This window comes from Coregonus lavaretus (assembly GCF_964263955.1).
Source record: "Coregonus lavaretus genome assembly, chromosome: 13".
In the NCBI taxonomy this organism is placed as follows: domain Eukaryota; kingdom Metazoa; phylum Chordata; class Actinopteri; order Salmoniformes; family Salmonidae; genus Coregonus; species Coregonus lavaretus.
In genome coordinates this window covers 9,960,668-10,031,998 of record NC_140000.1, presented here as the reverse complement: position 1 = coordinate 10,031,998, position 71,331 = coordinate 9,960,668, and the positions used below count along the sequence as shown (strand labels likewise).

The 71,331-nt window shown below is 43.0% G+C and overlaps 4 protein-coding genes and 1 pseudogene across 6 annotated transcripts in view; 2 read left to right on the top strand and 3 right to left on the bottom strand.

Annotated features, from left to right (window-relative positions):
• The window catches only part of LOC311139356 (complement C1r subcomponent-like), a gene marked incomplete at its 5' end in the record, with an annotated part of 14,620 nt that extends 6,281 nt beyond the window's left edge, over window positions 1-8,339 (bottom strand). The window contains 2 exons of the mRNA XM_084174228.1: window positions 7,901-8,096; window positions 8,318-8,339. Of these exons, the coding sequence (XP_084030354.1) occupies window positions 7,901-8,096; window positions 8,318-8,339 (218 nt within the window). The remainder of the gene's footprint in view (window positions 1-7,900; window positions 8,097-8,317) is intronic.
• Window positions 8,340-41,089: 32,750 nt separating this feature from the next.
• Window positions 41,090-46,216, top strand: LOC311140559 (complement C1r-A subcomponent-like). Its single transcript, XM_084175675.1, has 13 exons — window positions 41,090-41,469; window positions 41,918-42,131; window positions 42,250-42,433; window positions 42,645-42,785; window positions 42,901-43,106; window positions 43,250-43,397; window positions 43,602-43,720; window positions 43,994-44,072; window positions 44,198-44,332; window positions 44,544-44,618; window positions 44,716-44,921; window positions 45,170-45,387; window positions 45,743-46,216. The coding sequence occupies exons 1-13, from the start codon at window positions 41,444-41,446 to the stop codon at window positions 46,110-46,112; spliced, it is 2,121 nt and encodes a 706-aa protein (XP_084031801.1). The 5' UTR covers window positions 41,090-41,443; the 3' UTR covers window positions 46,113-46,216.
• Window positions 46,217-46,294: 78 nt separating this feature from the next.
• On the top strand, window positions 46,295-52,589 carry LOC311140560 (tapasin-related protein-like; annotated as a pseudogene). The gene is made up of 9 exons (XR_014615494.1): window positions 46,295-46,998; window positions 49,738-49,950; window positions 50,091-50,342; window positions 50,542-50,742; window positions 51,009-51,176; window positions 51,510-51,608; window positions 51,805-52,022; window positions 52,344-52,411; window positions 52,565-52,589. The product of XR_014615494.1 is annotated as a tapasin-related protein-like (transcript).
• A 188-nt stretch (window positions 52,590-52,777) lies between these two features.
• On the bottom strand, window positions 52,778-61,078 carry LOC311140410 (vesicle-associated membrane protein 1-like). The gene is made up of 5 exons (XM_084175451.1): window positions 60,341-61,078; window positions 58,813-58,963; window positions 57,478-57,636; window positions 56,154-56,205; window positions 52,778-54,839 (listed from the first exon to the last, which is right to left on the bottom strand). Coding segments are annotated over exons 1-5 (381 nt in total). The 5' UTR covers window positions 60,343-61,078; the 3' UTR covers window positions 52,778-54,822.
• A 680-nt stretch (window positions 61,079-61,758) lies between these two features.
• Window positions 61,759-64,484, bottom strand: LOC311139087 (large ribosomal subunit protein mL51-like). 2 transcript variants are annotated; one of them, XM_084173969.1, is made up of 4 exons: window positions 64,282-64,484; window positions 63,900-63,988; window positions 63,480-63,587; window positions 61,759-62,410 (listed from the first exon to the last, which is right to left on the bottom strand). In XM_084173969.1, exons 2-4 carry the CDS (start codon window positions 63,979-63,981, stop codon window positions 62,214-62,216), a joined length of 387 nt encoding a protein of 128 aa, XP_084030095.1. In that variant the 5' UTR covers window positions 63,982-63,988; window positions 64,282-64,484; the 3' UTR covers window positions 61,759-62,213. The 2 variants fall into 2 exon arrangements, with proteins under 2 accessions (XP_084030095.1, XP_084030096.1); XM_084173970.1 differs by lacking the exon at window positions 64,282-64,484 and adding an exon at window positions 64,137-64,235.
• Between the last annotated feature and the right edge of the window lie 6,847 nt (window positions 64,485-71,331).

Below are 71,331 nucleotides of genomic sequence, written 5' to 3'. Positions count from 1 at the left end.
TAATTAATTGCTTATTAAGCAATTGGGTAGTGTTGCTGGTACAGGTATTTTATTTTTGAATTGCTCTGGAGTTGACTACTTTCCTTTACTCTTCCTCATCGGATGTGGTAAGATTGCCACTAATCAATAATTTGGTAAAATAAAATTCACAGAATAATTAGTAATTCATTATTTGATTGATTGATTTGATTAAGTTAGTTGATTGATTTATTGATTTGATTTGTTGATTGATTGACTTGATTGGATTACTTAGTTGATTGATTGATTTGATTAAGTTAGTTGATTGATTTATTGATTTGATTTGTTGATTGATTGACTTGATTGGATTACTTAGTTGATTGATTGATTTGATTAAGTTAGTTGATTGATTTATTGATTTGATTTGTTGATTGATTGACTTGATTGGATTACTTAGTTGATTGATTGATTTGATTAAGTTAGTTGATTGATTTATTGATTGATTGATTCATTTGATTTGAATTGGTTAATTGATTGATTGGATTAATTGATTAATTATTTTTTAATTAAATCAATGATTGATTGATTTCATTAGTAATTGATTGACTGATTGATTTGATTTCATTGATTGATTGAATTTATTGATTGATTGATTGATTGATTGAATTGGTTGATTGATGTATTGATTTGAATTGGTTAATTGATTGATTGGATTAATTGATTAATTATTTTTTAATTAATTGGGGAAAAAAAAAAAAAAAAAAAAAAAAAAAAAAGGGGGGAAACTAGAGGGAAACACATAACATAGTCATTACAATATGGAAAAAGGACACCAAAACTACAAAAGCAATTACTCCTCTTCATGTAGTACAGAATAGTAATCCTCTAGTTAATGGTATAGCAAAATTATCTGAAAAATGGAATAAACGTTGGCCTGACATTGAACAACCATGGCCATTGGAAGGCACGCTTAATCCAGACGTCATCAAGATAATGCAAGTGCTTGTATCCACGTATAAGACAGATCAAAAGAAGGGGAAGAAAGGAAAACTTCGTCAAGAAAAAAGACAAAGAGAGCTGGGTGTTCTTAAGCTTTTTGAAAATGAAGGACAAAAACTGATAAAAGACACAAAAGATAAGAGAGACAGAGGTGCAGAGAAAATGGCAAAAGAGGTGAAGGTGACAGAAAAATTGATTGCAGAAGTCAATACACCTTTCTCATATATGGATTCAGCAAAAACACCCCCACCTTATGAGAAAGAAGCCAAGTTTAAGGACGTTTATCCTCAGCTTCCAGTGATCATTCAGGAAGGTGATTATTGCATCAGAGATAAGGATGATCGAATAATAGAGAGGGGACAAGCAGAAACGACCATAAAGATGAATCCAAACTCCAAAGGCAGGAAGACAACGAGATCTCTGGAGACTAAGGGTAGAGTGAGATCAAGGAGGATGGAACTTGGTGATGACGATGATGATGAGGATGATCAGAGTGATTCAGAAGAGATCATGGGTGGATATGACCCTGTCATCAGACAGAGGTTGGCCAGAGCGGAAAGAAGGGGTGATGGAAGTTGGAAGAAGAAGAATACAAGCGATTCAAGCCCTGGTGAAAATGAAGATGGAGACAGCGATGAAGATTTGGAGACTAAAGGTGCTTCATGTTCAAGAGGATTTTATCCTCCAATGACTAACACAGAAGAAATAGAAGGTGATATAGACCGATGCGTATCATACCTGTATAAGGCCAATGATTTAGAAGAAGTAAAAGAACTGGAAGACCGACTCAAGAAGCTGCTGAGGAAAGAATCCCAAGAATCTGAAAAGAGATATACATTGAGGCCAAGGAAAGATGGCACTAGTAAGAGAATTATGCCGGTGATCATTCGAGGACAAAACCTAGAATATAAGCCTTTGCAGAACACCGATATGTCAGATATACTTGAGAAGCTGCCTACTCTTCAAGACGGAGCATATCCTTGGATTTCAAAGTTGGAAGAAATTACGGTGGGGACACAGTCTGCCATAGGAGACATTAAGAGACTTTTGGCTAATCTCCTTGGGATTCCAGGCATGGAAGAATTTTTTCAGAGAGCTGGACTTCATAGATACGTGGGAACTGCTGTGAATGATCCTGAATTGTTGGCTGCAAGCAGGAATCGGCTGTGGAGAGCACTGAAGGATACGTTTCCAACAAATGTGCATCCTGACAACATTCTGATTGACCCACTAGGACAACAAGAAAATCCGAGAGCCTACGTGTCAAGAGTTCATCAAGTATGGAGAAATATTACCGGAAATGATCCAGATGTGAGTCAAATTGAGCAGTCAATCTTGAGAGCTAAACTACAGATGGGACTGCCCTTACCGGTAAGGAGCAAACTGGCAGAAGTGGTTGGACTTGGAAGCATGACAAAAGGCGTCTATACAGATCATATAGCCCATCAAGTGGATCTGTACCGGAAAAAGGAACACAACCAGAAAGAACAGGACCAAGAAACTCTCAGAAAACTCAATCAAATACAACTGGAGAAGAAGGAGAAGAGAAGCATTGGTTATGCAGAATCAGTGTGAACCAAATCAACAATCACGGCTACAGTTTCAACTGAACAAGGTCAAATGCAACTGTACCAGCCACAACTAGTGGTACAAGTTGTTTCATATCCATAGATAGTTTCTGGAAAGAAATAATTTCAGAGGAAGATACAGGAGCAAGTGAAGATCATCTGGAGGACAGGTGAACCTATAGGAGAAAGGAGCAAGAATTCGAGAGGTGCCTAGAAGATCCGAAAAGGAGGAGTTTCAGCTGATAGCACCGATTAGAGAAGAAGAGAAAAAGATCCAACAATTGAAGTGAAAATAAACAATGGATTATGGGAAGTGATGATGGATAGCAGAAAGGTTTTTATCTGTGTTCAGCCTGAAGAGGTTACACATCTCACTATGTCAAATCAACTAAATTAGGAGAAGGATTTGGAGGAGTGAAGATCACGATTTCTGAAAATGATGATTTTGCCTCAAGGACAAGGAAAGTCATAAGCGGTACGGAAGACAAATGAATATATTTGAAGTGTGAAGATGGATTGAGAATCTATGGAAGAAGAGATGTTGAAAAAAGTTCAAGAATGTTTGAGATATCAAAGTAGTACTGATATTGGATTTGTGAAATCAGCCCAATTGAGGTGAAAGTTGAGGAGCCAGACCTCCTTGGAAGAATCAGTATCCATTGAAAGATGAAGCAATCCAAGGGATTGAACCAGAAATTGAAGGACTTTCAAAAGCAAGTGTTTTGAAGACGATAGAAAAATCGTTAGAGTAGCAATCAATTATTGTTTTGGAGAAACCATGATGATTTAGTAAGCTATGGGTTAGCTTATGTTGTAAATGGGAGATTAGGATAAAAATCACAAAGGAGTAGAGTTTTTGGGAACCATATTTTCTTGAATAAATTGACTATGTCATAGGCAGATGCACAATCTGTTTGAAAAATAATGTGTGACTGTTATTCTTGGTTACATTCATATACCAAGAGGTTCATAAGATGTTCAACTAAGCTAAAAGATGCTCAGTCGGTTGCAGAGTTCTTGTGTAAAGAAGTCATAAGCAGGTGGGAATTTCCCGATTTAATATCCTCAGAAAATGGGAAAGAGTTTTGTGAATAAATCAGTGAAATGGGTTTTCGAAAAATTAGAGAAAAATAAAAATTGGAAAAAGTTAGACTAAAATGTTATGAAAACTAGGGTTGAAATAACTCTAGGAAATTTGGAATATCTGATTGTGGGACGATTATATTATTGTTATGAATCAAAGGGGGGAAATGGAATGTGATTCATTTGATATATAATCTTAAATATACATTCTTATATTATTGCTGATATTGATGTTTTAATTGCATGTGTTGTTTTGCAAAAGATACTGTTTGGTATTTTCTTTTCTTCCAGAAGCATATGGGGGAATATGTAGAGGGACTCAAATACTCAAACATGGACAATATGAATGGACTGGAGGAAGTGGAACAAGGAAGGAGTGGAAATGTTCCGATTCCATCATCAACGTCGCATTGAAAGACGACACTGTGGAGGAGATGAAGTGTAGTGGACTACATTCCAGTGTTATATTCTTTCTGTATTAATCTTTGAACAATTATGTTTTCTGTGTTGGGTACATGTGGGGACCTCAGATGTTTTTGTTTATTTCGTTGAAGTTTAGGGATATGGGGTCTAGGCAAGGACAGAGAGAATCCACAGGAGGGTCCGATGGGTCGACCAGCCTGAATGTGGACATTTTGATTGTATTTTGTTTGCTGGGGTTTTCATATGTATTCAATTGCATCATAGCTTAGAATGTATTCATGAAGATGTGTGAATTGATCTGGAGTACTTAGGTGGTCGCCTAGGGCAGAGGGGCCGTGAGAGAATTTTCCTGTCTTGACTGACTGATGGATATTTGGAATGAAAGCTGCCAGACAGGTTTTTCGCTCTTACACTCCATGACAATTCATTTACACTCCATGAAAATTTATTTACACTCCATAATAATGTATTTACACTACATACAAAAATGTGTCTATATAAACATGTGTTTAATCTCCATTAATTTTGGTTTATTGTTAAAGTTACTCAAGAGCAAGAATTGTTATTTGTCATAATCCTATTCTTTTTGTTTTCGAGACTTAATTAGTCTCGAAGGGGGGAATATGTAGTATCTTAAACAGTCTACAAATGCTGATTGTTGCAGGAAAGTGTGATAGAGGGAACTTGGCCCTAAGATTTTGCTGATGTGGCAAAATGGTGTAATAGATGACCTTTACTCTACTTTGCTGAAAACATCTGGAAAGCATTACTAATGTTCATGGAAAGATGATATGGGGAGAGACGTGAAAAAGACTAGGGATTGGTGTGTTGGAATCACGTCATGCTCTGTCATGTATGATATAAATGCCATGTCTTGGACAATAGGGGAAGAATAGCTAATCAGATTGGCTCGGGCTGTTTTCCAGACATCTGCAGGAGTCTGTCAAATTCTGATGCTGGAACCTTTGTTATAATAAACCTTTGAAAACAGAGTACAGTGTCGGCGGATCTTCCTTATCATTACAGCATGGACCAGCAAAAGTGTTTCTTTTAGTAACCACAAGCTGAAGTGGAAAAGTCAATATCCACGTTTATAAATACAGTTTTGATAATTGTGGTCATAAACATTATTTTGAGTTTATTCAATGGGGGGGGGGATGCTTTTTTTTATGACACCTGGAGTTGGACCAACCCCCCCCCCCTCCCCAGTAATTTTCTGTCCCTAATCAGCAGTCAGACAGTCATTTTCTAACTCTCCCTAAATAGCAGTCAGACCGGATCTCTAAATAGTGTGTGTCAGTGGAGGTCAGTGCCGTTTAAGGTGAGGGAGGACTAATTTATTTTTCATGAGTATGGCCTTATTTCTATTACAGCATATTGGATGACTGTCATTCATATTCCATTCACCCAGTTCAATGGAACAGCCAAAGGTTTAGGCTACTACATCATACTCAAATTTTCCCTATACCCATCTTGAGTTTTTATTTTTTTATTTAACTAGGCAAGTCAGTTAAGAACAAATTCTTATTTACAATGATGGCCTACCCCGACCAAACCCAGACGACGCTGGGCCAATTGTGCGCCGCCCTATGGGACTCCCAATCACGGCCGGATTGTGATACAGCCTGGAATCAAACCAGGGTCTGTAGAGACGCCTCTAGCTCTGAGATGCAGTGCCTTAGACCGCTGCACCACTCGGGAGCACCTTGCTACAACCTAGCCTATGAATGAAAGTTTACAACGTACGTGTACACAGGTCGAGATAAAAATGTGATGTGACAGACAGTGACACATGGACAGACAGTGACACATTCAATACCGCCTTGCACACTCTTGCCTGCATCTAGCTGATATAGGGTGTAATCATTAGTCCAGCAGTTGCAAACAAGAGTTTCTATTGGACAAATTCAGATATGTTTATCCTATTTTTTTTCTGTTTAAGAAACGTCTTTCAACAGCGGAATAAATACAACCCTTTCATAACTGCCACGTTATATTCCTTCTCGCATCTATGCGCTCTCCTCCTCTCATCTTTTCCCTTCGTCGCATGTGGACGTCAATGCACAACACATTAGATTTCCAAGCCAAACCATATCATAACTGCTACACACAGCCTACATCGTTGTCACCATATTAGCTAATGTAACATCATAGTCAATATAGCTAATAGAACTAACGAGTTAGTAAACCTGCTACAATAATGCAGTAACGTTGCAGTGTAAAGTCAGTAAGCAGTTTAACACTTACACCGGTGGGCCCAGGTGGCAATAAATATGTAAAACCAAAAGCTTACCTTGACTTGGAAGAGTTCTAGTGTTGTGTTGGATAGTCACAGCCAGCTGGCTAACATAGCATCCATCTGTTTGAGCAGGGTGTTTGAGTAGGCTAAACTAGCTAGCTGCATTTGCAAGCTAAGTAAGTGAAGGTAAAAAAAAATGAAATTTCTCTCTTTCTCTCTTGCTTCTCCTTCATTTTGGAAGAAATTAATTTGTTCAAAACTGTTCAACTATTGTCTTTCTCCCTCTTTGAGTCAACTACTCACCACATTTTATGCACTGCAGTGCTAGCTAGCTGTATCTTATGCTTTCAGTACTAGATTCATTCTCTGATCCTTTGATTGGGTGGACAACATGTCAGTTCATGCTGCAAGAGCTCTGATAGGTTGGAGGACGTCCTCCGGAAGATGTCATAATTACTGTGTAAGTCTATGGAAGGGGGTGAGAACCATGAGCCTCCTAGGTTTTGTATTGAAGTCAATGTACCCAGAGGAGGACGGAAGCTAGCTGTCCTCCGGCTACACCATGGTGGTACCCTACAGAGTGCTGTTGAGGCTACTGTAGACCTTCATTGCAAAATAGTATGTTTTAATCAGTTATTTGGTGACATGATTATATTTAGTATAGTTGTACTTTTTTTTCCCTTCTGAAAATCACTGAAGAAGATGGTCCTCCCCTTCCTCCTCTAAGGAGCCTCCACTAGTGTACGGGTCTGGGTCGGATCTGATATGATATGATTGTCACGGGTCTCGGGTATGTGTAATTTTAACTGACTTGTCCGGAAGGACCTGTACATATACGAATGTGACTGCTGCAGTAGAGAGAGAGAATTTTTTTTATTTACACTGCTGCTCTTGCTTTTCACAAGAGTGGAGCGTGGCGCGTGTAGCTTGTTCTTGTTGGAGGCCAATCCAAAGTCTTTAAAGTGTCAATAGGCTACAGTCATAGAGCCTCCATGTGTGGCAAAAATTAGGAGATATCTAATCAATGGAAGATAGAATTAAAATGACATAATTAAAAGTTAAAGGAGAAGGATAGGCTACAATGACCAAGAGCCAACAGGTAGGCTGCTACTTAATATTCTGAATGGAGGTGTTGTTATTTGCACTGCAGCCTCAATTAGTCTAGCTAGCTAACGTTAGCTAGCTTAACTTGATTCTCCCGGTTTGATGCAGTCAAGACAGGTACTTCGTAATCATATTTGATGATAAATAACCTAGCTATTGCAGCTTGGTTAGTTGCTGTCTTTTGTCTCTCACTCCCTGCTCCCAGTGTCACTCGCTCACAGTACAGACCCTCCCCCGCCTGCTAGAGTGGCACCTCTCTCTCCCCCCTCACGCTTTATCAGCTCCGGTTAATAAAGTAGATAAAAAAATAGGTCTATACGGTTGTACTCAGGTCCGTTCGGAATGGGTCTCTATATTTAAAAAATGTTATTGATGCATATTAGGTCTGGGTGGGAAAGCCCCAGGTCCATTTCGTAACGGGTCCAACTTTTTGGACCTGTGAAAACCTCTAATATCAAGCACAGACCCAGATGAGCAGCCAAGTCAAAAAGATGACCCATGCTTCTATTTTCATTAACACACTCACCTCACCCTAACTTCATCACTGGTATTTCCATTCAGGACATGTGCTGCAGTCATGATCCAGCGGTCCCCGATCACTATCCCTCCTCCTCTACCATTAGCGCTCAGCAACACCTGCCAGGGGAAGGATCCAGCTGGAGCTGGCTGTCCCCCAACAATCTTTCCAAACCCTGGGAGGTTCACTGTATGGCGACCACACACTAGGGACAGAGAGGGACAGAGATACACAAGAGGCACACACACACAGACAGTGACAGTTGACTAAGGAACATTCACATCCATTTATTCATATTGTACAACACATGTACATTCACACTTACAGACTTAGACAAACACAAATTGGCTCCTTGCTGTATCTTAAAGGAACATTTCAAAATGTTCTCCTTTCCCTTTAAGGAGCGTACATATTATTATGAGTTACCTGGGATACATTGGGGAATCATATAGTTGTTCTGATCGTCTTTCCACTTGCCGTCCGATGAGCATGTAAAATTAACTATTGTACATTGAAAGAGAGGTGTTGTAGTGTCGAGAAAACGATGCTAATTATGCTGTGAGAACAAGGAAATCCGCTGACGCTGTACTTTGATTATAAAGGTTTATTATATCAGAGGATTCCAGCATCAATTTACAGACATCTGCCGATATCTGGAGAATAACCTGACCCAAACTCTAAATATGTTATTCTCCCCGTCCTCTGTCCCAAACCATAGTGTATATCCTATGTAACCTGATATGGGTGTTTTCCCCTACAGACCAATCCCAGGACTGGGAAGTGGTCTGTAGTGGCCAAAAGTGCTTCAACTAAGTACTGAGTAAAGGGTCTGAATAGTTATGTAATGTGATTTTTCCGTTTTTCTTTTGATCAAATTGCAAACATTTCTAAAAACCCTGTTTTTGCTTTGTCATTATGGGGTATTGTGTGTAGATTGATGAGTAAAACATTTTTTTACATCCATTTTTTAATAAGGCTGTAGCGTAACTGTTACGAACCCCGTGGCTTTAAACGTCTAGGGTGGATGGACAAGAGACCCGTAACATAATTCATGCAAATTAGAAGCGTGACATGGAACAGTGAGAACAAAAACTACACGACAACCATAAACTACCGTCAAACATAAAAGGTTTATTTTTGAACACACGGTAAAGGTTTGGGAAAAAGGGCTGAGCAGGACCCAAGAAATGAAACAATAGTGTAAACAAACCCTAAACTGATCTTGCCTGCCTCAAGAACCGCTAAGCTACTGCTAATCATACAAAAATTACAGTGGGTGGTCCGCTCAGGTCTAACTAGTGTTTTTAGACAGTTTTCTTCCTACGGGTAATGTACGCCCAAGGACAACTTGCTTAAATTCCCCTTTTCCCAGAAACACACAACAAAGTTACCAAACAGAGTAACCAGCAAATGAGTGAGTACACAAAACACAGGACACCACAGTATCCATACTCACATACGGAAATAGTCTCTCACAAAGTTACCAAACAGAGTAACCAGCAAATGAGTGAGTACACAAAACACAGGACACCACAGTATCCATACTCACATACAGAAATAGTCTCTCACAACAGACACAACTGACCGGCTTTTAAACAATGGGATGTGTGATTGAAAAACCAGAAACAGGTGGTGCAATGCAGAGGAATGTCCACTGATTGGTCCACCTCAGCAATCAGCAGACACCCCAACGACCACCAATCAGGAACATACAGGACACCTGTGATAAGGGCAGAAGGAGAGGAAAAACACAAAAAGACACAGGATACCTGTATCCGTAACAGTAACAAATGTGGAAAAAGTCAAAGGGACTGAATACTTTCCGAATGCATTGTATATTATGGACATTTTTTGAAATTACAATGCAAAAATTCTAAAATAAATCATGTGTGGTACCTATAAGTTTGGCATTGATATATTTAAAAAATAAGGAAACTATTAACAATTCACTTTTTTGACTGTAACGCTAATGCTTAAAATAATCATAAAACATCTTCTCATGGACTAAAAGTCAGATTCACTCCAAATGTGTTTTTTGGTCTCATCACAATAGGCCCTAAAGAGTTTGAGAAAATAACATTGATGCATTCAAAGATGGCCACACTATACCAGTAGATGCATATTACCACATTCGCTAATATACAAAAATATGCTATAAATACATTTAGAATCTTCTCATGAATGATAGGATCAAATGACACTAAATGTGGAATGTAGGCCCATGGTATATACCTTAAGTTAGCTAAGGGATAGTAAAAAGATAGCTGAGTTATTAACTCATTATTTAGTTATTGACACAGATTTGATATCTCCATTTAAACCACTGTAAAATCCACTCCAGAGTTGCCTATCAACTTGGTATTTGGTATTTCATTAGGATCCCCATTAGCTGTTGCAAAAGCAGCAGCTACTCTTCCTGAGGTCCACACAAAACATGAAACATGACATAATACAAGAACAGCTCAATATACACACACAAACTATCTAGGTCAAATAGGGGAGAGGCGTTGTGCCGTTAGATGTTGCTTTATCTGTTTTTTGAAACCAGGTTTGCTGTTTATTTGAGCAATATGAGATGGAACGGAGTTCCATGCAATAATGGCTCTATATAATATTGTACGCTTTCTTGAATTTGTTCTGAATTTGGGGACTGTGAAAAGACCCCTGGTGGCATGTATGGTGGGGTAAGTGTGTGTGTCAGAGCTGTGTGTAAGTTGACTATGCAAACAATTTGGGATTTTCAACACATGAATGTTTCTTATAAAAAGAAGAAGTGATGCAGAGAGAGACTGGCATGCATAGTATTTATATCAGCCCTCTGATTACAATGAAGAGCAAGACGTGCCGTTCTGTTTTGGGCCAGCTGCAGCTTAACTAGGTCTTTCCTTGCAGCACTGGACCACACGACTGGACAATAATCAAGATTAGACAAAACTAGAGCCTGCAGAACTTGCTTTTTGGCTGTCAATCCTTTGGTCCTTAAGTGAAACTGATATACTTTTTTATTTATCACAGTTTTCCTTAACCAATTATGTTCTTTAATGTAAGGCCGACAGACAAGTTCCTTACTTTCTCCCCCTTCCACTTTCCTCTTCCACTTTTGCGGTAAGGCTGCAATTATTTGGTTGTAATTTTGGGTAGAGCAGACATTTCCATATGTTTTTGTTAGCTGCATGTGCGACATAACTCCACCAGTCCTACCGATGATATCATTTATGAAGATTATACCTTTTTTAAACATTCTGTCAAAAAATAAAGTTTTTTTGTCAATTAGTATATTTTAATTTAACCACAATATTTGTTGCATTATTTGTTCTGTCGTTTCTGGAGGATTAAATTGAAATTGCAACCAACTTTCTATGGCTTGTTTTAGAAATAGTGATATTTGGGAGATTATTTCCTTTTCAAATAACTGCAAATGAGTTGTTGTAATCTGAATAAAGGGAAAAAGGCCTTTCTTGAACATTGGGTGAGACAATCTTACTAATTTGCTTGAGAACCAGTTCGGATTTAAGTATAACTTTTGTATGACTGAAGCTTTTAGTGATAGGTCTAATGCTTTAATATTTAATAATTTCTGTCCTCCGAATTCATATTCATTATATAAATATGCCCTTTTAATTTTGTCTGGCTTGCCGTTCCAAATAAAATTGAATATATTTTTCTCATATAATTTAAAAAACTGTTCGCTAGGCGTAGGCAAGACCATAAGAAAATAGGTAAACTGGGATAATACTAAAGAGTTAATCAGGGTGATTTTTCCACAAATTGACAGGTATTTTCCTTTCCATGGTAGTAAGATCTTATCTATATTTGCTAACTTTCTATTAAAATTTATTTAAGTGAGATCATTTATTTCCTTTGGGATATGTATTCCGAGTATATCCACATCACCATCAGACCATTTTATTGGTAAACTACATGGTAATGTAAAATTTTTATTTTTTAGTGATCCAATACGTAATATAGTACATTTGTCATAATTTGGTTGTAATCCAGAGTGGTTAGAAAATGTATCTAGATCCTCTATGAGGCTGTGGAGGGATTCTAGTTGTGGATTTAAAAGAAAACACGAATCATCAGCGTACAATGACACCTTTGTTTTTAAGCCCTGTATTTCTAATCCTCTGATATTATTATTGGATCTGATTTTAATAGCTAACATCTCGATGGCCACAATAAATAGATATGCCGATAGTGGACAACCTTGTTTCACTCCTTTTGACAGTTTAAAACTTTCTGAGAAATAGCCATTATTTACTATTTTACACCTAGGGTTACTATACATGATTTTGACCCATTTTATAAGAGATTCTCCAAAATTGAAATGCTCCAGGCATTTATATATAAACCCCAGTCGAACTTTATCAAATGCCTTTTCGAAGTCTGCTATGAATAGCAGGCCTGGTTTCCCATATTTTCCATAGTGTTCTATTGTTTCCAATACTTGCCTTATATTATCTCCAATGTATCTTCCATGTAAAAAACCTGTCTGATTAGAATGAATAATATCCGACAATACCTTTTTAATTCTATGCGCTATACATTTTGCTAGGATTTTTGCATCACAACACTGAAGTGTAAGGGGCCTCCAATTTTGTAAATGGACTGGATCTTTATATTTTCCACTTGTATCCTGTTTCAGTAATAATGAGATCAGACCTTCTTCTTGAGTGTCAGATAATCTACCATTTACATAGGAGTGGTTAAAACATGCTAATAACGGTCCTCTTAGTATATCAAAAAAGGTTTGGTATACCTCGACTGGCATGCCATCCAACCCTGGAGTTTTCCCAGACTTAAAGTATTTAATTGCATCCAGAAGTTCCTCCTCTGTAATTTCACCTTCACATGAGTCTTTCTGTGTGGCTGTTAATTTAACATTATCAATAGAAAAAAAATCTCTACAATTAGCTTCAGTTAGAGGAGATGGAGGCGACTGAAAAGAAAACATATGCTTAAAGTACTTTGTTTCTTCCTTCAAAATATCATTTGGTGAATTATGGGTGACTCCGTCAATTGTAACCAGTTTCATTAAGTTCTTTTTGGTAGCATTCCTATGTTGAAGATTAAAAAAGAATTTTGTGCATTTTTCCCCATATTCCATCCAGTTTGCTTTATTTGTATAATATATTACACTTGATCTTTCTTGAATAAGTTTCTCAATTTCTTTTTGTTTTTCCTCTAATTTATTCTGAGCCTCTATGTTACAGTTTTTATTGCCATCTATCTGTTCTGTTAGACTTTCTATTTCCTTTCTTAGTATAAACTCTTTTGACCTAAATTGCTTTTGTTTTCGAGATGAGTACTGAATTGCATGGCCTCTAAAGGCACATTTAAAGGTGTCCCATACAATAAGGGGATTTGCTGTACCTACAGTGGGGGAAAAAAGTATTTAGTCAGCCACCAATTGTGCAAGTTCTCCCACTTAAAAAGATGAGAGAGGCCTGTAATTTTCATCATAGGTACACGTCAACTATGACAGACAAATTGAGAAAAAGAAATCCAGAAAATCACATTGTAGGATTTTTAATGAATTTATTTGCAAATTATGGTGGAAAATAAGTATTTGGTCACCTACAAACAAGCAAGATTTCTGGCTCTCACAGACCTGTAACTTCTTCTTTAAGAGGCTCCTCTGTCCACTCGTTACCTGTATTAATGGCACCTGTTTGAACTTGTTATCAGTATAAAAGACACCTGTCCACAACCTCAAACAGTCACACTCCAAACTCCACTATGGCCAAGACCAAAGAGCTGTCAAAGGACACCAGAAACAAAATTGTAGACCTGCACCAGGCTGGGAAGACTGAATCTGCAATAGGTAAGCAGCTTGGTTTGAAGAAATCAACTGTGGGAGAAATTATTAGGAAATGGAAGACATACAAGACCACTGATAATCTCCCTGGATCTGGGGCTCCACGCAAGATCTTACCCCGTGGGGTCAAAATGATCACAAGAACAGTGAGCAAAAATCCCAGAACCACATAGGGGGACCTAGTGAATGACCTGCAGAGAGCTGGGACCAAAGTAACAAAGCCTACCATCAGTAACACACTACGCCGCCAGGGACTCAAATCCTGCAGTGCCAGATGTGTCCCTGCTTAAGCCAGTACATGTCCAGGCCCGTCTGAAGTTTGCTAGAGTGCATTTGGATGATCCAGAAGAGGATTGGGAGAATGTCATATGGTCAGATGAAACCAAAATAGAACTTTTTGGTAAAAACTCAACTCGTCGTGTTTGGAGGACAAAGAATGCTGAGTTGCATCCAAAGAACACCATACCTACTGTGAAGCATGGGGGTGGAAACATCATGCTTTGGGGCTGTTTTTCTGCAAAGGGACCAGGACGACTGATCCGTGTAAAGGAAAGAATGAATGGGGCCATGTATCGTGAGATTTTGAGTGAGAACCTCCTTCCATCAGCAAGGGCATTGAAGATTAAATGTGGCTGGGTCTTTCAGCATGACAATGATCGTAAGAAGCATTTCAAGGTCCTGGAGTGGCCTAGCCAGTCTCCAGATCTCAACCCCATGGAACATCTTTGGAGGGAGTTGAAAGTCTGTGTTGCCCAGCGACAGCCCCAAAACATCACTGCTCTAGAGGAGATCTGCATGGAGGAATGGGCCAAAATACCAGCAACAGGAAGTAGGAAGTCCTTCATAATGTTCTCTGTTTTTTCTCCCTCCTTTTCCTGAATAACCGTAAGTACTAGATTTTCCCTCATCGATCTAGTTTGGATGTCTAGTAAGGCTTCTCTCAGAAGGTTGTTCTCCTTTTTTAGTTCCCCAACGTCCGTTTCCATTTTAGAGACTGTCACTTTTAATTTTTTGGTTTCTTTCTCCATTACCAAAGCTTTTTCGTCACTCATTTGAAGACTCGCTTTCAACTCTTTTACGTCTTTACTGACCAATTCTAGTATGCCCAATTTGTCATTTATCGACTTCAACAGGTCGCTTTCCACTTACCATACCCAGTGGTGAAAAGCATATATCATCTGTATCAATCGATGAGTCGCGTTTCCTTTTGGGGATCGGCTCTCCACGCTTGTCTTCAGTCATGTTTGGGTGTTGCGTGTTGTTGTAATATTTGTCGATATATTTCTCTAGCCTTATGATCTGTTTTGTGTTATTATCCAGATTGAATTATATTAACTGCGAATATATGAAATGCTAATATTTAGTCTAACTTACTGATTTTGAATATTATGTTTTTATCTTGAGGTGTTTTGTACCGCTTTCTATTCAATACGCCATCTTGTCTACGCGTGCCCCCTCTCACCTCCTCACTCTTTCTTTCAGGGTAGTTTTAAAGATGTTCAGGACCAGTTTATTACTGGCCACCAATTCCAAAACAGACTGCAACTCTTTGTTAAGGGTTTCAGTGACTTCGTTAGCTGGGTTTGCTGATGCGTATATGGTTGAATCATCAGCATACATGGACACACATGCTTTGTTTAATGCCAGTGGCAGGTCATTGGTAAAAAATTGAAAAGAGTAGAGGGCCTAGAGAGCTGCCCTGTGGTACACCACACTTTACATGTTTGACATTAGAGAAGCTTCCATTAAAGGAAACCCATTGAGTTCTATTAGATAGATAGCTCTGAATCCACAATATGGCAGAGGTTGAAAAGCCATAACACATACATTTTTTCAACATCAGGTTATGGTCAATAATATCAAAGGCTACACTGAAGTCTAACAGTACAGTTCCCACACTCTTCTTATTATCAATTTATTTCAACCAATCATCAGTCATTTGTGTCAGTGCAGTACATGTTGATTGCCCTTCCCTATAAGCATGCTGAAAGTCTGTTGTTAATTTGTTTATAGAGAAATAGCATTGTATTTGGTCAAACACCATTTTTTCCAACAGTTTGCTAAGAGCTGGCCTCAAGCTTATAGGTCTGCTGTTAGAACCAGTAAAGGCTGCTTTACCATTCTTGGGTAGAGGAATTACTTTGGCTTCCCTGTCACGGTTTCGGCCGAGGCGGCCCCTCCTCCTTGTTCGGGCAGGTTTCGGCAGTCGTCGTCTCCGGAGTACTAGCTGCCACCGTTCTATGTTTCATGTTTGATTGGTTTTGTCTGTTTGTCACACCTGTTTTGTGTTATGTCTCATTAAGCACCCTATTTAGTTCCTTGTTGTGAGTTTAGGTGTTGTGTGTAATTGTTCCCGTTGTCGTGTTGTTGCGCTACCCGTTTCGGTGCGCTATTTGTAGCTTTCCTCCTTGTTTATTTTAGGAGAGGATTTTCGCACGTGTTTTGTGCGCTCGTTTGTTTACGCCTGTGTGCGCTTTTCTCGCCTCCGGGCTGTTTGGATTGTATTTTTGTGTGCTCTACTAAAAGTCTTTGTTGGACTTAACTTCTGCGTCCTGCGCCTGATTCCACACCACACCAATCTACAGCAACACTTGACATTCCCTCCAGGCCTGAGGACAAAGACTTTCCTCTAGGATCAGATTAAAGATATGACAGATAGGAGTGTCTATATAGTCAGCTACCATCCTCAGTAGCTTTCCATCTAAGTTGTCAATGCCAGGAGGTTTGTCATTGTTGATCGAGAACAATAATTGTTCCACCTCACCAACACTAACTTTACAAAATTCAATTTCATTATTTGTTTTTTATGCATGAAAACGATGGTTCGTTGTTGGCATTTCCTGCCTAAGTTTGCCCACTTTGCCAATGAAGTAATCATTCAAATAATTGGCAACATCAAATGGTGTTGTGATGAATTTTTCGATGAAAGATGGAGTTGAATTTGTCTTTCTGCCCATAATTTCATTTAAAGTACTCCGAAGGGTTTTTCCATCATTCTTTATATAATTGATCTTGGCTTCATAATCAGTTTCTTCTTCCTTTTTTGGGGTTTAGTCACATCATTTCTCAATTTGCAGTAAGTCAGCCAGACAGATGTGCAGCCAGACTTATTAGCCACTCGTTTTGCCCCATCTCTTTCAACCATACAGTTTTTCAATTCCTCATCAATCCATGGAGTCTTAACAGCTCTAACAGTCAGTTTCCTAAGAGGTGCATGATCTCATATACACTATTTTTAGGCCCAGCTGTTGGAACTTTGCTTTCCTGGATATAGCCACTATAATGTGATCACTGCATCCAATGGGTACGGATACAGCTTTAGAACAAAGTTCTACAGTATTAGTAAAAATGTGATCGATACATGTGGATGATCTTGTTCCTGTAGTGTTTGTAAACACCCTGGTAGGTCGATTAATAACCTGAACCAGATTACAGGCACTGGTTACAGTAAGAAGCTTCCTCTTGAGCTGACAGCTTGATGAAAACCAGTCAATATTCAGGTTCCCAAGAAAGTAGACCTCTCTGTTTACATCACATACACTATCAAGCATTTCACACATATTATTTAGATACTGACTGTTCGCACTTGGTGGCCTATAGCAACACCCCAAAAGAAAAGGATTTAGATGTGGCAAGTGAACCTGCAACCCCAACACTTCAATAACACTTGACATAAGATCTTCTCTAAGCATTACAGGGATATGGTTCTGAATATGTACAGTGAAATCTCCCCCATAAGCATTTCTGTCTCTTCTATAGATGTTATATTATTGTATTGCTACTGCTGTATCATCAAACAAATTATCTAAGTGAGTCTCAGAAATGGCTAATATATGAATGTTATCTGATGTTATCTGACATCTGATGTTATCTGATGTCATCAAGAAGGAAGTCGTCGGGTGAGGTTGTGTCTCTCTCTGGCAGGAGGTAAGCTTGGCTTATATGGTGTTGAGTAAAGCTTAAACCATGTATTTAGATTGTAGTTAGGTATTGTAGGTAGTTTATCTAGGTAGTTATCGTTGGTTATTGTAGGTAATTATTGTAGGTAAGTATTGTATTCGGCTGAGCCCGGTGAAGCACGAGGCTAGCTAACCCACTACCTGGACTAGCTAGCGGGTAGCTACTGGTAACTATTAGCAACTGTGGATAGTTGTTTCCAATGTTATTTCACGCTTAAGAGTACCTGTAATTATGCCAGCTAGCTGCCTACCATTCAGCTGTTTTTCTAACATCATTATCTGAAGCGTTAACGTTAGATAGTTAGTAGCTACTGTACTCAAAATGTAGCTAGCTTGTTGCTACCTGGATAGCTAACTAAACAATAGCTGGAATGACCTAGCGAACAGACGCGAACTGGCTGAATTGATTCAGTGGCTAGCTTTGCACTTAACTGGCTAACAGTAGCTACTAAGGGTAAGCTATAACCTACATTTGTGTTTTGTTTTTACATACTAGTAACCAGAGTCGTTCAAGGGAATTCGGGACATGGGTGACTAGTTAACGTCAGCTTGGCTCTCTCTGTGTGTTCGTGCCGTGGAAGGAGGGGTTTTTCGTTGGCAGAGAGCAATGGCTAGCTAGTATGCTAACTATTCTAGCTAACTAACTGGCTGAATAAGTTGACGACGGACTCACTTAAACTGTCAAAACTAACCCAAAACTTTACACAACGTTAGACACGGACACGAATGATCTGCTTGGCGTGTTAACACACTGGTGGTTTGTTGTAACCAAGTATTGGTGCTAAACCGTGTTATTGGAGGCTGGCATGCTACTTGGCTATGGCGTCATAGGATTTGGTGCCCTGGACGGTTTTCACGGAAGAATACTGTACCAAGTTAGCTAGCTGAATAAACTAAGTTAGTCTATTACTAGAAACATTGAACCACTGTAGTTTACAACAATTATAATTTCTAAAGTGGAAGTTGGGAGAGTTATATTTGAGTGTTTCAGTGAAACGATGTTTAGTTCATTTCATTTCCGATCTCCTTTGCATTATTGTAGCCATTTTCTGTAGCCTGTCAACTATGCGTCTGTCTATCCCTGTTCTCTCCTCTCCGCACAGGCTATACAAACGCCTCACACCGCGTGGCTGCTGCCACTCTAACCTGGTGGTCCCTGCACGCACGACCCACGTGGAGTTCCAGGTCCCCGGCAGCCTCTGGAACTGCCGTTCTGCGGCAAACAAGGCAGAGTTCATCTCAGCCTATGCTACCCTCCAGTCCCTCGACTTCTTGGCGCTGACAGAGACATGGACTACCACAGAAAACACTGCTACTCCTACTGCTCTCTCCTCGTCTGACCATGTGTTCTCGCATACCCCGAGAGCATCTGGTCAGCGGGGTGGTGGCACAGGAATCCTCATCTCTCCCAAGTGGACATTCTCTCTTTCTCCCCTGACCCGTCTGTCTATCTCCTAATTTGAATTCCATGCTGTCACAGTCACTAGCCCATTCAAGCTTAACATCCTTATCATTTATCGCCCTCCAGGTTCCCTTGGAGAGTTCATCAATGAGCTTGACGCCTTGATAAGTTCCTTTCCTGAGGATGGCTCACGCCTCACAGTTCTGGGTGACTTTAACCTCCCTACGTCTACCTTTGATTCATTTCTCTCTGCCTCCTTCTTTCCACTCCTCTCCTCTTTTGACCTCACCCTCTCACCGTCCCCCCCTACTCACAAGGCAGGCAATACGCTTGACCTCATCTTTACTAGATGCTGTTCTTCTACTAATCTCACTGCAACTCCCCTCCAAGTCTCCGACCACTACTTTGTATCCTTTTCTCTCTCGCTCTCCTCCTACACTACTCACTCTGCCCCTACTCAGATGGTAATGCGCCGTCGCAACCTTCGCTCAACTCTCTCCCGCTACTCTCTCCTCTTCCATCCTATCATCTCTTCACTCTGCTCAATCCTTCTCCCTCCAATCTCCTGATTCTGCTTCCTCAACCCCCCTCAACCCTCTTCTCCTCCCTTTCTGCATCCTTTGACTCTCTATGTCCCCTATCCTCCCGGCCGGCTCGGTCCTCCCCTCCTGCTCCGTGGCTTGACGACTCATTGCGAGCTCACAGAACAGGGCTCCGGGCAGCCGAGTGGAAATGGAGGAAAACTAGTCTCCCTGCGGATCTGGCATCTTTTCACTCCCTCCTCTCTACATTTTCTTCCTCTGTTTCTGCTGCTAAAGCCACTTTCTACCACTCTAAATTCCAAGCCTCTGCCTCTAACCCTAGGAAGCTCTTTGCCACCTTCTCCTCCCTGTTGAATCCTCCTCCCCCTCACCCCCCTCCTCCCTCTCTGTGGATGACTTCATCAACCATTTTGAAAAGAAGGTTGACGACATCCGATCCTCGTTTGTTAAGTCAAATGACACCACTGGTCCAGCTCACACTGCCCTACCCTATGCTTTGACTTCTTTCTCCCCTCTCTCTCCAGATAAAATCTTGCGACTTGTGACGGCCGGCCGCCCAACAACCTGCCTGCTTGACCCTATCCCCTCCTCTCTTCTCCAGACCATTTCCGGAGACCTACTCCCTTACCTCACCTCGTTCATCAACTCATCCTTGACCGCTGGCTACGTCCTTTCCGTCTTCAAGAGAGCGAGAGTTCAAATCAAATCAAATCAAATTTTATTGGCCACATGCGCCGAATAAAACAGGTGCAGACATTACAGTGAAATGCTTACTTACAGCCCTTAACCAACAGTGCATTTATTTAAAAAAAAAAGAGCAGAAGTAAAATAAAATAACAGTAGGGAGCTATATATACAGGGGGGTACCGGTGCAGAGTCAATTTGCGGGGGCACCGGCTAGTTGAGGTAGTTGAAGTAATATGTACATGTGGGTAGAGTTAAAGTGACTATGCATAAACAATTAACAGAGTAGCAGCAGCGTAAAAAGATGGGGTGGGGGGGGCAGTGCAAATAGTCCAGGTAGCCATGATTAGCTGTTCAGGAGTCTTATGGCTTGTCTTACGTCTTATGTCTTAAGTCTTATGGCTTGGGGGTAGAAGCTGTTGAGAAGTCTTTTGGACCTAGTTGCACCCCTTCTCAAAAAACCTACACTCGATCCCTCCGATGTCAACAACTACAGACCAGTATCCCTTCTTTCTTTTCTCTCCAAAACTCTTGAGCGTGCCGTCTTTAGCCAACTCTCTTGCTATCTCTCTCAGAATTACCTTCTTGATCCAAACCAGTCAGGTTTCAAAACTGGTCATTCAACTGAGACTGCTCTTCTCTGTGTCACGGAGGCTCTCCACACTGCTAAAGCTAACTCTCTCTCCTCTGCTCTCGTCCTTCTAGACCTATCTGCTGCCTTTGATACTGTGAACCATCAGATCCTCCTCTCCACCCTCTCCGAGTTGGGCATCTCCGGCGCGGCTCACTCTTGGATTGCATCCTACCTGACAGGTCGCTCCTACCGAGTGGCGTGGCGAGAATCTGTCTCCGCACCACGTGCTCTCACCACTGGTGTTCCCCAGGGCTCAGTTCTAGGCCCTCTCCTATTCTCACTATACACCAAGTCACTTGGCTCTGTCATATCCTCACATGGCCTCTCCTATCATTGCTACGCAGACGACACACAATTAATCTTCTCCTTTCCCCCTTCTGATAACCAGGTGGCGAATCGCATCTCTGCATGTCTGGCAGACATATCAGTGTGGATAATGGATCACCACCTCAAGCTGAACCTCGGCAAGACAGAGCTGCTCTTCCTCCCGGGGAAGGACTGCCCGTTCCATGATCTCACCCCAGAGTGCAAAGAGCCTTGGCGTGACCCTGGACAACACCCTGTCGTTCTCTGCTAACATCAAGGCGGTGACCCGATCCTGTAGGTTCATGCTCTACAACATTCGCAGAGTACGACCCTGCCTTACACAGGAAGTGGCACAGGTCCTAATCCAGGCACTTGTCATCTCCCGTCTGGATTACTGCAACTCGCTGTTGGCTGGGCTCCCTGCCTGTGCCATTAAACCCCTACAACTCATCCAGAACGCCGCAGCCTGTCTGGTGTTCAACCTTCCCAAGTTCTCTCACGTCACCCCGCTCCTCCGCACACTCCACTGGCTTCCAGTTTAAGCTCGCATCTGCTACAAGACCATGGTGCTTGCCTACAGAGCTGTGAGGGGAACGGCACCTCCGTACCTTCAGGCTCTGATCAGTCCCTACACCCAAACGAGGGCATTGCATTCATCCACCTCTGGCCTGCTTGCCCCCCTACCTCTGCGGAAGCACAGTTCCCGCTCAGCCCAGTCAAAACTGTTCGCTGCTCTGGACACCCCAATGGTGGAACAAGCTCCCTCACGACGCCAGGACAGCGGAGTCACTCACCACCTTCCGGAGACACTTGAAACCCCACCTCTTTAAGGAATACCTAGGATAGGATAAAGTAATCCTTCTACCCCCCCTTACCCCACCCCAAAGACCCCACTGGCTATCATAAGGTGAATGCACCAATTTGTAAGTCGCTCTGGATAAGAGCGTCTGCTAAATGACGAAAATGTAAATGTAAATGATGTTAGCAAGTTATTGTTTTCATGAACCTTATTTCTAAGGCTACATATATTAATATGGGCTATTTTCAGCCTTTTCCTGGGTAGCTTATCAGAGATAGACATAATACTGAAAAGAGCAAACAAAGCAAGAGAAAAAAACATACTGTACATTCAGTAGTCCATTAATCAATTGGTGTGTGTGTGTGTGTGTGTGTGTGCTGCGGGGTTGAAGCTACGAACCCATAGGCTTGGCTCTCTCATCCCTTCCAGGCTTCTGGGAGGGAGGGTGGACAATGAGCCTGTCATAGCGGATGTAAGCAATGTACCCACGTGCTCTGGCAGCTTTCATGGCTGGGATAAGTTATTTCCTCTTCTGGCACACAGCTTCAGGATAGTCCTCATTGAGGACGATATACATTCCTCTCAAGTTCTTGGCTCTTTCCAGAACAGCTAACTTGTCCTTGAATCTCAGGAACTTGACCACTATCGGCCTGGGCCTGTCACCTGGGCCGGTGGTGGGTTTTCCAGTCCTGTGGGCGCACTCCACCTCAATCTTCCTGTGGTCCATCTTCAATTTCTCAGAGATCAGTTCCCTCACTTTGTCCTCAGACTCCGTCCAGGTCTCTAGTGGAGATTCTGCAATTCCGTCCATAACCATGTTATTCCGCCTTGATTGTCCCTCGAGATAGTCTGATTTATCCGTCATTGTTCTCATGGATTCACACACAGAACTGATGTCCTCTCTCAATGACTTACAGATTGCTGTCATCTTGCCGTTCTCCTGTTTCAACTCATCGAGCTGACCCTGGGAGAACTGCAAACTGTTCTTCAGGTCCTGGACCTCTCTGGTCAGGTCGTCCATTCTTTTATTAGTTGAATCCACCAGTATTTGGACAAAACACTTGAAGCTATTTTCTTGTTGTTGTAACAACTGCTTGTAGAACTATTTTCGTTAGTTTAAATGACCCTTCACGTGTGATAGAGAGACACCACTGTCCTCGACAACGTTACTCCCGCCGGCTTTGGTCTTTGTCATGGTAGCTAGCAACGTAGGTTACGCTGTTACTCCTCACAGTTCCAGACAGGGCAGGTCACAGGGAAGATTGAAAACAACAAACAGCAGGGATCTAGACAGCCACAAACTCGGGACAAACCTGGGACAATCCGCTGTGAAACTTGTCAACGCTATCTTGGACGTCCCTCACTCTTAGAAAAAGGGGTTCCAAAATGGTCCTTCAGCTGTCCCCATAGGATAACTATTTTTGGTTCCAGATAGGACTCTTTTGGGTTCCATGTAGAACCCTCTGTGGAAAGGGTTTACTTTACTACCTAAAGGGATTCTTCAAAAGGGTTATCCTATGGGGAAAGGAGGTGCTCTTATTCTCCATGGACTTTACAGTGTCCCAACACTTTTTGGAGTTAGTGCTACAGGATGCAAATTTCTGTTTGAAAAAGCTAGCCTTTGCTTTCCTAACTGATTGTGTATATTGATCCAGCGGTCCCCGATCACTGTCCCTCCTACTCTACCATTAACAATCACCAGCTGGAGCTGGCTCCCCCCCCCCAAATCCTTCCAAAGCCTAGAACAGGGTTCTTCAATTCCGGTCCTGGAGGGCCGAAACACCTCTGTTTTTCATCCTCTCCTTCTAATCAGGGGCTAATTCAGACCTGGGACACCAGGTGAGTGCAATTAACTACCAGGTAGAAATAAAAAACAGAAGTGTTTCGGCCCTCCAGGACCGGAATTGAAGAACCCTGGCCTAGAAGGTTCACTGTGGTCACACACTAGGGACAGACAGAGACACCTACTGGTCATCCAGGGACAGACTGACTACAGATACACACACACAGGGAACGAAAACAGATGATACACACACACACACACACACACACACACACACACACACACACACTAGAAGAGGAAGCTGTGAGTTACCTGGGATACATTGAGGAATCACAGAATTGCTCAGATGGGCTTTCCACTTTCCGTCTGATTTTATTTTTTATTTTAATTTTTTTATTTATTTCACCTTTATTTAACCAGGTAAGCCAGTTGAGAACAAGTTCTCATTTACAACTGCGACCTGGCCAAGATAAAGCAAAGCATTGCGATAAAAACAACAACACAGAGTTACATATGGGGTAAACAAAACATAAAGTCAAAAATACAACAGAAAATATATATACAGTGTGTGCGAATGTAGAAGCTCAAACTGTTTGGGCACAGACCTGGATAGTATAATAGAGCTCTGCAGGCTATCTCTACAGTAGATTGCAACTCCACCCCCTTTGGCAGTTCTATCGAGATGGAAAATGTTGTAGTTGGGGATGGAAATGTCTGAATTTTTGGTGGCCTTCCTAAGCCAGGATTCAGACACTGCTAGAACATCAGGGTTGGCGGAGTGTGCTAACGCAGTGAATAACTTAAACTTAGGGAGGAGGCTTCGGATGTTAACGTGAAAAAAAACAAGGCTTTTACGATTACAGAAGTCAACAAATGATAATGCCTGGGGAGTAGGAGTGATACTGGGGGCTACAGGGCCTGGGTTACCCTCTACATCACCAGAGGAACAGAGGAGGCGTAGAATAAGGATACGGCTAAAGGCTTTAAGAACTGGTCTTCTAGTGCGTTGGGTACAGAGAAAAAAAGGGGCAGATTTCCGGTCGTTGTAGAATAGATTCAGGGCATTATGTACTGACAAGGATATGGAAGGATATGAGTACAGTGGAGGTAAACCTAAGCGTTGGGTAACGATGAACGAGATAGCATCACTGGAGGCACCGATTGAGTCGGTCTCCGCGTGTATGGGGGGTGGGACAAAGGAGCTGTCTAAGGCAGGTTGAGCTGGGCTGGGGGCTCTACAGTGAAATAGTACAAGAAGAAATAACCAAAACAGCAATAAGCAAGGCATATTGACATGGGAGAGAGGCATAAAGCAATCACAGGTGTTATTCGAGAGAGCTAAGACAACAGCTGGTAATGGCGACAAAGTTTGGGCTGAGGCTAAACATAAACAGGATGCGGTACCGAGATAAAGGAACAGTCCAGCAGGCATCAGCTGTATAGCTGAGTTATCATAAGGTCCGGTGAACAGCAATAGGAGAGTTCGGAGGTAGTTCGGGGGCTGCTACAGCACTGGCGAGCAAGAGGCCAAGCTTGCGTGTGCTAGCGGGCCGGGGCTAGCAGATGGATCTTCGTGGTCGACGTCGTAACGGGAAGCCTGTTGAAACCACATCAGACGATTTCGTCGGCAGACCAGTCGTGTTGGATCGGCGGGGCTCCGTGTCAACACTAGGAGGTCCCGTCCGGTTGACAGAGAGGTAGATGGCTCAAGGCTAGCTCAAGGCTAACTGGTGCTTGCTAAGGGGCAATGGTAATTAGCCAACGACAACAGCCATTTGGTTGCAGCTAGCTGGTTGCGATGATCCGGCGCTAGGGTCCAGTGATTCCGGCAGAAAATCCGATATGCTCTGGGTCGATAGCACGCTGTGCAGACTGGCAGACAAATTGTCCAGGCTAGAGCCAGAGCTGGCTGGTGGGTACTGCAGGCCACGGACAATGTTGAAGACGCTAACGGTGGCTAATAACAAGTAGCCATTCGGTTGCAGCTAGACTAGTTTCAGCTTAAGGTTCTTGATAAAAGTAATAAAGAAATAATAGAATCATTTCCACGTTGGGTGAGGCGGGTTGCAGGAAAGTATATTTAGTTAAAGAATGAAAAGTAAAATTGAGACATATATACAAAATAGACAAAAAACTAAAATAACTGGCTATTTACACAAGGACACAGAAAAAAACACGACCGCACTGCTACACCATCTTGGAACTCACTGATGAGCATGTGAAGTTAATTGATAAACGTGAGAAAGATGTAATTCCACAATACATACATTAGGCATTGAATAGTTGGCGCTATTTCATAAATTAAAAATTAGAGAAGTTGCGGTTGACGTCTTAAAAAAAACCAAAAAACATTCTGGCTTTAAAGACAGTTTACAAGGACTAATACCTCACAATAACAGACAACCCACTGGGCACAGACATTTGGTTGAGTTGTCAACTAACATGAATTCAACGTGAAATCAACAAAACATTTTAACATGTCATTGGATTAAGGTTAAAAGTTGTGAAAAAAAGACGAAATTCCCTTACTTTGTTAACTTTTTTCAAATCCAATCAGTTTTCCATGATGATTCAACGTCACCCCATTGAACTTTTTTGTTGAAATGACGTGGAAACAACATTGATTCAACCAGTTTTTGCCCAGTGGCAATACAATACCAAGACAAAACAACTACTCAGTGGCGAGTAGTACAAATACTCAGACACATTCACAGGTTGTTATAATTATCAGGGTTGGGCTAATCACAAGAGAGGACAAACCGATGTCACTCTAGTGAAGAATATAAGGATGATTTTAGTCTGACTTTTAGCCCCTTCAGGAAGAGTGTAGAAAGGCTCATTGCAGCGGAACTGAATAACTGAGAGGTGCTGGTTCTGAAAGCCAGATATGAATGTTACCCCTTCATTCAGCAACGGTTCAGGTTCCCCACAGCCAATCACTGCAGAGGAGACTGGAACCCAAAACTCACACACAGACACACAGCAGCTTGAATACACACGAGTAATACATCATTAGTGTCAGGAAAAAGGTGTATACGCTCTGCTACGTCCAACCGGCCTCACAGCCGCAGACCACTTGTAACCATGCCAGCCCAGGACCTCCACATCCTTTCTTTCTTATAACTCTCAGATATAGGACAGACACTTCAGAACAAACTTCCTTTAGATTTTTTGGCGGGACTGTGTAGTGAATCTGTTATTCAATGCGTTCCATATAGCTTAGTAGAACCCCCCCCCCCCCCCCATTTAGACATGGCTTAGACTGTTATGGGTTAACCGCTAGGCTACCTGCCATCTGTTGATCAATTGAGCTTTAGTGTGGTTAAAATGTGCATCACATTAGTAATCAGACAGCAGATTAAAATTGCATCTCTTACTAAACCTCCATTCATGCTTATGAAGAAAATCCCTCCCCTCACTTCCTAGTCATCCAGATACAAACAGACAGATTCAAAACATTCAATAGACACAACTAGCCAGAGGCCAACAAAAACTCACCAGATTGTTGAATAAATCCAATTTATGTCTGGAACATAGAATCTAAGAGTGGCTATTGTAAAGGTGAATTAGCAAGAGCTATAGAGATGAACTCTACTCAACCCTGCACCATAGAGACTACTGCCCTATGTACAGTCGTGGTCAAAAGTTATGAGAATGACACAAGTATTGGTCTCCACAAAGTTTGCTGCCTCAGTGTTGATGATGGCAATTTGCATATTCTCCAGAATGTCATGAAGAGTGATCAGATTAATTGCAATTAATTGCAAAGTCCTTATTTGCCATGAAAATTAACTTAATCCCCAAAAAAACATTTCCACAGCATTTCATCCCTGCCACAAAAGGACCAGGTGCCATCATGTTAGTGATTGTCTTGTTAACACAGGTGAGAGTGTTGACGAGGACAAGGCTGGAGATCACTCTGTCATGCTGATTGAGTCAGAATAACAGACTGGAAGCTTTAAAAGGAGGGTGGTGCTTGAAATCATTGTTCTTCCTCTGTCAACCATGGTTACCTGCAAGGAAACACGTGCCGTCATCATTGCTTTGCACAAAAAGGGCTTCACAGGCAAGGATATTGCTGCTAGTAAGATTGCACCTAAATCAACCATTTATCGGATCATCAACAACTTCAAGGAGAGAGGCTCAATTGTTGTGAAGAAGGCGTCAGGGCGCCCAAGAAAGTCCAGCATGCGCCAGGACCTTCTCCTAAAGTTGATTCAGCTGCGGGATTGGTGTACAACCAGTGCAGAGCTTGCTCAGGAATGGCAGCAGGCAGGTGTGAGTGCATCTGCACGCACAGTGAGGCGAAGACTTTTGGAGGATGGCCTGATGTCAAGAAGGGCAGCAAAGAAGCAACTTCTTATCAGGAAAAAATCAGGGACAGACTGATATTCTGCAAAAGGTACAGGGATTGGACTGCTGAGGACTGGGGTAGAGTCATTTTCTATGATGAATCCCCTTTCCGATTGTTTTGGCCATCCAGAAAACACCTTGTCCGGAGAAGACAAGGTGAGCGCTACCATCAGTCCTGTGTCATGCCAACAGTAAAGCATCCTGAGACCATTCATGTGTGGGGTTGCTTCTCAGCTAAGGGAGTGGGCTCACTCACAATTTTGCCTAAGAACACAGCCATGAATAAAGAATGGTACCAACACATCCTCCAAGAGCAACTAATCCCAACCATCCAAGAACAGTTTGGTGACGACCAATGCCTTTTCCAGCATGATGGAGCACCTTGCCATAAAGCAAAAAAGATAACTAAGTGGCTCGGGGAACAAAACATCAACATTTTGGGTCCATGGCCAGGAAACTCCCCAGACCTTAATCCCATTGAGAACTTGTGGTCGATCCTCAAGAGGCGGGTGGACAAACAAAAACCCACAACTTCTGACAAACTCCAAGCATTGATTATGCAAGAATGGGCTGCCATCAGTCAGGATGTGGCCCAGAAGTTAATTGACAGCATGCCAGGGCGGATTGCAGAGGTCTTGAAAAAAAAGGGTCAACACTGCAAATATTGACTCTTTATTGACTCTTAAACTGAATGTCATTGTCAATGAAAGCCTTTGACACTTATGGAATACTTCTAATTATACTTCAGTGTACCACAGTAACTACTGACATAAAGATCTAAGAACACTAAAGCAGGAAACTTTGTGGAGACCAATACTTGTGTCATTCTCAAAACTTTTGACCACGACTGTACATAGTCATTGAACCTGGTCACTTTAACGATGTTTACATACTGTTTTTACTCACTTTATACTATATACTGTATTTTAGTCAATGCTCATCATATACAGTATAACTAGTGCTGTACACGCCCTTTCTATTCATATACTGTCCATAATGTCTACACACACCATCATATCGGACTCTGACATTGCTCCGTATAATATTTCTATATTTCTTCATTCATTTATTTATATTTTCAGGATTTGGGTGTATTGTTTTGTATTGTTAGGTATTACTTCACATATGCATTTCACTACAACCGTGATAACATCTGCAAAATCTGTGTACTCGACCAATAAAATGGTATTTGATTGGTCCATTCATCACTGTTTCGATCTTGGAATTATTTTGGAGTGGACGAACATGCATAGATAGCCTACTTTTTCAAGTAATTTGTAGTTTGACAATAAGATGAAAACATCATGACTGGTTGTGTTCATGCCAAATTAAAAGGTAATTAAAAAAATACAGTTAAACGACTATTAGGCCCATAAATGTATTTTGTGCAGGTCCAGTGAAAAAAATAGAGACCCCTGAATGTCACTGTATAATTCGCTCTCGGGGGAAAAGAACGGGTGTGACAGTAACAGAAGAGGAAAAGAGGAGGGGAGGACCTAAAGAGCTTATGGCCATATTACATTTACGTCATTTAGCAGACGCTCTTATCCAGAGCGACTTACAAATTGACTTCACTTCATGTATCCCTTTCTGAAGACCTTGTCTGATTAACAGAAAATCCTAGCTACATACTAGCTACAGTAAGAACATGAAATCCTGTTGTTTTCCTGTCTCTTATTAAGAGGTCGAGTATATGTAGGAGGCAACCACCTCCTCCGTTCCCCTCCTTTTGAAATTGCCTCCATTCATCATCACCACAATATTGCCTTGAAAAGCTCCAACACCTGCTCACATTCAGTAGTTCCATCATGCGAGTGTGTCTGCCTGCAAAGGGTGCTGAATACTCCATTGGACGAGTTGGGTAAGAATGATATAATACAATACAGTATATGCAATTTAGCAGATGCTTTTTCCAAAGTGACTTACAGTCATGCGTGCATCAAATTTTCGTATGGGTGGCCCAAGCTGGAATCGAACCCACTACCCTTGGCATTGTAAGGACCATGCTCTACCAACTGAGCCCCACAGTGTCCTGTGAAAAGGATATTCTGAAGATATTTGACAGTATTTGTCTTTATGTCTTGTTATGGAAGGAATTTTTCTCACTCTCTCCTTCTCTGTTTCTATCCAGGCTGGGTTTCGGGGTTCAGTTATTCTAGTGGCAGTTATTCAGATGAGCTCAGGTATGTTTGACTCTCCCTATTGGACCAGGAGAAGTGCAGCAACACCATTGGGGAGGTGAAAGAGGAGATCTAACTCTTCAGCACAGGTAAATTGCTTCAGACACCCTTGACTCTCAGACATGGGGCTGTATTTTAACAAACCTAAATGGTCAGCACCGGCTCCAGGCAAAAGCTACATAGGGCACCCGGCTGCTAGGGCCCGACCCAAAAGAACACAGTTGGGGTCTCAAGTTACTTTTGAGAGTTAGAATAGTAGAATACAGGTGCAAGTTCGAAATTTGGTTGTGCAACAGCAGTTTTTCTCTTGTTTTGTCAGTCACTGACAGCTAGTCTACCCCATTATCTAAACTTGTAGTAATCATGGCCGAATACTGACCGGGCACACAGGGCACGTGCCCAGGGGCCCTGACCTCCAAGGGACACCATTGATTTTGTTAGTCACTCTCACTTAGATATCATTAACATGGGATAAATCATGGCAAAATGGCAGGAAATAAGCTTTAAATGGCACAACATTTTTCTCTCAGCAGTCAAGAGGGGGGGCCACAAAAATGTTTTGCCTGCTTGGTAAATAAATGGCGGCAGGTAGCTTAGTGGTTAAGAGCGTTGTGCCAGTAACCGAAAGGTCGCTGGTTCTAATCCCCGAGCCGACTAGGTGAAAAATCTGTCGATGTGCCCTTGAGCAAGGCACTTAACCCTAATTGCTCCTGTAAGTCGCTCTGGATAAGAGCGTCTGCTAAATGACTAAAATGTAAAATGATAAAGATCCAACATAAAGAGAAAGGGGGAATGTCCACTCCTTTATACTGCTTGCAAATGTAATATTTTATAAACATCATGGAACCATCTTACATATCATATTTGCTTTTCTCCAGAAATAGCAGACGAAATTGCATTGCATTCGAGCAATGTACGGTACGTTATCAGCATAGACCCATGGACGGTTAATATTTCTAATAAGTTTGGTTTTTAATCAAATGAAATGAAAAACAATCAATATGATTTTTAAACCAACAACTATTTCTGAATAGGATCGGGTCAGAAGCATGATATCATAAATTGCTTTTCTCGTTCCATGGCTTAAATCTGTACGCATAACATTTGCACGTCTATACAAACTACTAGGCTCCTGTCAATTGTATCATTGCCAATGTGCAAGGTGATATGGCATTATAGGAGGATTTAATAGTTTGGAGGAGTGCGCGTGTCTTTGGTAATCGGACGAGTGATGCTCTTTGAAAATGGGGGTGGATAGCCTACTTGAACAAGCGAAATGATGTCAATGACGTGCTCTGGGACCTCCTCGACCACAGCGTCTTCGTATATTTGGATGACATCCTAATATTTTCAAAGGACATGAGTGAACACCAGCAGCACATTCGGTAGGTCCTCCAATGCCTTCTCCGTCACCAGCTCTATGTCAAGGCAGAGAAGTGCGTGTTCCACACGAAGACAGTCTCCTTCCTGGGGTTCATCGTCACCCAGGGGACCTACGGATTGACCCAGCCAAGGTCAGCGCGGTACTGGATTGGCCCAAGCCCTCCTCCCTCAAGCAACTACAACAGTTTTTAGGGTTCGCTCATTTTTATAGGCAATTTATTTGCAATTTTAGCCGCTCCCCTGACAGCCCTCACCCAGACGAGCATGCACTTCTTCTCCTGGACCTCGGAAGCGGGGAATGCGTTCGATGCGCTTAAGCGGCGCTTTACATCGGCCCCGGTCCTAGGGCATCCTGATCCGTCCCTGCCGTTCATTGTGGAGGTGGATGCTTCAGATGTTGCGGTGGGAAAGATCCTGTCCCAGCGGTTCCTCACGGACGGTAAGACTCACCCCTGCACGTTTTTCTCCCGCCGGCTGTCCCCGGCAGAGCGGAATTACAACTTGGGGAACAGTGAGCCGCTAACGGTCAAGCTCGCCCTGGGGGAGTGGAGGCATTGGCTAGAGGGGTCCGCCCATCCATTCGTCGTATGGACTGACCATAAGAACTTAGCCTACATTCAGGGGGCCAAGAGGCTCAACTCGCGCCAGGCCAGGTGGGTGTTGTTGTTCACCAGGTTCCGGTTCACGATCTCATACCTGGTGGAGAGGGACGACCCCATTGTCCCCAACGCCCTGATTGCTGCCCCAGTTTCGTGGGGAATCGATAGGCTGGTCAGAGCAGCGCTACGGCGGGAGCCCAATCCGGGCGGAGGTCCATCGGGGAGGATGTACGTGCCCAAGGTGGCTCCCTCGCGACTGCTTCAGTGGGCGCATGTGTCCGACCTCACCAGCCATCCGGGGGTCGCCAGGACATTGGAGTTCCTGCGTAGGAGGTTCTGGTGGCCATCAGCTGAGGGGATACGTGCGCCTTTGTGGCCATTTGCCCGGTGTGCGCGCGCACGAAGAGCTCACGTCAGCCCGTGGCAGGGCTGCTCCGAGCAACCCCCAAGCGCCCCTGTTCCCACATCTCGCTGAATTTCATTTCCACCCTACCCCCCTCTGATGGATACACAGTCATCCTGGTCATTGTGGACCGGTTTTCGAAGGCTGCCCACTTCATTCCCCTTCTCAAACTCCCGTCGGCCCGGGAGAAGGTTAAGTTGGGGGTGCAGCATGTTTTCCGGGTCCACGGCCTTCCCCAAGATGTGGTGTCGGATCGGGGCCCTCAGTTCGCCTCCAGGTTCTGGAAGGCGTTCGCCACCTGCCTTGGCGCCTCCGTCAGCTTGTCTTCCGGCTTCCATCCCCAGTCGAACGGGCAGACGGAGCACGTCAATCAGGATCTGGAGTGGGTGCTGAGGTGCTACGCCTCCAGCAACCCAGCTATGTGGAGTCAGCGACTGGCGTGGGAGTACACCCAGAACACCCTTCTTTGCTCGTCCACCGGCCTGTCCCCCTTCCAGTGCAAATATGGGTACCACCCCCCCCTATTCCCCGAGCAAGAGGAGGAGGCGGCGGTCCCGTTGGTCCAGGCCCACATCAGTCGCTGTCGCCGCACCTGGAGGCAGGTACGGGCGGCACTTAAGCGGGCCTCTGTCAGGTCTCAACATCAGGCCAACCACAGGCGTCGCCCGGCCCCGGTTTTTTGCCCGGGACAGAGGGTGTGGCTCTCCACGCGGGATCTTCACCTCCGCGTGGAGTACAGGAAGCTGTCCCCCCGGTTCATCGGGCCATTCTGAGTGGTCCGGCGAATCAACCCAGTGGCCTACCGCCTGCAACTTCCCCCCACCATGCGGGTGCATCCCACATTCCATGTGTCCCACCTCAAGCCCGTCGCCACCTGTCCCCTGGCTCCCCCGGCTGGGGCCGTTCGTCGGGGGGGGGGGGGGGGCTCTGTTACAGGAGAGGTGTCATCCTCCGACAACCTTAGGCACCTCCTTACTCACAGTCTGGACTAATCATCATCCTATTGGTGTCACCTGTGTCTACCTGTTCACCTGTGTATTTATGCCCTCACTTTCCTGTGTTCCCTAGCTCAGTTTTCTCTGCTAGTTTCTCTATGCTCAGCAGTACTAATCAGTGTGTGATCAGAGAAGTATGTACAGGTACTCGAGAAGTGTTCTCCCTGTTACTATTTCGTATTTTGGCTGTCAGCCTGTTTTTGGAGACTTATTTGCTCCACCTTTCTTTCATCGTGTTAAGTCCGTTGATTTGTATCCTGGCTTCGGGACCACCAGTAAAGATCCTTGTTTCACCATCTCTGCCTATTGCCTACTGCCTATCCTGCACCGCACCTGGGTCACACCTCACACCAACCCTTACAGAAGTATGCAGGTACGTGAATTGTGAATAATGAAGAAGTATGAGGGCAAAAACCTCCAAAATATTTCAAAGCACTCTCAGTAGACCATTTACCCCATTTATTCATAGGCTAGTTGGCTAATGGCCAGGATAAGAAGACGCAACTATGCGATGCTGCTAAACCATGTTAGACAAGTAAATTGCCGAACCTGGCGTTAGGGCTGGAAAATGCTAGTGCGACAGTTTTTACATGACGAAATTGCAAATTAACGTGTGTTTGAGACTTTTTATGCCTCCTCATTATTACCGCCAGCCGAAAATAGAGCCCATGGACTGGATCTACTATCTACACAACACTCTGGTGAGTTGGTGTCAGATCACTCTCCATATTTATCCTGTTAATTGGTTTGAATCGATTGGAATCCCTGTGGTTGTAGTGTTCATTTTCTTTTATTTAATGTTAAGGGACCATATTCTGTAGCTCAGTTGGTAGTGCTTGGCGCTTGCAACGCCAGGGTTGTGGGTTCATTTCCCACGGGGGGCCAGTATGAAAATGTATGCACTCACTAACTGTAAGTTGCTTTGGATAAGAGCATCTGCTAAATGACTCAAATGTAAATGTAAATAGAATTCCATTATGTCTTATCTGTGTGTTGAAGGCACCTGAAGAGTTAAAGGTGCAATATGCAGAAATGCTCTGCCATTTCCCCGTTGCAAAAATTCTAACAGTTCGCCTAATCTCATTTTATTTGACAAAACAAGCAACGTATAGTGTAGATAATCATTGTACCATCTAAACCGCTATGAAATATATTTTCAATAACCAAAAATACACACTTTTACACTCAACATATGCTCCTGCTACTCTGTTCTTTATTTTACTCTTATCTTTTTATTTTTATATTTTTATTTTACCTTTATTTAACTAGGCAAGTCAGTTAAGAACAAATTCTTATTTACAATGACGGCCTACACCGGCCAAATCCGGACGACGCTGGGCCAATTGTGCGCCGCCCTATGGGACTCCCAATCACGGCCGGTTGTGATACAGCCTGGAATCGAACCAGGTGGTCTGTAGTGACGCCTCAAGCAATGAGATGCAGTGCCTTAGACCGCTGATGCCTAGTCACTTTACCCTGCCTTCATGTACATATCTACCTCAAATACCTTGTACCGCTGCACATTGATCTGGTACTAGTACTCCCTGTATATTGCTCCATTCTTGTGTATTTTATTCCTCTTGTGTTACTTTTTTCTTTTGATTATAATTTTTAAACTGCATCGTTGGCTAGGGCTCATAAGCAAGCATTTCACTGTAAAGTCTACACCAGTTGTATTCGCCGCATGTGACAAATAACATTTGATTTGATATTAGTTTTGGGTTCCAGTCTCTTCTACAGTGATTTGCTGTGGGGAACCTGAACCATCGCTAAACCGTTGCTGAATGGAGGGGTGACGTTCGTATCTGCCTCTCAGAACCAGTACCTCTGTCATTCAGTACCACTGCAATGAACCGTAATACACTCTTCCTGAAGGGGCTAACGGTGAGACTTTTATAGAAGATCATGAACGGTGCAGGAAAGTAGTGAATTCTAAGCAAACTACTGCTACTGTATTGTAAACTACCACTACTGTGTGGAATAATATTAATAGGAGGGTCGTTCCACCAATGGGTGCCTTTTGAGTGCTGTAAGTTGAAGAAAAAAAAACAGAAGAGAAAAAACACATTTGAACATTCTGTCATAATCCTTAAGAGTCGATTGACACACTTTTTTCTATGGGCTGCGTCTCAATCAATCACATCCGCCTAGGACGAATGGCCTTCCACATCTGAGGTGGAAAGTGTCAGAGCTACAGCGCTATTTGTCAAAACAGGACACATCCCGAAAATCGGTCTTCTCACAAACTTCTGTAGCGTCAGAATGGTTTGGCCTACATTCTCACGAACACGATGGGGGTCTCCGCTTTGCTCTATGACCCCCACAAGCCCCACGGGTCTCGTCTGAAGTCGGTACCGCCAATGTGCCAACTTCTGTCTGTAGTGTCCGAACTGTTTGGGCTACAAACTAATATGACTCCACTATAGAAAGGGGAGAGTCTTACGAACACGATGATGTTCTCTGTTTTTCTCCCCCACACGTGTCACGGGACTCGTCTGAAGGTAACCCAGTACCGGTTTCAAAAATGAATGGAAGTATGGAAGTAGTTTTGTGCTAACAAAAAAAGGGGTTAAATATGTGTTAAAAAATATATTATTGCTATTATGAACTGGTTATAAACGTAATTAGAACAGTAACATACCTGTTGTATATGGCCTCATATACCACGGCTTTCAGCCAATCAGCATTATATATATACACTACCGGTTTTTATTGAAATTCACACAGTTTTATGTCTTAATGTACTCTAAAATAAAAGGCATAGCACAAATAAACAATTGGAGACAAAAAATGAATCATGGAACAGCTGTAAGTTGTTCAACCGTTACTTGTTCCCTGAAAAAGGCATTTTTTTCCATTTTTTGGTAGCCTAAACTTCTTCTTTTTTTAACCTCTGGCAGTTTACCACTTAACTTTGTACCATTTCACGTTATTCACTGGACTTGAACTGCATAAATTTCAATAAAACTTGAAAAATTGGGGCGTTCTAAAACTTTTGACTGGTAGTGTATATATATTTCCTGCTCTTTCTTATATATCCTAGATATAGGACAGACACTTCAAAACTGCATTCCTTATGATACATTTTTTGACTGTTTATTTGCCATTTATGAATGTGTTATTGAATGTGTTTCTATGAGCTATAGTAGTAAAGGCCAAATATACCACGGCTAAGGGCTGTATTCAGGCACTCTGTGTTGCTTCTTGCATAAGAACAGCTCTTAGCCATGGGTGCATAAGAACAGCCCTTAGCCATTGTACATTGACCATATACCATACCCCCTCGGGCCTTATTGCTTAAATATAACACAGTTGAAAGAAACCCTCCTCTTCTCCTCTCCTAGTGTGCGGTCATCCAGCGGTGTCCCTGGAGAGTTACCAGAGGGTTCTGGGTGGGGATGTTGCTCCTAACGCAATCTTCCCCTGGTATGCTCAGTTCAGAGTCAAAGACAGAGTAATGAGTGGGCCGCAGTGATCAGAGACCCGTGGGTCATGACCTCTGAACTGACCAAGGAAGACATTAAGGTAACGGTCATACGATGCTGTATGGGCCCGAATTTATGCCTTTCCTACGCACTTCTTGTCACACCCTGATCTGTTTCACCTGTCTTGTTCTTGTCTCCACCTCCCTCCAGGTGTCGCCCATTTTCCCCATTATCCCCTGTGCATTTATTCATGTGTTTTCTGTTTGTCTGTTGCCAATTCGTCTTGTCTCGTCAAACCTACCAGCGTGTTTTTTCCCGTACTCCTGTTCTTTCTAGTCCCTGTTTTCTATTTCTTCCGGTTTTGACCATTCTGCCTGCCCTGACCCTGAGCCTGCCTGCCGTTCTGTAACTTTCTGACTCTGCCCTGGATTACTGACCTCTGCCTGCCCTGACCCTGAGCCTGCCTGCCATTCTTTACCTTACTGACACTGCCCTGGATTACGGACCTCTGCCTACCCTTGATCTGTCGTTTGCCTACCCCCTGTTTTGTAAATAAACATTTGTGATTCGAACTGTCTGCATCTGGGTCTTATCCTGAGTTCTGATACTTGTCAGTATTTGGTATTCAGACTTATTTAGTCGAGTAACATGCTCTGCAAGTGTGGCTACCCTGCGTGCTTTGCATACATTTCATTCAACCACTGAAAACTCTCCCACTTGCTTGCCAACATATTTTCTCGTGGAGTTTTCATTCAATGGGGTTTCCTGTACATTTATCTTAAGCCATCCCTTTAAATACGGTGCACCTTTAATTATCATTTTGTTTAGTATTCTATCAGAAAAAGGACATGTTTGACTTTCAGAAAAACATATTGGTCAAGCTCAGGTACTTACAACATTTTTGGGTGCATTTTCCAATTTGTTAGGCACATAATCCTGACAGGGTGGAACCTAACAGGGTGGAAATGTTGAGCCTAAGTTAGCCATAGCTCTGTGAGTAAGCAAGATTGAGCTAGCATAATGGTGAACACTTGAACTTGATTTTAACTTCCCTATCAAACATATTTTAACATTTAGATGATTACATTTTTTCTCTATAATTTAGCCAGGGTGGACATTTATGAGTGGGACATACAGACTTACAACATGAAACATGGACAAATAGATGCAACTGAGTGTTTATATTTATTTAGCTTTGCATCATTGTTTTCCCACCAAATAAATTATGACACTTCCTGAATGTGGTGTCATTGTAGGAAGGGGATGTTTTCTTAAATGGAGAATTCCAACAAACTAACAGTGTTGAAAGTGATATCAGGAACACACAGAACATCTTAAATAAAATAATAACAAATACAATGATCATGAGAAACTGTATTGATGAAAGACTTTAACTAGGACTATAAAATAATGAAGAAAGATTTTAAACATTTTATTATTTAATGGCTTATATTTCTTGTGGAAGTTGATAAATAACACCTGGGGACATGGCCAAAATGCCTACATCCACTGACAAAAAGTGTTTAAAATGCATAAAATTCACTTTCAGAATCCATATTTTGGTGTTTTTAAGGTAAAGGACACCTGACCTTATATTTAAAGCCTTTTAGAATCCACATTTTACAGTAAATAAGAAGTGATATTTCCTGGGGACAGAAAAGGCACCACATGATAGGAATGACCCTGCTACGTGTGGTCTGAGTTCCATAATGATTCATTATTGCACAACGTTAGCCTAATATGATCCACGAATGCTAGCAACCCTCAGGAACAATTTACAAGAACGTGACAGAAAAAAGAAAGGTAAACTGAATGGAATGGAATGGAATGATGCAAAGATACATGTATGGGTATTACTGACGGTGGCTCCAGATGGTGGCTAATATTTAACATGGAAAAAAGGAAAAGGAGTAAAGCCCGGGCATATACTCATAACATTGTAAAGGGCATTCATCAACTGGGCAGGTTCAACTCTACAGAAGCCTTGGGTCTCCAAATTTCATCCAAGCAAATTGAAGGCACACAATTAGAATTCTGAATAACAGCACAGCTATTTATATCCTATTTCACTGCGCAATACATGTCATGTTGATATGATTTTCAGTTCGCTTCCTTATGGCTGGACAAATCATCTAAAACAATTGCTTTGTGTATTTGCAATCCTCTTCTCCAAACGGATTACTCATTTACCTAGCTCTTATCAATAGATCTAATTAAGTTGTAAATTACAGTGCATGGAGAATGGTGTTATTTCTATGGGAAAAGTAGATGCTTTTTCCACTTGGAACTGGTAGGTTTGCTAGACCTTATTTATGGTTTCCTCACGCTTAAAGGTGGTGGAATTATTAGGGAATTAAGTCAAGATCAGAATATGGTGTATCTGTAGACACACCTCCGCCACACCTTCATTTATTTGAGCTCCACCTCAAACAAATTACAGATACTTTTGGCCAAATGAAGATAATGACATCGGCCTGATCAAACTCCAACAGCCAATCACATTCAACGATTCAGTGATGCTACTGTGTCTGCCAGCAGCAATTGCTAAATACACCCCTGGGAAGATTGGGTAAGAGAGAGATTGTAGCCATTGCTGATCAATGATGTTGCAAGAGCATGATATACCGACCACCAACCACTGGTTTTGAGGTTAATTTAATTCAGCGGATGTTAATTTAATTCAGTATTTAACTCTCTCTCTCTCTCTCTCTCTCTCTCTCTCTCTCTCTCTCTCTCTCTCTCTCTCTCTCTCACACTCCCTCTTTCTCTCCAGGGTTTGGTGTAGGAGTCGTGACAAAATGTCCATTATAAGCTGGGTGGTTTGAGCCCTGAATGCTAATTGGCTGACAGCTGTGGTATATCAGACCGTATACCACGGGTATGACAAAACATTTATTTTTACTGTTCTAATTACATTGGTAATCAGTTTATAATAGCAATAAGGCACCTCTGGGGTTTGTGAGAATTGGCCAATATACCACGGCTAAAGGCTATGTCCAGGCACTCCACGTTGCGTCGTGCGTAAGAACAGACCTTAGCCGTGGTATATTGGCAATATACCACACCCCCTCGGGCCTTATTGCTTAAATAAGCTCCAATATGTCCAGCTTCCTGTAGTGGATCAGGAAACATGCAGAGCTGCTGTTGCCCCGAATGATAGTGGACACAACTGGGACATGTTCTGTGCCGCATTACTTGGGGGGGCAAGTCTAAATGTACAGGGGACAATGGAGGGGTGTACGTCCTGAAGGAGGCTGAACATTTCTGGGCAGCAGGGATCATTAGCTGGGCAAAATGATGTGTACAACCAGGCCAATATGGGGTAAACACCCACATGGCTAACTACATATACTGGATCAAGAACACCATGAAGGAGAACTAGACTAATATGAGTTGTAGTGGCAATCAATGACGTCTGTTCTCTCAACATCTGTCTTTCTGTGTCATTAAACATCTTATAAAGTGGAACCTCTATTTATTTTGCACACTTCCAAATAAATCTCACAATATATTAATAATATTTCATTTATGATGGCAACACACTGTAGGCTTAGAAAAGAAAAGCTGGACACATTTCCGAGGCTCAGATGCAATGAATGAACTAAATACCAACGTTTCCACAGCTAAGCTGCCTTCATCAGGGTTTTATCTATCTAACATACTGTAGGCTGTCATATCCCATAACTAAACATGTGACCAGGGATGTAGTTTAAAAAAGGTAGATCATCTGAATACTATAGTGGATAGTGTTTAGTGTATAGTGTGATCTTCATGAAAAGGTCAACAGTGTAGCACCACTACAGTACATCCCTTCAGCGTGTGACCTGAACTGACATACCCAGGCATGGAGTTTGTCCCTATGTGTAAACAAAACAAACTTATCAAACAGACTTTACGGGAAGACCACTGAACATACAACACTTTCCTCCCATTCTCTCTCTCTCCTCCCCCCGGTAGATCCACATTCTGCCTGTTATAGGTTAACATTTTCGACATTAAAGTAAAAAAAGCTTTACCTTAGTCTTTTAACTCCACCACCACCACTACGCTTTCGCTCGGTCTCTTTCACCTCTCCCTCTCTCTCTTTCCCCCTTCTCTTTCGTCTATTTCAGCCAAGTCAAACAGGGCAGGTTTTAACATGACTTTTAGTCTTGTAGCTTAATACTTCACCATAGGACTCTATTGGGACACACAGACTGCAGGGAATTCAGGTCTAATACATGTGAGCAATAGCAACACAACAGTAAAACAATAACAACAGAAACATTTGTAGCCAGGACCTTCAACATGGACTGGACCCATCCGTTCATCTGGTGAGTTTGTTTGGTTACACTGTACTTGAACCCATTGGCTATAGGTAAGTGAACCTAAATAACAACTGCTTTCGTGAGTGTCTAAAGGCAGTTGTCATAAACAGACCAGCTGCCGTGAAGGTGTACTATTACATTGTGCCACGTAACTAGCACTTGTGAGAAAGAGCTCAAATAAAGTGTAACCTGTTTGTTAATATTACTCAGCACGCCAGTGGTTTTAATGTTTATTGAGCCTTCATCTTGAAGGATGATAAGAACATATGATTCCTACAGCATCATTAGATTATGTTTTCTTCTACTTCCTGGCCACAGATCAGAAAATAGCTCTCTTTCTGATCAGAGTCATCCTACAGACATGTTTCAAGGGGCTGTATTTACCTTGTTGTGACACACAACTCCTCCTATACCTCCCATCTCAGCCCTCTCTCCCTGTGTTGCTCTGCTCCAGGCTGCTTTGTGTCTCTGTGTGTGAGTGTTGGCGGTTGGCCCGGTCCCTGCCAGCCCTACATGGGGCGGTCCAGTCCCCCCAGTTCCCCCAGCCGTACCCTGCTGCCCTGTCACAACAGTGGGACCTCAGTGTACCTGAGGGCTACCAGCTCCAGCTCAGCTTCACTCAACTGGACATCGAGCCTTCCGCCAACTGTTACTACGACTCACTCACGGTCAGTGGACTTCAAAAGAACACTTCGATACCTTATTATAAAATGTATTAGGATGTATTCAATGTTTCTTACCGATATTGAAATATGTCCAAGAACCTTCTTCACTCCGTCATTCCAGGTTATATATGACAAGAAGGTCCTTGCAAAGTTCTGTGGTCAGGAGAATTCTGCTGATGGACATCACCCAGGCAACCAGCCACTCTTGTCTCCAGGCAATAGGCTCACCCTGGTCTTTCAGACAGACGACACGAACCCTGAGCCACACCAGCACCTTGGCTTCTCCGCCCACTATCAGGCCAAAGGTAGTGTAGCCCGTACCAACCCCACTAGAGGATCAGATACCCTGCTCACAACAGTACTACATATCCAAGCCAACTGTAGAACACTGTTAAACCACAAACATCAGGCAAGTCTCAGGGAAGGTGACATCACTGTGTGATGCTAAGCTACACCCCCCACCTCTCTCCTTCCCTCCACCTCTCTTCTCCATCCCTCTCTCCATCCCTATCCCAGACATAGATGAGTGTTCAGCTCCAGACCCTGAGGATGGTTCTGGTCCACTCTGCTCCCAGTTCTGCCACAACACCCTGGGCTCCTACATGTGCTCCTGTCGCCATGGCTACGAGCTCCGCCCTGACCAGCGCACTTGTGTCTGTGAGTACACCTACTCTCTATCTGTGTGTGTGTGTGTGTGTGTGTGTGTGTGTGTGTGTGTGTGTGTACTGTAGTCCTATACATCTTATGGACATCTCTCTCTCCCCATGGCCAGTGTCCTGTGGTGGGGGTATATATGATGAACCAGAGGGGACTCTGTCCAGCCCGGGGTACCCTGACCCGTCACCCCACGGCCTGGCCTGTCAGTACATCATCTCTGTGGAGCCTGGGTTCATCGTCACCCTCAACTTCACTGACAGCTTCCACATAGAGCACATAGGCACCCAGAATGTACCCAGCTGCCTCTACCACTGGCTACAGGTAACAATGTACACTGCATGAATTAAGTATTGAATGTGTGTGTTTGTTCATGTGTGTGTTCATGCATGTGTGTGTGTCAAGGTTTGTGTCTGTGTTCAGGACACTATGTTTACAGTGTTTGATCTCTCCTCTGCCTCACCCAGGTGTCCATCCCAGACAAGGAACCCCAGAAGCTGTGTGGAGGGAAGAGTCCTGGACTAATGCCCACTAACTCTCACACTGTCCAGCTAGACTACCACACTGACTGGGCTGGTCTGAGCCAGGGCTGGAGCCTCCACTACACTACTCAGAGTGAGAGAGGGAGGCATAGAGAGGGAGAACAGAGGTAGAGGGAGATAATGAAAGAGGACAGGGAGAAAGACAGAGCAAGGGAGAGTATGAAGGGAAGGCCAGATGCAAACTGGTGAAGGGCAAAAAAGGTGAGAAGGTAAAACCTCCCGGAAGTAAAGCAGAGAATACAGGTCAAAGTTGATATGTCCGTGTTGTTGTTCATAGGGGTGCAGTGTGCTTCACCCAGTTATGTCACCAATGGAAGAGTCACCCCAAACTTTCCCCAGTACTATTACAGAGACTACATCCAAGTCCGCTGTGACTCTGGCTACAAACTAATTATGGTGAGTTTAAACAATCCCTTTTTCACCCTGCCTCTTATCATTCTCTCTTTCCTCATACTTCCTTCTTTCTCTCTTTCTCTTGTTTATATTCAGTCTTTCTATTTTCTTCAAGGGCTCTTTTCCTGGAAATATCCCCTGTGAAGAGTGACTAAACTATCAGTGTATCGTCTCTCTCTCTCTCTCTCTCTCTCTCTCTCTCTCTCTCTCTCTCTCTCTCTCTCTCTCTCTCTCTCTCTCTCTCTCTCTCTCTCTCTCTATCTCTCTCTCTCTCAGGATGGCAGAGAGATCAAGAGCTATGCCTCCATGTGTCAAAATAATGGAAAGTGGCACCTCTCCCTCCCTGAGTGCCACAGTGAGTTACAAACATAGAAATACAACCTAATAGATTCCCATTTGAGTCAAGTTCCACATTAAACACAGATGTATTTTGGTTTCTCTCTCTCTCTCTCTCTCTCTCTATCTCTCTCTCCTGTGCAGTAATTGACTGTGGGGAACCTGAAGCATTGTTGAATGGAGGGGTAAAGTTCATATCTGGCTCTCAGAACCAGTACCTCTCCGTCATTCAGTACCACTGCAATGAACCTTCCTACTCACTCCTTGGAGGAGCAACTGGTGAGATGTTTAACTATCCTTCATCAGGCACACACATTTGCTCACTAAACAATAATATTTTTTTATTTAATTTGTGTTGACAACCACTCTTTCTTTCTTTCTGTCTGTCTGTCTGTCTGTCTGTCTGTCTGTCTGTCTGTCTGTCTGTCTGTCTGTCTGTCTGTCTGTCTGTCTGTCTGTCTGTCTGTCTGTCTGTCTGTCTGTCCTTCAGTGAGCTACACTTGTGCAGCAGATAGAAAGTGGAGAGACAACCTTGATACCCATGTCATTCCCTCATGTATCCCAGGTAACTCCTTAAGTACCATTTTCTTTACCATATCCCCCAAATACCATCCTGTATGTATTTGTGTGACCCTCATAACTACTTTACCCCCCATCCCCAGTCTGTGGCCAGCCCACGGTGCCCATCTCAGGCTTTCAGAGGATCATGGGGGGAGACAAAGCCCCAGACAAAACCATCCCCTGGCAGGTGATGCTCAGTGTGGACGGAAGAAGAGGAGGGGCCATTGTGATCGGGGACCGCTGGATCATGACTGCAGCTCATAACCTGGTGCAACAGGGCACACTTGTGCTAAAGGAGAAACTTCGGGTAGGTAGATTGTGACACGTACCCATCAATTCATTGGACACTGGAGAACAAAAGTATTTCCTGCTTATGTTTTTAAAGGTATAGTCCACTTAAATGTCTGGAGTAACAACAGGCAAAGAGAAGGCTTCAGTACTTTGGTAAAGCCACCACAATATTCGAATTATGTGTGTAGAAGTCCTTCAGTGATGTCAGATTTTAAGAAGTTGAAGATCTATTCTGAAGTTGAATTCTGTTTTTTTTTTTTCAAGGTTTTTGTGGGAGACAATGATGCAGAAAAACTAGCAAAGCTCACCCCTCTTGGTGTTGCCTCTCTCCACCCCCACCCTGAATACAAGAACCCAGATAATGCAAACTACAATCATGACATCGCCCTGATAAAACTCCAACAATCAATCACATTCCACGATGCCATTATGCCATTGTGTCTGCCACCAGAGGGCGCTATATACACCAGTGGACAGACTGGGTGAGAGCCAGACTTGTCCTGTTCTTTATTAAAAATGAGAAAGCTGAACATCAATATGAACATTTATATTATTAAAGACATCAACAAGAACACAAAGAGGAAGTCCATTTTGAAGGGATAGATAGACCCACATTTCATAATGTGTTATTTCTTGTCAATGCGCCAAGGGTGCAACCTACAATTTTCATGACTTATTTTTGAAATCCTTGAATTCCATTGCAAAATCTCAAGTAGCCTAAGTGCACAACCAGTCCTTAGCAGTCCATAGTTCATCAATGTTCCAAAAAGCTAATGAATGTAAGTAGTAGTTCTGAGTAACTCCTTGACCTCTTTCCTGACCTCTTTCCCTTTTCAGTATGGTGTCAGGCTTTGGCATCGATGAAAAAGACATCATTGCCAACGAGCTCAGGTATATACGCCTACCAGTAGTGGCTGAGGATAAGTGCCAAGACTCTGTCAACAAAGCAAAAGCAGCAACGCCAACAATGATCCCTGTTCTGACAGACAACATGTTCTGTGCCGGAGTACCTGAGGGGGGCAAGGACTCCTGTATGGGGGACAGTGGAGGGGCGTATGTCTTGAAGGATGTTAGTACTGAACGTTTTTGGGCTGCAGGTATTGTCAGTTGGGGTGTGGGTTGTGGTCAGAGTGGTAGATATGGAGTGTACACCCGTGTGGCTAAATACATTGGCTGGATCAACAAAACCATGGAGGACAATAAGTAAAATATATAGGTGAAGATAACGAGGGAAAGAGAACAGAAATACCGAAGTATTTTTAATCCAAGTCATGCTTTATGAATCCAAATAAAGCCCAAACGTTTAATCTCTGCTTTTCTCGTGTGTGTTTGTGTGTGAGCGTGCGTGCGTTCCTTTTTGCGTGTCTCTGTGTGAGAAGAAAGATAGAATGAAAGAAAAGAGCTTCGACAGTTTTGTGCTTGTGGACACACATTTCTCTTTGCAACCAATGAGGGATGACGTTATTGCTCTGTGATTGGAGGATATGCTGAAAAATGAACAACTCTCTTTACATTTACATTTTAGTCATTTAGCAGACGCTCTTATCCAGAGCGACTTACAGTTAGTGAGTGCATACATTTTTCCTAATGGGAACCTACCTGCTCAGCGATAAAACACATGCCCTTTTCCTTTCACTTTCATTCAGCAACGTTTCTCTAAATTCTACAATGACGCACCTGCGTCAAACGCTGAAAACAACCTATAGCTCAATGGAAACAACACATACGCTGGAAACATGGCATCTATTAATCGGGTGTTTGATAAATTATTACGTCTGATAAATCTTTAAATATTATTTCAAACTAATGAATTTCTACGCGAACATTTAGTTGACCATTTTACTTTATTTATTTGGTTTACCTTAAAACAAAAGTGAAAGTAACTTCACTGTAAAACAGCCTAACATTTTAACTGTCTCTACTTTTTATTCTTATATCTTCGATTTTGATTTCGAGGGTGGCCATTAAGCAATTATGAAATTAGGGGTCTATTCTGTATATTTATGAAAGGCCTGTAATTACTGTTGACTAAAAATCGACTGGAAAGATGCTTGAAATCCTGCTTTTTGGATATTTGATTACATGCGTTTCTGGTAAGAACATATTTTTTTCACTCCTGACATTTTCTAAACATGAAATGACTGTATATTCTGGACATTAGTCAGCTATGTGTCTTGTTTTATATGCTTTGTACAAAATAATAAAATGCAGGACGACTGGATCTTTATAAACGTAGCTCTTTATTAACTAGCTTTAACTGGCATGTTCATGTGTCTCCGGCCATGATCATCTTTTTAGAGATGACCTCACCACCTGGGTGGTCTTAACCAATCATAGCGCAGTATGATACGACGGTAGAATGCATTCAATTACAATTCAGTATGCTGACACATATGAATATTACATCCCCCTTCTTTAAAAAAAAAAAGAAAAAATATGTAGAACATTTAAGCGTTTCTTTTGAATACATGCTCGAGGTAAGTAACCATTTATACTGCACCAACTGCATCAACATAACAGACTCTGAAACAATGATTCAGCATACTGTTACTTTTAGAACAAATATTTCTCAGCAACTCAGCTTTTCACTGTAGCAATGACATCTCAACATTTCAAACAAATACAATACCAAAGCATTTCAAGTTAACTTTTCAATAACACGTTTACAGTCCGGAACTCTTTTAGGGCAGCGATCCACCTACACCCTTTGACATTTCATAGGTCTAGGACAGCTCTAGGCTTGACCTCTCTTCCTGACCTTGTGTGATATGAAGCTGAGTATGCTTCTGTGTCAGTCAACAGTTCTTGTGGTGTTGCAGGTAAGGATGGTGTATGTTGTGTTGGGTCTGTGTTTAGTCCATCCCGTTCTCTTTCAGGGGAACAGTTCATCTCGTCAGTGTGTTGTTCTTTTGTGTTCAGTAGGTGACGACGATTGCGGCGGTACACCGCTCCTTCTGCAGTGCGAACTTGATATGAACGTTCAGTGTCAGCTGGTTGGATGACGACTGCTGGCTTCCAGTAGCCATGCTCCTGGATTCTAACTGACTCTCCGTCGTTCAGTGGTGGCAGTGGTCTGGCTGACCTGTCATAGTATCGCTTTTGGTGTTGTTGTCTCTGTGCACGTTTTGCATGCAATTCCTTGTAGCTGACGAAGTCTGCGGCTCATCAACAGCTGGGCTGGTGATTTGAAGTTGTCAGCTGGAGTGTTGCGGTATTCAAGGAGACTGAGGTAGGGGTCTCTCTTGTCTGCTTTTGCTTTGTCCATGAGTGATTTATCAATCTGCACAGATTTTTCAGCAAGGCCATTACTTTGAGGGTAATGTGGGCTTGTGGTGACGTGTGAACTCCCATGCTTTTGTGAAGGATTCAGACTCATTTGATTTGTAACAGGGCCCAATGTCAGATATTAAAGTCTCTACAATGCCATGCCTGGCAAAGGCTGCTTTCAGCTTGTGTATCACAGCTGCAGATGTGGTGCTGTGAAGCTTGTCGAGTTCGAAGCATCTGCTGTAGTAGTCCACTGTTATAATGTAGTCCTCGTTGTTCCAGGTGAACAGATCGGTTGCAACGACCTGCCAGGGTCAGTCTGGGATACGGTGAGGTAACATTGGCTCTTTGGTGTTTGAGGGGCGTCGTTCACATTCCGGGCCAAAACAAAATGTCCCGTGCTCTCTGTTTGCACTTTTCCATGCCCATGTGTCCAGCATGGATCTTTGTCAAAATCTCTTTTCTGAGACTGGTAGGAATGATGATTTTCTCTCCTTTGAAAATGATTCTGTTGATCTGTGATAGTTCGTCACGATGGTTCCAGAACTCTGAGACGCTCTGAGGGCATTTTCTCCTCTCCTCAGGCCATCCTGACTGTATGACTTTCCTCAGCTGTGTGAGTTGTGTGTCTTTTTCTGCTCGGATCTCCTTCAGTTTTGTGTCACTAACTGGTAAGTTGCTGTACACAGTGTGCACCTGCATGTCCATGCCTTCACTGAGGCTGCTGTCCTTGTAGGTAAGAAACTTCCTGGAGAGTGTGTCTGCGATGTCTTTGCCTGGACGGTGAGTGATTGTGAAGTCATATATTTTTGTAGTTGAAGAATCATTCTCTGTAGCCTTGGCAGGGCTGCGGCTAACGGTTTCCTCATGATTGACTCAAGGGGCTTGTGGTCTGATTCCACAATGACTTGTCATCCATAGACATACTGATGGAAACGCTTACATCCGAACAGAATGGCATACAGCTCCTTTTCCTTTAGGGCTGAGATCTTCTGCGGATCTGGCTTGATTCCATTCGCTGTGAGAAGATGTCCGAAGTAGCTGACCTCTGTAGCGCCGACTGTGCTCTTCTCGGGGTTGAGCCGGACTCCTCTCTCGCGGGACCTTTGCAGCATCGCGCATAGGTTTCTGTCGTGTTCCTCTTTGGTTCGACCATAGACAAGGATGTCGTCCACAATTGCCACAACTCCGTCGAGGCCTTCGTACACCTTGTCGATCTTTTTTTTTGTATGCTTTGTACAAAATAATAAAATGCAGGACGACAGGATCATTCTAAACGTAGCTCTTTATTAACTAGCTATAACTGGCATGTTCATGTGTCTCCGGCCATGATCATCTTTTTAGAGATGACCTCACCACCTGGGTGGTCTTAACCAATCATAGCGCAGTATGATACAACGGTAGAATGCATCCAATTACAATTCAGTATGCTGACACATATGAATATTACACTATGCTCACATTCCTGCTCCTAATGCCCTCTCCCCATCCCTCTCTCTCGATCCTGTCCCGTCCTCTCACTCCTCATTCTCTCCCCCTCCTCCCCTTCTCTCCCTCTCTCTTAGGGAAGGGAGGAGCAGACGTGGTGCTGTCCTGTTCTCTGGTGGAGGAGGGTAGTGGGATGGGGGGAATGGGAGGTGGGGCTCTCTTCAGCCGCACCCCAGCCACGCTTGTCCTCAGAGACCTGGCTGTGACCCCTGATCTTTCACCTGATACTCTGACCCCCTTCAACCCTCCCGCTGTCCCTGATCCTGACAACATCATCTTGGAGGCTAAAGGTTAGTTCATCATCAGGTTATCTTTTGTACAATAGAGTTACCTGATGGAATGACCTTCTCCCTCCCCTCACACCATCCCTCTCCTGCACTCCCTCCCTCCCTCCCTCCCTCCCTCCCTCCACCTCTCTGCTCTCTGACAGTTGAGTCTCCTGAGATCCCAGAGGCAGACCTGCTGCTCCATGCTGACTGTAACGAGCAGGAAGTGACATGTGAGATCAGCCGCTACTTCCCCCGTAATGCCAAGGAGGGCTCCACAGAACCAGCCTATTTCATTGGCTCCTTGCAGATAGAGGGGCGCGGGCTCAGCCTCACGGACCAATCAGATCGTCCAGCTCTCATGCAGAGCAAACTGGAACTCCCCCTCAGCCAATCAGGAAATTTGCTGACTGAGGGTGAGACAAGAAGGTTATTATCATGCTTCTGGTAGTATGCCTGTTGTAGACTAGACGTGTCATATTGTAATGATGTATAACACTGTTACTCTCTCATTCTCTCACCCCCGCCTCTTCTCTCATCACCCCTCTTTCTTTCTCTACATTTCACTTGCTTCTTTCTCCATAATCCATTCTTTCTCTCTCCCGTCTTCCCCAGTGGTGTTCCTGGTGTTCTCTCGCTCGCAGTCCCATTCCGCTCCTCTAGGGGGCGTGGCCCTCCTGGACTGTGGCTTCAGGCAGCAGGCCCCACCCCCAGGGCAGGAGCTGGGGCTTGAGTGGCGGCTGCAGCACAGAGGAAGTGGGAGGAAAGTGCTCGAGATTAGGGCGGGGTAGACGGAGACAGAGGAGGGGCCAGCAGGTGAGAGAATAAAGGCATTATTTAAGTAGTTCTGATGGTGCTATAAGTGTTGGATGAGTTGTGCCTACTTACCATCCCAACATAAAGTGCATTAGGACCTCCATGGTCAACATTACAACTTTATTATCCACCCAGAGACGGAAAATACAAATGTATTATTGCTGTCATAGCTAGGAACCCAGAGGTTTACTGAAGGATTACTATGAGAATTGGACCAAATTTTTCGCCTCATCATACTGTTTAGGCATTGTTTTTTCCTCCTCCAGTACACGTGGAGAGGGAGGGTTCGAGCGTGGATGCCGCCCTGCTGGTGGGGCAGGGTAATGCGTCTCTGACTCTGGCCAGACTGAAGGTATCTGACGAGGGGACCTACATCTGCACCGTCAGCACTGGACTGTACCAGGCCCAGCAGGTCATACAGCTACACGTCACACGTGAGTCTCTCTAAGAACCCTTGTGATTGATTGTCTCTTTACATAGGCAGCAGGTAGCCTAGTGGTTAAGAGCATTGGGACAGTAACCGAAAGGTTGCTGGTTTGAATCCCCCGAGCCGAAAATTGGAAAAATCTGTTGATGTGCCCTTGAGCAAGGCACTTAACCCTAATTGCTCCTGTAAATTGCTCTGGATAAGAGTGTCTGCTAAATGACTAAAATGTACATCATTTGTCTACACATATGAACAGCGTTTATTACATTAGGTGTCTATGTCATGTGTGACATAGTGTGCACACTATTCACATCTAAATACAAAGTCTCTCTGTCTTTAGAACCTCCTCATGTTTCTCTCTCTGAGGAGAAGCTGGTATTTCGGGTTGCCCCAGAAACTGAGCTGCCACTGCAAGAACTACTACCCTCTGGATGTCCAGGTGTGTGTCTGGTGCGGTCGACCAATGAAATATCCAGTCATTAATATTCACAGATACCACTGTTTCAAAGTGATTAGCACACAGTGATTAGACGTCTAATAAAATCAGAAGGTCATTGGTAGGCCATCATACAGTACTAATAATATGGATATCCTAAATATTACAGACATTATACTGAGACTCTCTTCTCTCTCAGATGGAGTGGTTCTCCGTCTCCTCTACAGACTCAGAGCCTAGCGTCCTATCAGAGCAGGTGTCTCTCTCCAGACAGTGACAGGACCATGTCCATCTCCTCCCACCTCACCCTGCACCCCTCCGCCTTCCCCCCTGGAACCACGGTCACCTGCAGAGTGACCCACCCAGCCCTGGATACACCCCTCTCCCTCAGCCTGACAGTAGAGACACCTGAGCCAGGTAGGCTGCTACAGACACAGGCGTGAGAGGACAATAGGAAATTAGGTGCACATCAGCATTGCCATAAGGGTCACGTTCATTAGGCGTGAATGGACAACTAAAATAGAATGAGTGTTCTTATCAGGCAGGTTCAGATACATTTACATTTACGTCATTTAGCAGACGCTCTTATCCAGAGCGACTTACAAATTGGTGCATTCAACTTATGATAGAGATACTGCTCCTTTGCTAAATGTTTTCTCCTGTTTGGTGCCTGCTGACTGTGAGTCATTGGGAGAACCTGAGCAGAAACAAAATATTTGTCGTAACTGTTCCCTGTAGATTCCTACTGGATGGTCCTGGGTTTTCTGGTCATCACCGTTCTGTTCTTCTACCAAGTGATGAAATAGGTAAGTTCCCCATGCTTCCTATGGACCTTGTATTTTTAACTATTGTTAGTAGTAAGACAACAGTAGCCTAGAGATGCGAAGCAAATTTCTGTCCAAACAGACAAAGAGTTCCAACCTAATTCACAGACTTTCTTCATTCTTGGATTCTTTCAGGGTCGCAGAGACATGGTAACTGAAGCTGTTGAAAACCAATGTCTTAAGAGTTGCTGTAATGTCAATTACTGTTGTACTATAAACAGTTGTACATTTTCTTCAAATAAATGTTTTCTTTAATAGTATCCTTGGTGTTTTTCTCTGAATCAGGAGAGACAGTGTGGTATTATACGTGTTCATTTTCACTCCAATGATGAAGAGGTAGAAACACAATAATGTTGATGATTTTCTTTATTAGCATCAAGTGGTAAGCATGCGTTTAAAGAATTCTCATGATCCAGTTGTATCTCTCGCAGTATTATCATGTTGTATAATTTCTTTACCTAATAATATTATTAGATCATTGTTTTGAGTAATCACCACTATTTTCATTCATAAATGCAATTTACACATAGCTATTTTTCATATTTTTTACAATGTGTCAAACAGTCCCTCTGTATCAACCATTGAGAGGAAAATGATATTTTCTGGAATATCCAACACCAAAAGTAAAATATAAACTAACTAAAAAACACATTTTCAGGAGCAATAGTCTGGCAAAGATGAAGTACTTTATGGTACTACTTGTACGGTACTACGGTTTTCGTTTTTTTCCCGTCAGAATACTACTGTAGCAACCATTGTTCTCTGGTCGAGTATTAGTTATTTTGAAAGCACGTGAACAACAAAAATTTGGCAAACTCTTGAGCTTCATTGCATTGCATACACATGAGTTATTAATAGGGCGCATAGATACAGTTGCCTATACACAGGTCCTGAAAACCACAAAACAAAATAAATGTACAATCGGCAGTTAGTTTCAGAAATGGCAGATACATAGGTCACACAAATAGGCAAAACTATGGACATCGTCTGCCATGCAAGTCAAGTAAGACACAAACACTACTTCCATTGGGCCTATTGGCTACTGTAGGAAACAGCCTATTGGCTACTGTAGGAAACAGCCTATTGGCTACTGTAGGAAACAGCCTATTGTAGGAAATGGCCTATTGTATATAACAGCCTATAGGATACTGTAGGTAACAGTGTGTGTGTTTTTGTTGGTTTGATTGGCAGGAAGTGGGTTATTTGGGGGGTTATTTGGTTATGTCCTCTCTCCAGATAGGGGACAGTCTATTGAACCATTCCTCCCTAACCCTGTACCCTCTCTACTAGAACGTACAAGAGTGTCTGAACACAACCACAACATAGTAAAGCTGCTCACTAATCAATCAAAAATGTACTATGCAGTGTTATTACACACTGACCTGCCTATAGGTGTGTCGAGAGTTAATACTGTATAGACCTTTGTCTGCACTCCTGAAAGAATATTATATTTATGTAGGTACAGATTGTCTGTTTGTGTTTGTCTGTCAATGTCAATCTAGCTAACTGTCCGTCTGTCTGTGGTACAAGAATAAAGATATACTAAAAGTCAGTGTCCCAAACGTCATTTCTGCCTTTTCCAGTATCCTTCCTGGCTTTTCTTATTCTCTCTCTCTCTCTCTCTCTCTCTCTCTCTCTCTCTCTCTCTTAAACACCACAGTCAGTGAGTGAGAGAAAGAGGGGGGGAAAGGAAAGGAAAAGGCCAGTCAAGGCCTATATCAACTAAACCTGGAAAAAGCTACTGGCTACACTGATTTGGATCACAAGTACACACACACACACACACACAACAAAATGATCATAATCTTAACCATGACCTTGTATTAGTAAGTTGTAGTAATAATGGTAGTGGTAGGAGGTAGGGGATCAGGAGGGGTTGATAGGTACTGTATGTAAGTATGAATTTACAAATGTAGTACGCTCTCCAAAAGGTAACACGGACAAGCTTTGGCGTATCTGGGATAGAAAGAACTGCTTCTCTGCTGTTCTCTCTCCTTGCACTCACTCTCTCTCTCTTTCACTTCTTCCTGCTCTCTCTCTCTCTCTCTCTCTCTCTCTCTCTCTCTCGCTCTCTCTCTCTCGCTCTCTTTCTCTCTCTCTCTCTCTCGCACACTTCAATAATGTATGAGATGCAGAGGCAGGAGAGTGAGTGAGACAGCACGCCAAAACAGAGGAAGAAAGATGGATCAAGAAGAAGGGAAGGGCAGGAGGACAAAGAGAAAAGAGAGCAATGACATCTACACACTACCGTCATGTTTAAGTGCTAGATGGAAGACCTGGTGTGGAGGATGAAAGGGGGTAGGACTGGAGTTTGGATTTGTATAGATTTTGTTTTCTTCTTCCCTCTCATATTTCGCTCTCATGTCTGTGTCCTTCTGCCACGCTGGGATAACTCAATAGAAGAAGTACACTATGAGAAAGAGGGAGGGGGAGAGAAAGAGAGGGAGATAGAGAGAGAGAGAGAGAGGGGGGAGATAGAGAGAGGGGGAGAGAAAGAGAGGGAGATATAGAAAGGGTGAGAGAGGGGGAGAGAGAGGGGGAGAGAGGGATAGAGAGGGGGAGAGAGAGAGGGGGAGAGAGAGAGGGGGAGAGAAAGAGAGGGAGATAGAGAGAGGGGGAGAGAAAGAGAGGGAGATATAAAAAGGGGGAGAGAGGGGGAGAGAGAGGGATAGAGAGAGGGGGAGAGGGAGGGGGAGAGAGGGATAGAGAGAGGGGGAGAGAGAGGGGGGAGAGAAAGAGAGGGAGAGAGAGAGAGAGGGGGGGAGATAGAGAGAGGGGGAGAGAAAGAGAGGGAGATATAGAAAGGGGGAGAGAGAGGGGGAGAGAGGGATAGAGAGAGGGGGAGAGAGAGAGGGGGAGAGAAAGAGAGGGAGATAGAGAGAGGGGGAGAGAAAGAGAGGGAGATATAGAAAGGGGGAGAGAGGGAGAGAAAGATAGGGAGATAGAGAGGGGGAGAGAAAGAGAGGGAGATATAGAAAGGGGGAGAGAGGGGGGATAGAGGGAGGGAGGGGGAGAGAGAGATAGGGAGAAAGAGTTAGGGAGAGATCATTAAATAATTGGATCAGCAGATGTATGGGTTTCTAAATCACAAACTGAAGATACATCTAACAATGTGTGAAACAGCTAAATAATTATATTTGCATTCAGTGGGCTACATCTACATATTTGTTTCTACTGAATGACTGGTAACAGAGGCCTTATACTGTATAAATAATTTACTTTAATAAGTTGTCATGAATTATTGACATAGAGTAGGCACTAGGAGACAGTCAGGGCAGGGCAGACCTGGGCCTGTTGTAAGTGCACACTGATTATAGCTGTGGCCTTCACCTTAACATCTACTGCACTTGACTAGTATGGATGCAGAATCGCATTAGTGGAAACCAAGACTGTTCTCAGGGCAGGCCTGGTTGTAGCTAGATATTGTTAGCATTTTAGCTGTCCCTAACCCTTTTCCTAACCTTAACCTAATTCTCCTAACCTGCCACGTTAATTCTCCTAACATGCTACGAAAAGTCACTTCTACTAGTCAAAACCGGCAGACCTGCCCTGAGATCAGTGTGAGTATCCGCTAATGCGATACAGAAGTATGGACATTCATTTAGTCATCTGCACAATAATTAATATGCCAAGAAATTTCCAAATTAAGTTTAAAAGTCTAACTGACTACATGCAGGTGGGTATCAATTAATAGTAATAGGAGAAAGTGAATAATGGTACTTACAGAAAAGGACTCCGACCACAAGAACTCCAATGATACCCATAATGATCATCATCTAAAAAGAAAGGAAATGGAGAGTTAAGGAGTTTATTAATTATTATATTCTTATAGTTAATAAACCAGATCGATTTTCCTCAGGATGATGAAACATTTGTTTTTTATTCAGGGGTGAAGTCGCTGTGGATTAACGTTAGTCCTGCTGACCAAAAACACACACACACACACACCAACCCAGCACAATGATGACAAACAGAAAGCAGAGCGTAACATTTCATCACACTCCCTTGTGTCCAGTCAGTGTATTTCTGGTGCTATTGTTATGCAATTCCTAGGAATAACTGCATGCTATTCAGTAGAGAAAACTCTGCAGTGAGAGCCTCCCTATTTCCCCATTTCCTGGAGCATTGCTCCACTCGCCCACAGACGCTAATTAGGGGATTAGTACGCGGGAAAGGGGACAGCATTCCCGGGACAGACGCTGTGTGTCTGCCTCAGCGCCCTGCACCTCCATGGCTCAGTTGTTTGGTGGAGCATGGTACTGGTTGGTGGAGCATGGTACTGGTTGGTGGACCATGGTACTGGTTGGTGGAGCATGGTACTGGTTGGTGGAGCATGGTACTGGTTGGTGGAGTGTGGTACTGGTTAGTGGAGCATGGTACTGGTTGGTGGAGCATGGTACTGGTTGGTGGAGCATGGTACTGGTTGGTGGAGCATGGTACTGGTTGGTGGAGCGTGGTACTGGTAGGTGGAGCGTGGTACTGGTAGGTGGAGCGTGGTACTGGTTGGTGGAGCATGGTACTGGTAGGTGGAGCGTGGTACTGGTTGGTGGAGCGTGGTACTGGTTGGTGGAGCGTGGTACTGGTTAGTGGAGCGTGGTACTGGCGTCGCAACACCACCACCGTTGTGGCTCTGAATTATTCCCCCATGGGCCACCTACAGTCAACTGAATATATATGCTAACTTGAATATATGACAGTAAACTGTCGCTTTGGATAGAAAGAGTTGGCTAAATAACCGTATTATAATCATTATCAATACCTTGCAGTTCTCCTGAATATGTTAACTTTAAGTGCTTTTGGATGAAAGTGTCTGCTAATGTGAATGATGATATTTACATTTACATTTTAGTCATTTAGCAGACGCTCTTATCCAGAGCGACTTACAGGAGCAATTAGGGTTAAGTGCCTTGCTCAAGGGCACATCGACAGATTTTTCACCTAGTCGGCTCGGGGATTAGAACCAGCGACCTTTCGGTTACTGGCACAACGCTCTTAACCACTAAGCTACCTGCCGCCCCAATGATATCATCATTGATCACTGTCATTACCTTTGCGTTTTTCCACCAGTATTTGCTCTTGAGTTTGGCTGCACAGCTCTCGAACTGGGAGGCCCCGGCCTGGAGAGCATCCGCTCTGTCATCCAGCTCCGACAGCTTCTGGTCCCTCTCCAGAACCTTGTCCACATTCACCCGCATAATATCCACCACCTGGAGAGGAGAGGGGGAGGTGGAGAGAGGAGAGGGGGCAGAGAGGAGAGAGGAAGGTAGGAGAGGAGAGGAGAGAGAGAGAGAGAGAGAGAGAGAGAGAGAGAGAGAGAGAGAGAGAGAGAGAGAGAGAGAGAGAGAGAGAGAGAGAGAGAGAGAGAGAGAGAGAGAGAGAGAGAGAGAGAGAGAGAGGAGAGGAGAGAAAAGGAGGAGAGAAATAGAGGAGAGGAGGAGGAGAGGAGAGAGAAAAGAGGAAAAGAGAAGAGACAGGGATTGGATGGTTCTTTGAATTGACTGACAGCCTGAGCTATAGAAGCCCACATCACACAATTTAATACAGCATGAAACCATTCACAAGCTGCAGTGCAGTCCATTACTAAGATATATTGATCAACCATGTTATTTTCTTTATGTTAATAGCTAACATAACTTTGGCCATAGAAATAGAATGTATAAAACATCATCATAGACAGCCATGTTGTATCATATGCTAGCCAAATTGTTATCGTGGGTATTGTATTTTGGAATACTTGTTACAACATTTCTCAGTGCTTCATTCATTATGCACACACTAAAAACACACAGCAATAAAATGACAAATTCATGTTGTCAGGTTGATGGAATATCATGTTGATCCCAGAAAGCCACACCCTGACGAAGGCTGCACAGCCAAAACATTACTGAAATAAATGGTCAAACAAATCAAACTGCAATGTAGAGTATGCTACTCTATTTTTATATTTCCCAACAATCAAAGAACGGCACAAAGAAGCAATCTTTGTCCTTTCCTTTTCCATCAGCTCTGTTTCTATGGCTTGACTCATGGGACGCATTTCATTCCAGAAGGTTTACTTTACTTCTGCCCTCATTCCCTCCCTTTTTCATTGAATTGGATAAATGAAAGCAAAATGGGGGAAACTAGGTGGCGCTATTGCTTACACCAAGTAGTGAACAAGTGCAGAGCGGAGGGAGCAACTGGAAATTCAGCCCAGATCTGGCCTAATTGCTGCTAGTTGTCTCACGCTGTGACGTCAATCCCAGATTGACAAGCTAGCTACTTGCTGTAGTCTAAAATGTTGTACTGTATGGTTTGGGACGAGTGGGAGTACTGTTAGGAGCATGGTATCGATGCCCAGAGCAGGTTGGTTGGTACTGTACGTGCATGTCACACTACATCACCTCCTCCACTTGTGCCTGTGTCTGTTGTAGCCTCCGGTTGCTGGAGGTGTTGGGAGGAGGGGGTGGGGGCCCTCCACCTGGGGCTCCGTCTGCTCCTGGGGCCCCTGGGGCTCCGGGAGGTCCAGCTGGGGGAGCAGCATCTGGGGCAGACCTGGGAAGGGGAGAGAGAGAGGAAGGGATGGATGGAGAGGAGAAGAGATGGGAGGGCGAGGGGTAGGAGAGGGGGAAGGAGGGAGACAGGAAGAGGGAGATGAGGAAGGGTAAGAAAAATAAATGGGGGAGATGAGAGGGGAGAGGAAGAGAAGAGAAGGATGTGAGAGAGAGGGGGAAGGAGAGGAGGAGGACATTTAACATTTCACTAATTTAGCAGTCGTGACTTAAGTGCATTCAGGCTGAAACAACTGCATTTTACAAGTGTTGTAAGTAAAAGTGTTTTCAAAAACAGTACTCAGTGATCAAAGAGATTCAGATTAAAATTTCAAAAACACAGCAGGACAAGTATAATGAGGGGAGGAGGAGTAGGAGAAAAGGGATAAAGTCAGAGTTGTACCTGAGAGAGAGAGAGAGAGAGAGAGAGAGAGAGAGAGAGAGAGAGAGAGAGAGAGAGAGAGAGAGAGAGAGAGAGAGAGAGAGAGAGAGAGAGAGAGAGACAGAGACAGAGACAGAGACAGAGACAGAGAGAGAGAGAGAGGAAGAAGATGAGGATAATGAGAAAGGGAATAAGAGGAGAGAATAGAGAGAAAAGGAAGAAGGGTTAAAAGAGATGGGGCAAACAACCAATTTGGTTCAGAGAAGGATAAGGAGAGGGAAAAAGGGGAGGAGTGAGAGGGGGAGCATTCTAACACAGACAGCCTCCATGGACTCCTCTGGGGGTGTTGGTCCTGAATCAGACTATTGAAATTAGCCAAATATACAGTACAGGCAACCATTCCATCCACCATATATATATAAATATATATATATATATATATATGAAGAATATAGCCATCATTTGAAAGGCATGAACTTGTTCTATACTGCAGGTGCAGGACAATCTCATCCCAGATGTCATGCGTAGTACCCTACTGTATTTCCTACTGTAACAGGAGAGGAAAACAAACATCCTGCACAGTCTTAGCCTCAGCTCAGACCAATCAGTTCACATTGATATTGATTTTCTAATACTTCACAGACATTTGATAACCTGGAATTCCCTAGAACCATATGGTATAAAGAAAAAAAACATAATTTCAGCTGAAATATGACAATTATTAATTAAATTCATCAAGAAAAAAATGAATTTCTTTTGAAACCCAGTAGAGGACTGAGGGTAATCAACTAAAGTAGACGAGATCCATTATTCAGAGCTGCTGTGACAGGAAAATGACTTGCGTCAGCAAAATAAATAAAGCTAGAACAAATCAATAGAGCAAAGAAAGAGCCTAACAACGTGATTTAAATACTCAACATATTAGAAGATATCATGTTTAGGGAATAGAAAAAATGAATAGAATAAGTAAAAAATAGGAAACCCTGCATTGATACTCACATCTTCTATGCAGCTGCTTGGAACTGACTCACTGTCAGTGAGCGGTGGGGGGTGGGGGGGGGGGGGGAGAGAGCGAGAGAGAGAGAGCGAGCGAGAGACGAAGGGGGGAAGGGTCTGAAGTAAAAAAAAAAGAAGAAGCGAAATCACAAAAAAGCTATGGGAAAAATTTCTCCTGTCGTCCAAAGATGTCCAGAACCTCAGAGACTCGACTGATTAAATTGATGCGTTAATAACAAACGGATGCAGAGGCTGGTGCAGTAATCTCAAAGCGATGCTTTTGCACCGCAAGTCATCCCCAAAGTACCGCAATACCCAGGCAAGCGTCGGGTAATAATTCACTCGAAGAACGAATACACAGATTCTCAATTTCAAAGGAAAAATCAGTTTGTAAAATCCATAAGAGATAAATCCAAGGCTGCTTGGCGAATTTCTTTAAATAATAAATCTATGCAAGAGAAGTCGTGATATTCCAAAGATGCTGAGTCGAGATGCTCAAAATCAAGCACGTTCCCCTTCAAAAGCTAAACACAACTGATTTCATGTTCCTTTAGATTACCCAATTATATACTTTCACTATTTTCCCGTGGTCGAATTTTAGAATGATCTAACACCACCGTGGTTCCCCCTCTCCCGGCGAGTGTGTGGAAGCGAATCGGTGTGTATCGGTTTGTGGGTTAGTGCGGTAGTTTCGTTAGTGTGTGTGTGTGTTTGTGTGATGGCACTATACTGCAATAATGCGTCGCTCCCGTTCTCCTCTCTCTCCAGTTGGACTCATAACGATGGTGCGGTACCTCTTTCCCAGCCCCCTCCCTCCTCTCTCTTGCGCTCCCCTCTCTCTCTCCACACTTTGCAGTACTGCAGATTTCTCTGTGTGTCGGATAGCGCGGCAGGACGACACTGCGGTACATTGCTTGGTACAGAATGTTGACTCGGCTATACCCCCTCGGTTTGTAAGTGCTCCCTACTCTACCGGGTCGACTAGGCTTCACTAACACCAAGTTATAGACTACCCTCTCCATATTATAATAGCTATCTGGCCCAATGTTTGATTTATTCCAGTTTCATCATGACCACAACTCGGTTATTCCTCTTTAGTCCATGAATACAAAAACGAGAGGGGAGGCAGTGCGAACATTATTGCACAGCAGTGAGCTGTGGTATGGAGCAATATAGCCCCATTGGTTGCATTGAAAACGTGCTAGCCAGGCCGTGGGTCAATTTAATATGGAGGGCTTAGTCAAATATAATTTTTGGTCAACTGATTGATTATTGAACACTTTATTCTGAGACAGAAAAAATTTATAACTTTCTCAATTACTGCTATAGGCACATTCACATGAATCAACAATTTAGGACAAAATGACTAACTACCTTAAGGTCAAATACTAATGCAGCCTTACAATAAACTCACTCAAATGTAATGACAAGCTTCTGTTTATTGTCATCTCACACAACACATGGTACACCCACAACATGACTTACATTAGTCCCCAAAGTGATCATATTTACAGACCACAGAGCATCAAACATTTGTGTATATTTCAACTTCTAAGAGTTCATATTGGTTCCAAACATGTATTTTACAGTTATTCGTGTTGATTTAGTGCTAACAACAATACTAAATGAATCCAACATTTTTCAGCTGTCTTTGATTTTTTTTTTTTATGTGCAATCAACTTCCCATTACCCCAATATGGATATAAGAAAAGGTATGATTAACAAATGGTGAAAATGAGGGGATAATATACATCTAAGTGGCACAACTGAGTAGCGCACGTTTCTCCCTTTAGAGTCTGTATATGGTCCAGTGGGCGGTTTGTTAGTACAGTAGTAGTTTAGCATTGTTAGCCAGACCGCTCAGTCCCAGATCAGATCAGCGATGTTTCCCAAAGCGGTTGAAGTGTCGGTAGAGGAAGCGGATCCTCTTCTCCATGTCGTGTTTGTCCTGCGTCATCATCCTGTCTCCCACCATCCTTTTCTTCCTCGTCAGACGCTGCAGCTCATTGCCACGGAAACCCTTCACCCAGACCGGCCCGACGATCAGGTCCTTAGGGTGGGCTTTAAAGTCACCTAAAACAACGCGTTAGATGTAAGGCCTGTTATAGCAGTGTGTGTGTGTGTGTCTGCGTAGTTCGACACGTATCAAACATTTTATTTAACTAGGCAAGTCGCTGGGCCAATTGTGCGCCGCCCTATGGGATTCCCAATCACGGCCGGGTTGTGATCCAGCCTGGAATCGAACCGGGGTCTGTAGTGACGCCTCTAGCATTCAGATACAGTGCCTTAGACCGCTGCGCCACTCAGACCCCGGTTCGATTCCAGGCTCCTGAGTGGCGCAGTGGTCTAAGGCACTGCATCGCAGTGCTAACTGTGCCACTAGAGATCCTGGTTCGAATCCAGGCTCTGTCGCAGCCGGCCGCGACCGGGAGACTCATGGGCGGCGCACGATTGGCCCAGCGTCGTCCAGGGTAGGGGAGGGAATGGCCGGCAGGGATGTAGCTCAGTTGATAGAGCATGGCGTTTGCAACGCCAGGGTTGTGGGTTTGATTCCCACGGAGGGCCAGTATAAAAAAATATATATATATATGTGTTCACTAACTGTATGTCGCTCTGGATAAGAGCGTCTGCTAAATGACTAAAATGTAAAATGTAAATATTGGTGAACAGTGCCATGGTGCTGAAATGGGTCAAACTCCATAGAAACTGAACAGCACTTGTGGACAGCTGCATGTTGCTGAAACTGAAATTGTTTTAGCCTCGTAGAATGGGCAGTAGTTGTGGACAGTGCCATGGTGCTGAAATGGTTTGAGCCCCCCTAGAGACTGGGCAGCACTTGTGGACAGTGCCATGGTGCTGAAATTGGTTTAATACCAAAAAGACTGCACTGTACCATTTTGTATCAAATTACATTTTTAGCAGGGGGCAAAAGTAAAATATTTTCAGCATGTGTCTATTTTCATATCTACCTGGTAACCAAGAGTAGATTTTAAGTTAGTTCAGAGGACAGTGTCATGTTGCTGAAATGGTCCCATAGAGACTGGGCAGCATTTTCATAAAGATATGAAAGTCATGCGTCAACTCAATGTCTTGACATCAGGTCAAATGAGCTATGATTTGAAGCTGATAACTTCCCAATTACCTAAAATTCCTATGTTGTCATAAACCCCAAACATGCTCCTCTTCTCAGTCCACCTGTCCACCTTCTTCAGCTCAGGAATGGCATTCATACGGACTGGACAGCACACACCTGAAACACACACATTTTGATTTCATTAGCTGGGCTACTTCCAGTACCAATAGACTGTTAAATTGACAAGAAGAACTATAATAACGACTATTGGAAACTGCTTAGCTACAGTATAAACAACGATTGTTTGACACCTAATGTATCAGTGTCCTGTTTGTAGTACACACATTAAAACAGATAGCCTTGGTACGACATATCAAATTCACAGGGCCCTGGTTGGAAAATTGTGAGAACGCAAAATAGTCCTATCATTATGACATCTACAGCAGCTACAAAACATTGCATCTGAATTGCAATGTATTATACACCTACCAGTGCTTATTTGTCTGGTTGTTTGTAGTGTGGAGTGGTAAAGAGACACCCCAGCCTTCAGCAACCCTCTCAACAGAGACATGGCTCACCTGAAATACACAGAGGTCGTCAATCATTATGGAACAGTAAAATTGCTAGCTAAAACTTACTAACGTTAGCTAACTAAATAAGAACATGTACAGTACAGCGCACACACAGCTACACGACCAACATATTGCTACAGCCTAGTAACTTTACCTAGCTACTAGTGTAATATTTTGTACAACGTTTGCAAAAACAAGAGAGGTGAAGCTAGAATAAAATGCTGTTCCTCTTTGCCTACAAGTTGACCTAGCTAAGCTAGCCTAGCCAGCTAGCGTAGCAAACAGGCAATACTGTTTACCTGAAGCGTTGCACGTCTTTATGACCTTGTATTCGTCAAGCTAATATAATAATACAATTAAATACAAAACAAAGGGACGCATTTGTAGCTGTTCATTAACTATAGACACATCGAAATTCACTTTTTAAAGCTTTGACTTTAATGTATTAACTCATGCATGCCATACGGGCACCTCCATTTCACTATTATTCCCAAGATGCAACGCGCATTTACCGTAAAACTCCTAAACATCCCCATCACAATTATCTGTTCATAGGGCTCTCCTTTTGTGTAGGCCTACAAACTGAACTACTGTAGACTACATTTTATCCACTAGGTGGATACATTCACTTCATACATTTTTCCCCACCACATACGCATAAACACTATTAAGACACGCTCACACGCTGTGTTGGTTTCAGTATTACTATAACAAAAACAGCTGAATGGAATAAGGCGTCTGTTTCAAAGAAGCAAGCGCAGTAGAAATTAATTCGGTCTAATTTTCAGTTCTGCTTTGACGTCAGTGTCCTTCGGCGTGAAATAAAAATGAAAAACACATAGTACTAAAAATATAACATTCCATTGATGGCCCTACACCTATATTGACTTCTGATACTCATGCATGCCCAAATGTTATGATAATATTGCAGGGTACTGTATGTTTTGGAAAATCTACGGGCCAGGTTTACAAAGCATTTGCACAAGTGCAATGTATAGGAAATACCATTTTGGAACGTTTATATGAATAATGTCTCATGTTATATGCCAGAGGAGATAGCCTATCAATAATAACGTGTGATATGAATGATTATTGTGGATAGGTAAGAAATGTTTAGTTTTTTTTAAACATGCATTAAAAAAACACCAAAACCAAGTATTTAAAAACCAAAACATTCAAACTCTAAACAGTTTGAGAGAAGAATAGCTGCATTTATTGAGACTTTACAGCCTGGTGTATCATTGTTCCACATATCTGGCTTTTTTGAATTATTATCTGCACACACAGTGTACTGTAGATACCTGAAGACCTTCAGGTTCAATGTCTGGATTAAAAATCAGCTGAACAGACAGAAAAATCTCTTATACAGTGCCTTCAGAAAGTATTCACACCCCTACATTTTTTCCACAATTTGTTGTGTTACAGCCTGAATTTAAATATTTTTTGTAACTAAAAAATCACATTTACATAAGTATTCAGACCTTTTACTCAGTACTTTGTTGAAGCACCTTTGGCAGCGATTACAGCCTCGAGTATTCTTTGTTATGATGCTACAAGCTTGGCACACCTGTATTTGGGGAGTTTCTCCCATTCTTCTCTGCAGATCTTCTCAAGCTCTGTCAGGTTGGATGGGGAGCGTTGCTGCACAGCTATTTTCAGGTCTCTCCAGAGATGTTCAATCGGGTTCAAGTCCGGGCTCTGGCTGGGCCACTCAAGGACATTCAGAGACTTGTCCCAAAGCCACTCTTGCATTGTCTTGGCTGTGTGCTTAGAGTCGTTGTCCTGTTGGAAGGTGAACCTTCGCCCCAGTCTGAGGTCCTGAGCGCTCTGGAGCAGGTTTTCATCAAGGATCTCTCTGTACTTTGCTCTGTTCATCTTTCCCTCAATCCTGACTAGTCTCCCAGTCCCTGCCGCTGAAAAACATCCCCACAGCATGATGCTGCCCCCACCATGCTTCACTGTAGGGATGGTGCCAGGTTTCCTCCAGACGTGACGCTTGGCATTCAGGCCAAAGAGTTTAATCTTGGTTTCATCAGACCAGAGAATCTTGTTTCTCATGGTCTGAGAGTCCTTTAGGTGCCTTTTGGGCTGTCATGTGCCTTTTACTGAGGAGTGGCTTCCGTCTGGCAACTACCATAAAGGCCTGATTGATGGAGTGCTGCAGAGATGGTTGTCCTTCTGGGAGGTTCTCCCATCTCCACAGAGGAACTCTGGAGCTCTGTCAGAGTGACCATCGGGTTCTTGGTCACCTCCCTGACAAAGGCCCTTCTCCCCCGATTGCTCAGTTTGGCCAGGCAGCCAGCTCTAGGAGTCTAAGAGAAGGGAAGAGTCTTGGTGGTTCCAAACTTCTTCCCTTAAAGAATGGTGGAGGTTTTTGCTCTGACATGCACTGTCAATTGTGGGACCTTATATAGACAGGTGTGTGACTTTCCAAATCATGTCCAATCAATTGAATTTACCACAGGTGGACTCCAATCAAGTTGTATAAACATCTCAAGGATGATCAATGGAAACAGGATGCACCTGAGCTCAATTTCAAGTCTCATAGCAAAGGGTCTGAATACTTATGTAAATAAGGTATTTCTGTTTTTTATATTTAATACATATGCAAACATTTCTAAAAAACTGTTTTCGCTTTGTCATTAAGGGGTATTGTGTGTAGATTGATGAGGGAAAACAATTATTTAATCAATTTTAGAATAAGCCTGTAACGTAACAAAATGTGGAAAGAGTCAAGGGGTCTGAATAGTGTCCCCAGTATCTATGCTGCAATAGTCTATGTGCCGGGGGCTAAGGTTAGTCTGTTGTATCTGGTGTAATTCTCCTGTTTTATCTGGTGTCCTGTGTGAATTTAAGTGTGCTCCCTCTAATTCTCCCTCTCTCCCATCCCGGAGGATCTGAGCCCTAGGACCATGCCTCAGGACTACCTGGCCTGATGACTCCTTGCTGTCCCCAGTCCACCTGGTCGTGCTGCTGCTCCAGTTTCAACTGTTCTGCCTGCGGCTATGGAACCATGACCTGTTCACCGGACGTGCTACCTCTCTCGCTCTACCACACTTGCTGTCTCGACCTCTGAATGACCCTGCTGGTCATCTATGCACGTTTGAACATCTTGAAGAACAATCTGGCCTTAATGGACATGTACTATCTTCACCCGGCACAGCCAGAAGGGGACTGGCCACCCCTCAGAACCTGGTTCCTCTCTAGGTTTCTTCCTAGGTTCCTGCCTTTCTAGGGAGTTTTTCCTAGCCACCATGCTTCTACATCTGCATTGCTTGCTGTTTGGGGTTTTAGGCTGGGTTTTCTGTTTGTGACATCTGCTGATGTAAAAAGGGCTTTATAAATACATTTGATTTATTGATTAAAGTGTTTACATGACTATTGCCATACTCGGCCTACTTATATAATTAGTTTAATATCAAATTATTAGTGTGCATGTAAATATACTCAATGATCAACAAACAATTTGACAGAGCTTGAAGAATTTTGAAAAGAATAGTGGGGCAAATGTTGCACAATCCAGGTGTGGAAAACTCTTAGAGACTTACCAAGGAAGTAATCGCTGCCAAAGCTGATTCTAACATGTCTTGACTCAGGGTGTTGAATACTTACAGTGGGTGAAAAAAGTATTTAGTCAGCCACCAATTGTGCAAGTTCTCCCACTTAAAAAGATGAGAGAGGCCTGTAATTTTCATCATAGGTACACGTCAACTATGACAGACAAAATGAGAAAAGAAAATCCAGAAATTCACATTGTAGGATTTCTAATGAATTTATTTGCAAATTATGGTGGAAAATAAGTATTTGGTCAATAACAAAAGTTTCTCAATACTTTGTTATATACCCTTTGTTGGCAATGACACAGGTCAAACGTTTTCTGTAAGTCTTCACAAGGTTTTCACACACTGTTGCTGGTATTTTGGCCCATTCCTCCATGCAGATCTCCTCTAGAGCAGTGATGTTTTGGGGCTGTCGCTGGGCAACACAGACTTTCAACTCCCTCCAAAGATTTTCTATGGGGTTGAGATCTGGAGACTGGCTAGGCCACTCCAGGACCTTGAAATGCTTCTTACGAAGCCTCTCCTTCGTTGCCCGGGCGGTGTGTTTGGGATCATTGTCATGCTGAAAGACCCAGCCACGTTTCATCTTCAATGCCCTTGCTGATGGAAGGAGGTTTTCGCTCAAAATCTCACGATACATGGCCCCATTCATTCTTTCCTTTACACGGATCAGTCATCCTGGTCCCTTTGCAGAAAAACAGCCCCAAAGCATGATGTTTCCACCCCCATGCTTCACAGTAGGTATGGTGTTCTTTGGATGCAACTCAGCATTCTTTGTCCTCCAAACACGACGAGTTGAGTTTTTACCAAAAAGTTCTATTTTGGTTTCATCTGACCATATGACATCCTCCCAATCCTCTTCTGGATCATCCAAATGCACTCTAGCAAACTTCAGACGGGCGTGGACATGTACTGGCTTAAGCAGGGGGACACGTCTTTCACTGCAGGATTTGAGTCCCTGGCGGCGTAGTGTGTTACTGATGGTAGGCTTTGTTACTTTGGTCCCAGCTCTCTGCAGGTCATTCACTAGGTCCCCCCGTGTGGTTCTGGGATTTTTGCTCACCGTTCTTGTGATCATTTTGACCCCACGGGGTGAGATCTTGCGTGGAGCCCCAGATCGATGGGAGATTATCAGTGGTCTTGTATGTCTTCCATTTCCTAATAATTGCTCCTACATTTGATTTCTTCAAACCAAGCTGCTTACCTATTGCAGATTCAGTCTTCCCAGCCTGGTGCAGGTCTACAATTTTGTTTCTGGTGTCCTTTGACAGCTCTTTGGTCTTGGCCATAGTGGAGTTTGGAGTGTGACTGTTTGAGGTTGTGGACAGGTGTCTTTTATACTGATAACAAGTTCAAACAGGTGCCATTAATACAGGTAACGAGTGGAGGACAGAGGAGCCTCTTAAAGAAGAAGTTACAGGTCTGTGAGAGCCAGAAATCTTGCTTGTTTGTAGGTGACCAAATACTTATTTTCCACCATCATTTGCAAATAAATTCATTAAAAATCCTACAATGTGATTTTCTGGAGAAAAAAAATCTCAATTTGTCTGTCATAGTTGACGTGTACCTATGATGAAAATTACAGGCCTCTCTCATCTTTTTAAGTGGGAGAACTTGCACAATTGGTGGCTGACTAAACACTTTTTTCCCCCACTGTATCTAATCAAGATATACTGCATGAGTGTTTTTTTTATTGTTATTTTTTTTTACAAATGTTAGAATTTTTCTTCCACTTTGACATTAGAGTATTTTTGGTAGATCGTTGACAAAAAATTACAATTAAATATATTTTAACCCCACTTCGTAACACAACAAAATGTGGAAAAAATCAAGGGGTATGATACTTTCTGAAGGCACTGTAACATCCTTTTAGCAGACAGAATCTAGCTTATCTCATCACTCATCCGCCTCCTCTCAGCTGCCAGTAAAATGCTGGCCACATCAGCCTACTGATATGGCCAGACTTGGTTCAAATGTCTTCTTTTTCATTTTTCTGTATTTATTTGTCTGTATACATGTATATTATTTACTGCTCTAGGGATATAATTATTGTTTGGATAACCTTATTTACTATTATGTATTGATTGATTTTTTCGCTTTATGCGATGTGCACTGCAGAGAACACCAGAAGAATAATTATCACTGAATTATCACAGTGAATTATTGCAATGTTTGTTTATGTGTCAATTAATCCCATAAGGGATGGGTTGCCAACTGGCAATTTGACACAAAAATAAAATGTCATTAATTGATTAATTGCAATTTCATTCAGTGGTGTACTGTCAACTGAAGTGAAGTGTATTGAAATATTTCACAGCTCAAAGTTTGATTTGTTTTATTTGAAGTATACCTATATGAGCACAGTTTAAATCGACCAACCACAAAATGCTAATTCAAATACAAATTCAACATCAAAATGCTATCCACAATTAAGAATGATTTGAACTTTAATTCCTATAGTTTTGTAACATTAGTGTGCTGGAATGAGGGAGAGATTGAGTGATTTAACATGATGAGAGAGAGGGACAGGAACAAATGAGTTATCCTGTTGAAAAGTTTTTACTGAAGATATCTAGTTTAAATATTTTCCGACTTCAGGCTGATTTGCATAGGTGTTTTTCGTCCTCATTGTCATCTATTGTTTCCATGTGAGGGGCATCTGTCTGTCTAAGACTTTCCCTCATCACTGCCTAACTGTGTATTTAAATACAGTATGTACATTTAAAGATCAGCATGAGGAAAGACCACCTCACAAATCTGATTCACAGATCCCGAAAGCCAGTGAGAAAGAGAGAGTGGGGGTTGTGGTTCCAATGTACTGACTGAGCCACCAAATGTGGGCCAAAAACACACAGCCTGTGATTTCAACAGGTTTACATTTCAATGTTTTGAGGTTTTGAAGGGAGTAGTGGGGGAGGGGGTTGATAGATGAGATAAAAATATTAAAAGATGTATCCAGCACAGAGATATTCACTGCTGTCTGAACCAGGGGAAAATATGGCTGCTACAAGAACACAATAACATTTTGATCTGTCTGTCTGTCTGTCTGTCTGTCTGTCTGTCTGTCTGTCTGTCTGTCTGTCATCTATCTGTCTGTCTGTCTGTCTGTCTGTCTGTCTGTCTGTCTGTCTATCTATCTATCTGTCTGTCTATCTATCTGTCTGTCGGTCTGTCTGAAACTATAGAGCAGTAAAGGTGGTATGATGGGAACCTGATGCTATAAACTCAAATATTGTCCCTAAGCTTCAGAATAGCCCTGTATGACTGAGGCAGAGAGCGAGAAAGAGAGAGACGTAAAGGGAGATGGAAGTCACTATCATCATCATCATGTATTCTCTATCAAAACAATGCCAACCACCATTCAATTACTTGCATTACTGGAACTGGCCCTGTCCTCCCATGTATGTTGATGAGCTGGTAACTTACAGCAGTGAGAACTGTATGTTGATCAGTATGGAAGGATACGGTGGTTAGATTGTGCACACTTTCGGCAACCCTGTGCTTCCTGTAAGTTACACTGAGAATAAATACAATATATACACTAAATGCAGGGTTAAAATGCAGGGGTATCTCTGTCAATAGATATATAAATACTGTGTATTACATACAATACTGTATGTTTCTGATGATGTGATGTATGTTTTGTAATACAATGTTTTTTATACCACTCTGAACCAGTAAGGTAATTATAGATAGAGTAACGGATCAAATTAAACTTTGCAGAACTTGAGCAGAGAGAGAGGGGGGGGGGGGGGAGAAGGGAGAGAGAGGGGGGGAGAGAGAGAGAAG

What these genes read in the sequence shown, in the direction of transcription:
- LOC311140559 (XM_084175675.1), top strand. Translation starts at nt 41,444, where the DNA reads ATGGACTGGACCCATCCGTTCATCTG. An exon ending in TGACCAGCGCACTTGTGTCT is followed by an intron (nt 42,786 to 42,900) that starts GTGAGTACACCT and finishes CCCCATGGCCAG; the next exon opens with TGTCCTGTGGTGGGGGTATA. An exon ending in CATTCCCTCATGTATCCCAG is followed by an intron (nt 44,619 to 44,715) that starts GTAACTCCTTAA and finishes CCCCATCCCCAG; the next exon opens with TCTGTGGCCAGCCCACGGTG.
- LOC311140410 (XM_084175451.1), bottom strand. An exon ending in CACAGGCACAAGTGGAGGAG is followed by an intron (nt 57,637 to 58,812) that starts GTGATGTAGTGT and finishes TCTCCTCTCCAG; the next exon opens with GTGGTGGATATTATGCGGGT. An exon ending in ACTGGTGGAAAAACGCAAAG is followed by an intron (nt 56,206 to 57,477) that starts GTAATGACAGTG and finishes CTTTCTTTTTAG; the next exon opens with ATGATGATCATTATGGGTAT.
- LOC311139087 (XM_084173969.1), bottom strand. Translation starts at nt 63,981, where the DNA reads ATGTCTCTGTTGAGAGGGTTGCTGAAGGCTGGGGTGTCTCTTTACCAC. An exon ending in AACCAGACAAATAAGCACTG is followed by an intron (nt 63,588 to 63,899) that starts GTAGGTGTATAA and finishes TGTGTGTTTCAG; the next exon opens with GTGTGTGCTGTCCAGTCCGT. An exon ending in TGACAACATAGGAATTTTAG is followed by an intron (nt 62,411 to 63,479) that starts GTAATTGGGAAG and finishes GCGTTGTTTTAG; the next exon opens with GTGACTTTAAAGCCCACCCT.